General features: G+C 39.1%; 1 protein-coding gene across 2 annotated transcripts; it reads right to left on the bottom strand.

Moving 5' to 3' along the window:
* Positions 1–1,590: 1,590 nt before the first annotated feature.
* Positions 1,591–36,076, bottom strand: RAP1B (RAP1B, member of RAS oncogene family). Of its 2 annotated transcripts, XM_050985034.1 has the most exons (9): positions 35,908–36,071; positions 31,197–31,292; positions 17,015–17,099; positions 15,622–15,690; positions 12,959–13,015; positions 11,716–11,856; positions 9,859–10,002; positions 7,951–8,066; positions 1,591–6,559 (listed from the first exon to the last, which is right to left on the bottom strand). In XM_050985034.1, exons 3-8 carry the CDS (start codon positions 17,069–17,071, stop codon positions 7,980–7,982), a joined length of 555 nt encoding a protein of 184 aa, XP_050840991.1. In that variant the 5' UTR covers positions 17,072–17,099; positions 31,197–31,292; positions 35,908–36,071; the 3' UTR covers positions 1,591–6,559; positions 7,951–7,979. The 2 variants fall into 2 exon arrangements, with proteins under 2 accessions (XP_050840991.1, XP_030093747.1); XM_030237887.2 differs by lacking the exon at positions 31,197–31,292 and having other exon boundaries at positions 35,908–36,076.
* Positions 36,077–60,948: the final 24,872 nt, after the last annotated feature.

Raw genomic sequence — 60,948 nt, 5'->3', positions numbered from 1 at the left:
GGATTAAAAAATACCCAAAAAAACCAACCACCAAAACCAAAAAAAGATTGTCCTTCCATCTTGAAGACTATCAAGAAGAGCACAAGCAAAGGCAACAACCTTCATGATGATAGAAAACTAAAAGAGTGTTTAAGAAATTATTACATTCTAGTTCAATACTATATATTTAATAGAATTTACCTCTCAACATATCCTACTGAAACAGTATATCCTCTCTAGTGCAATGGGAAATTCAGAGTAATGTACAAATCAGTATCTGGTTCAATCGTTTGCTATCAGCTCACACCCTCAGGCTAGCCCTGCTTCAGGGCAGAGAGTAAACAAGTGAGAAATGTAATGATGACAGAGCAGATGCTTCCTTTGTGTGCCGTCTCAAGTTTATTCAAAGCAATGACAGATGAGAACAAAGCAAAGGAAATAAGTCTGAAGAGAAATTAAGAGGACAGGATACATACTTTAAGAAAAAAATCTCCAACCCAACAAACCTGTTAAAGTATATGAACGACTGGGGCCTTTGAGAGAACTTGTCTTAGAATGTACAGCCTCTCCTAAGTGCAGGCTGGGCAAACACCTTAGAGGCTCCAGGCAGAACTGGATTGAGACCTGGAGTGTGTTTCAGTACTTCTTGACTGGCATCCCATTTCATATTTAGCTACCAAGATGGAAATAGGGGAAAAAAATGAAGAAAAAATAACTGAAAATCTCATTAAAGCATCTTATGTTTCCAAGAAGCAGAAGAGAATACATTTTTTATTCAGTCAGTGATATAAAGGACTCTAAATTGAAATTTATAATTAAAATTCTTAAACCTGTCATAAAGTTTCATGTAGTTGGATCAGATACACTGATCTTAACTCCAGTTGTTACCATAATATCAAGGGAGGTAGCAGTGCTCCTTACTTAGAGGCAGGACACCCAAAGATGACCCTGTAGCCAGCACAACTAACACTGAAACCTGGCATATTTATTGCTGATGCCTGAGGTTCCTCTGCTTCCTAGTGCCTTTCTGCAAAGTTAACAGAGCCTACAGGATGTATGAGGTTAATTTTGATCTAGTATATCATGAACTTTAAGGAAGTAAACTAACTCAAAACTCCAGTTACCCTTTACAAAACAAGTTTTAAGACAGCTCATAAATTAATTTTAACGTCCTGCTAAGCTGCATATGTGCCATCTCCATATACAAAACTTAATTCAGAATTACCAAAAGCAAAAACTCAACAAAGTTCAAGTGCAACATGTGACAGCAGCACAACTGCGCTCAGTACAAAGACAACTGGAAACTACACTATACCTTGCCTTTACCTAAGAGAAGCAAAAAAGTTCATGTTTTATCCCATCTTTTCTTAGCTGAAACACATTTCTGGAAGTATGTAAATTTTAATTTTATTTAAATGCATAGAAACTTTTAAAAAACCAATCTCAAGAATTTAAGTAATGTGTTCATGTGATTGCTTAGTATCTAAATATGTGCTGACTCTCAAAATGTTTGCCCAGGTTCTTACCAAAACAAATTAATTCTCATGCTCTTTCTATTGAGGCAACTCAGCTAAACCAATTTTTTTTTATTAAACAGGAAAAAGAAAGAGACAAATTTGTAGCTCATTTTATTTGTGTCTGAAAGTCATGACAGTACTGCCAAGGGTCTTTGTTGCTATTGGGTGCATTACAAGCAGTAAACCCAGTTGATGAGAGCTGGAATTTCACATGTAGAGATTTTTTTGTACTTAGTATGGGAGTGAAGCTACGGAGCCCTCCCTATTAGATCTGGAAGGTTAAAATGCCACATGGTATGAAAAGGTAAAGTATACTGACAAAAGAAGGAACTGTAATGTCCACTAGGATTTCACTCAGTATTCAGGACTGCAGAAATGGCCCACACCTCCAAGTTCACAGTAAAGACAAGACATTACATGAAATAATTAGAAAAGACAATGATTCTCAAATGAAGTTCACCCCAGTCACAACTTCAAAGAAAAAAATCCTGGTGGTAGTAAACTTTCTTAAAACAATGAAGCTGTAGCGCTTGTTGTTTGGCAGAACTAGGATCTCTTGAGACAGCAGTGAGCACGGTGGGAGTGCAAAGACATTCTTTTATCCATTCACAAATCTCTCCCTAAAGAACAACTCTTTAAAAACATGAAGTCACTCTCTGCTTGATGACTCAAACTTCTGAAAATAAATGGTTCTGGAGGTTATTTAAAACAAACAACCAACCCCCCAAAAACCCCAAACACAGAAAACACAGCAAAATCCACATTTATACGTTGTTTGAAGCCCAGATATTGAAATATTGTGAACAAAATTAAGACTACAAAACAACTATGCTTGTTTTTTAGTTCAAGACTCAGAATGTAAAGTTTTCCACAAATATAAGTATCATTCCAGAGTTACTTTATAAAATGGAAAATGTAGATAAGTTTTAGAAATCTTCAAGTTATGCATAAGCTTTTGAAAGAAAAGCATAACATGCTTGAGATTCAGAAATAAAAACCTAATTTAATAACTCTGATGCTACCTTAGAGAACAACTTAAAACTGCATTTTGTTATATACTAATCAACTTTTTATTTGTCATTATTCTCCTCCCCACACACAGGCAAAATAAAAGCAATGAATTGAAATATATCCTAATGCTGTTGGGACAGCAGTATAAAATTGAACAAAAAGCTTTTTGTCTACACTTGGCCACATCATCAGATTACAATTTAAAAAGTGCTACATAGCTGTACATAGACTATTTTTGACCATGCACATCTAGTGTAACTTTCTACTGCTGATATGTCTAAACTGAAGTCTAGAACTAGTACATTATTGTGGCCAAACTTCTTCCCAACTAAGCTCTTTTCAAAACTGGCAAAAATTAGAAAACTTGGGAAAAAAATTCATTATGGTTGATTCATCCAGTTTGTTGACACCATTTTAAAAGAAAAATTCTCATCTTTACTGTTGACCTGTAAGAAAATGGCAATTTTACTTAAAACATTTAATCCAAATTTCAAACTCCTGCCACCTTTCATTTCTAGCATGACAGAATCAGTCTGTCTTATGAAAGAACTGTAATGTCTAACTCCACAATACTTTTCCAGAATTTAAGTCTCTTATGTAGGAGATCAGTAGCAGTTTGAACTTACACTTAATTCATTTGGACATCTGAAAACATATTGCAATGTCTCCAAATAGTCTTCTAAATTAGACAACTAACATTCATTTCACAGAATAATTTGAGAATGAAAAAGGGCACTAGGATAAGGTAAGATATAAGAGAAATTTATATTGCAAGGAAAGAGTCCTAATATGAAGAGTGCAATTCCATTAAATAATACTTCTGTATTTCAGGACATAAATACTACTTTTTCCACAGAAGGCTCAGACTTTAAATACTGACATACATCAGTTTCAGATTAGAGAGGAAATACAGCAGTGTGCACTGTAAGCATAAGCTAACTTTACAAGCAGTTACACATTTGAATTAACACCACATTTGCAAAAATGCCTGCAAAATGTGAGTCATGCATGTTTTCATCCAAAGCTTTAGGAGAAGTGTTTCAGTACAAGTAGTTCTTAACAAGTGAACTTCTTAAGCATTGGTACATAATGGAATTGTCTTGAAGATACGTAACAGTTTGCTCAAAAATGTCAGCAGAGAGGATTCTTTTCTACAATTTGTAACTGCTTGCATAGTTCCAATTCCCACAGGGAACTGGGTGCTCACTTCCTCAGTGGGAACAGCTTTTCACACCACAATTTAAACATGAAGAGAATGTGTTTTTCTGTACACTTCATAATTTCATTAGCAACATTTTGTCAAGCATCTTCCCTTTAACAACTGGGACACTGCTCCCTTGAAGCTTGCCAAAACTTTCAAGAATACTGGGGTTTAGGTGTTACCTGGGTTACAATGTGCTGGCTTTACACATCTGACATAAGTTCGAAATACAGGGGATAGGGGAACATATTTCCCTTCTTTAGCCCAATCTTTAGATGTTAAAGCCTAGAGGTTCTGAAAATTTTACTTCCTTAAGGGTTTGATCCAACTGAATACCTCTAATGCTGAAGAAGAGAACCAACAAGAATGCTTCAGTAGAGAGGCTTTCCAGGACAAAGCCTGATCTTCCCTATCAATAGTATTCTTTGGCTAGACACCAAGACCAGATCAAGGCCCCTTCTATGATGTTCTCAAAAGAATTTTCTCTTACTCCCACCCAATGCCATCTCTACAGCTGCCTGGAAAAGAAACACATTAAAAAAAAACAATAAAAGGACAGCCGGGACAATAAAGTGTTACAAGCCCTGAATAAGCAGAGGTTGGAAATAAAGGGAAGAAAATTTCTGATTAGCTCACCAAAGAAGGTAAGTACCTCGTGAAAAAAGAACTAGGGCATCTAGTGCTCCAGTCTCCTTTACTCTGGGGACCAAGCAGGATGGGGATTATCGCATCTTAAGATTTTTAATGATAAATGAAAAAGAAATTCAATCTTAAGTCTGTCTCTGCACAGTAGAAGCATATTACCTACAATAAACAATGGTGATGACTGATGAAACTACCAGCAGGAAGGATCAGCTGGGCTTCTTAATTCACTTTGGGCAACCTAAACTATCTCAAAGCTTACCAGTATTAGCTAACCTAATCTGATGAAATTTGCAGGAATGAATTAGAACAAGCTCTCTGATAATTCTGTGCCAGAGAAACAGGAGGTACCAAGGATTTGGGTGTGACAATAATTTCCAGCAGCACGGCCAAGATCAGGAAATCATCTACAGTCCATGCATTCCACTTCTCAGTCCAACACTATTACCAGGGATTTCAAGTTGACAAAATTCTACACTCCATACTGCAAGAATGCTCTTGTGCAGATTTCTTTAAAACCAAACAAATAAGGTTTTGTTCCTGCAGATATCATACAGAAAAATCATTCTGTCTCCCAAGATAATTTTTTTTTTGCTGGACTAAGTTAATTTAAACCATTAATTCTCCCTGGAAAGGAGGAAAATAACAGGCAAAATATTTTCAAGTATCCAAAACAGCCAATGATGGTGTAACCTTTAAAGACAATTTTTTTTTTGGTTAGATGTTTCCTTTTGTTAGAGCTTGGCATATTCCAAGTTCAGAAATAAGTGGAATTTCAGTCAGTCAGAAATTCATTCACAGTAAAACATGGGATACTATTACAAGAAATATCTATGGCATGTATTTGTCAGAAAACAAAGACATAGGGTCTCCTCTTCATCTTAAGATGTATGAATCTGCACTGTGCAAGAGATTTAAAAATCAGTATTTACTAGCACTACTAAAACACAAAACATTCAAGTAGTATAACTGTAATGCAAGCCCTTGCATGGCAATCCAAATTTATTGAACTACTGATGCTAAGTCATACAAAATTGCACCACTTTAATTAAGGCTTTTAGTTTACATTTGGCCACCTCCAAGCAGTTGTAACATCAGGTTGGTCAATTTAAATACTGTGGCTCCCTGTTGGATATACACACAATCTTTACACCCAAACGTTAATGCATACAAAGCAACAAGGCATTGTTAAATAAATCAGCAAAAGTTAATTACTGCAACTTAGGCCCTGTGACCAATTACACATGATTAAAATTACTTCCCACATTCACATCCACAGTACTCTTCCACCATTTAACATCTCAACCAAAACGTTACACATGTAAAACAATCACTAACAGGCAAAAGTACTAAACCTGTATATTTGGTATTGCAAATACACTTATGCATGAGCAAGCAAGGGAATTCACAGTGAGAATCTACAGCTGCAGAAGCCCAAAAATGATTTACAAAAAATTGTTAAATCATTAAAAAATTGTTTTAAAATATACACTTGTTGTAGACCCCCACTGTACACACAACTATAAACATTGTTCCCTATGTAAACAAGGAAAAGGAAACATACAATAAAAGGTTGAAAAGTCTGGACATTTCCTTCCCAACAGATATTAAAGGCCATGTCTTTAGTCAGACGTTATACTGAAAGGACTCTTAAAGACTAGGTCACTGTCTCCACAGGTTTTTCCTAAAATTAAAAAACTATATAGCCGTTGTGTTAATCAAAGCGCTTTTGTACAATACGATGATGATGATGATGATGATCCTGTATTTCTTTAAAAAAGTTACAATAAGCTACAAATACCGATGAAGCAAAGTTATCTGGAGTAGTCTATATAGGAGCTCTTTGGACTTTCTTTTATTATGCTAAAATAGTGGTGCTTTTAGGATTTACATTATTGTACTCTCCAATAGAAAGTGGGGATTGTTGAAGTATACAGTACACAGTTTTCATACATGTACAACATTGGTGGATGAACAATGTCTCTTATCAGTAATACTGGATGTAGGCTCTGGTTTTACCAGTTGCATACACAGAATATTTAGAAGTAAAAATCTCTCATGACACTGGAAAGTGATAGAATGTGCAAACTGATGTAGCTTTCATCCATTTCTTAAAGGGTACCACCACAGGAAAGTCCATTTAAGATGTTGGTAGGTTTAATAAAGTTGGAATGCTGGCACTGTTGAATTGGGCAACAGTTCTTCAGACCTGTAACAACAAAACAAGGAATCAGCATTAGTAACAACTATTTGTCCTTGTTCTTTGCTTAAAACAGCTACAGCAGGAGCTAGCAAAGTTCTTGACAAACAGAAAACAACCTTAACACTTCTCTAATCATACACTTCCTACTGTACATGTACAAATAACACTATCTCAATTACTATCCTAACTGGATTAGGATACATAGAGGAATCCAGGCTGCACTGTGGAAGTAATAATTGATTGATGGGACTAGTTTTACTTATAGCATGACAGTTCCCATGGCTTTGAAAACAAACACAATTGAAGGATCAAAGCTCTTGAATCAAAAATCCTTTTAAGGAAAGGCAACAACCATTTCTGCTACCATCGGCTAATGCTTTTGGAACCATCTTAGTTTTACTTTTAACTGATCTAAGCTGTTCAAACTGAGGAGGTTTTAATATTCTAAAAAAGAGTTACGTGTGGCACTACCTGATTATGAATAAAAAGGCTACAATTTCTGACAGTGATATGTCCTACTAGGATCCTTCAGTACTTCCAATACGTCTACTGGACGACAAAATGGATCACAGCACTGAAGTAACTGCACCACTTTATGTTCAGTAACACTGAAGGAAAGGGAGGTAACAGCCAACTTTGATAATGTCAGGTCAATCAAGACAGACCTCTACTCATACTAAGGTTTGGAGATAGAAAGAGGAAAATAACCTGCCCAGAAACCCCCCTAAAAAATGCAGAAAAAACCCCCCACGCCTTCTAACTAACTTCTGGAAAGGCTTGCTTAAAGAACAGGCTGGAGCTTGCTTTATCCTTCAGCACCATTCTTTGTGCACATATTAAGTCATGTAGAAATTTAGCCAAATGCAAACAAGTAAGAAATTGGTCTAGTAACCAGTAGCTTCAGGTGAAATATGTGGAGTGTTACAATTTGGCCTTCAAAATATCCACAGAGTCTCAAGAAAGGAAGCTAAATTCCTATGACATCACACAAGCATAAGCAGGAGCTCAAAGCAGAAAGAGACACCAGCATGCAAACTACAATATTGTACTGTGTGCATTCCAGATAACTGAACTCTTGCAGTAGATTTTATCAGGCTTAAAAGAGAAAACCATGTTTCCAAAAGCTTTGAAGGATCAGAGGAAACACTGTTAATTTGAGCTCTACCAAAAACTTAAAGCTTGAGAAAAAGCCCCCCAGACTAGTGTGAACAGTGTGTCTTGCACATATTTGTAGTTCTGACTTTGAAATGGCAAAAAGAAGACCATTAAATATTTCTATGATAATGTAAATCAATAATTTTCTGTGCTGTTCTGCATCAACAGCTACCAGAGCTGTTTAGGTTTTTCAGTTGTTGTTTTGAATAGCCATAATGTGCAGAAAAATTCAAAATGTTTACCTGGCTCAGAGCTACAGTACAGCTATGCATTAAAGTAGCTGACATGATGACTTTTTGCGTGCTTTTCCAGGCACTGGAGTTTTTCTGTTAATTTGTCGCACAAGGTCATAAAAGATCTGAAAAGACAGAAATCAGTTGATTATGGATATTAGGAGGCTTCTCTTAAAACCTTAAGCCTTGAATTTTCACACATAATGCACTCACATACTCAAGAACCCCTGAAAATATTCGGTTACCACAAAGCTATAAATTGTATACTTAGTTAATAACTGGTTGGTTTTTTTTCTTGCTTGAGGTAATTGTCTGCCAAGGCAGGCATATAGATGCCTTTCCAGTTTGCTTCATTGAAACTGTAGAATGTTTCAATGAAGCAAACTGGAAAGGCATCTATAACCCACAGCTATTTAATCTCTGGGTCAAACTCCTATGAAAAATGCCACAGTGATCAACTCCTCTATAGTATTACTTTGCAGTTTAGCAGTAAGGTCAAGAAACAGGTCACAGCTTTCTTCTAACTCAAATCGCTCTTAGGATATTCTTTTAAAGAAAATTCTAGTAAGTTTTAACTACACATATTTCATGGTAACAAACATTCACTACATATTCAGTAATAGTCTCTTGTATTTGAATGAGATCATGTTTTTCCAGAAACTTATAAAATACTGAAGTCTAAAGAACTAATTCCACCTCTCTAGACCTACAGCATGACGGAAGCATAAAATTTCCTAGAAAAGTAACTCATTTATGGGACTCTCACACTTTGAGTCTCCTAGAATTCTAACGAGAACATGATTTTTTTGAACGGCTAATTTAAAACAAATAAACATGCAACATTTCAACAGCATCTGTTTCATTCATAATTGACATTGCTCCAATTACTTCAGCATCTCATAAACTAAGGAAGCCCTCATGCTAAACCCATCCTGGCACTTTCTTAAGCACTGGCTGCAAAGCAGCAAATGTTCTAACAAGGGCTTACAGTATTTGCTGGAAGTTCTAGTTTATTGAACGTATGGCTTTTATACAGTTATGGTGATTAATTCGAATTTTTTAAAAAGTCAGTGGCTTCTAGAAATTCCCACCTAATTAAACACACATTACTTTTTTTAAAAATCAGCTGTGTTAAAACCACCATACTGTTTTGATTACTTGCAAGTCTAGCACAGAGGCCCTTTCAACTTCACTGATGCTGCCAACAATGTTTTCCAGATGACCTAATGAACTGAAGGATTTATCATAAAATTCAAGCTGTTCCAGAAATGTAAATACTAACACAGATTCGTTTTCTAAATTTTTTGTATCCCTTTCCTCATGCTGGCACTCCCCACTGGATAAAAAGGCATGCATTATGGCAAATCCCCAAAATTCATGCATTTGATTAATTGTCTAGCTCCTGTTAAATAAACAAGTAGATATATAGTAGAGAGGCTTTTGCATCCCTTTTACTTTACAGAGCAGCTAATTTTAAGAAAATATTCAATACTTTTTCTATTTACCATCTCAAATAGTGTTAACACCAAGTAACTTAAATCAAGTAGTTTTAGTGACTTAACTCTCTTAAAGGTCTTTAAAAAAAGAAGTCTAGCAGTACAATCTCAATTGATAAAAGATTGTAGCAACTAAGGAATGGAACATGTGAGAAATATTTATCCTAAATTATTACAAAGATAATTTGAAAATTACACTAATTACACTAAAATCAATATAATTAGAAAAAATTTCATGTCAAAGCTAAATAGATCCCTTAGCATTAACATCTCACAACAGCAGGGTACAGTTTTGTTCATTGTAGTGAATATTATTTAATGATTTTGTTAGTTTTTCCTTGACAAACAGTAAATGGTCATTAGGACAGTGTCCCATTCTTCTACCCCAACACCTCTCCCCACCACAGGTAAAATGCCTTACCTCGTTAACATTTATCTTTGATTTTGCAGAAGACTCTAAGAATGCACAGTTATTCCATTGCCTTGCTAGGTTCTGACCTTGTTCCTTTCCCACAACTCTTTCATCTTCCAAGTCACACTTATTGCCAACCAGAATCATAGGCACCTAAAAAACAATTCAGCACCAGCAAAGAAACAACTAAAATTTTATAGTGGCACAGTGTAAATGCACACCTAAAAGCCATATGATTCCTTAGAGGATCCTGATTTTCAGAATAATCAAGCTCTGGTAAAATGATTCTTACAAATTCCAAAATCCTGGAAACAGTGTCCTGTCCTGGGTAGCATGATGAAGAATGCTAAAGCTCCTTTCACCATTCCTCTACTCTCAGCACATTACACAGTTCTCATTAGCAAGCTACAGCACACAGAGAAAAGGAACATGCTACCTTACCAGCATTCCCAACTACAGAAAACACTGAATTGACCTTTGTAGCAAGAAAACATCATCTATTTTTTCCCCCCTCCTTTCTTTTACTAATTTAAGGACATAGCTAACGTCCTCACAGATTCAAGTGTTGAAAAAAGTTTTACAATATTTTGACCATTTAATTTCCCTCACTAAGAAAGCAAGTCATGCCTAAGCTTGGGCATAAGAAAAACTTTTTCTGTGAATTCTGATGGAAACTGAAGTTGCAACTTGAAGCTTACTATCTTTCTCCTGAAACTATGGAATGTCTTTCAGGACTGAGCAGTGTCTTCTAAAAAAATACAGTTCTAAGGAAATACCTCCAAAATGATACTAATCAGCATAAATATAACACGAAGTAAGATTTTAAATATCATCCTATTTATCTTGATTCTATTGTACAAAACTAATTTCACGGTAAAGAAGGCTGTAACTTGGTAGGTTGTGGATGGGAAATTAAATATTAACCTTCTGAGATACATTTGCGCTAATGGGTAATAAATTGCTTCAAGAAGAAATCTGCTGAACATAGGCAAGACCTGCAAGTGTTTATGGTCAAGGAAGTGCAAAGTGGTTTGTATTAAATAAGTCTTAATGTGCTTTCCTGAAATGGTTAATATATTCTGTGTCTGCTGTCAGGAGAAGCCGGTGCAGATACATGCAGTAAGGAATGTCTCAAAGTTATCAAAGTTTGCATAAACACAGTTTAAATGATATTATCGCCCTTATAAACTGTTCATTGCTTATTTTTTTCTTCAAGACGGCAGTTTTTCTGCCTGAAGGCTAAAAGCTACAAGGTGTTTCTTTTAAAAACACACTCTTACTGCTGTTTTCACGTTCGAAATACTTCTTTTCCTTTATCAGGGGACCAAGCATTCACTTCCTCCAACTGCTGGAAGGTTCTTTTAATAATTGATAAAATACAATGTTTTAACCTCCCTTTATGGCTTTAATAATGCTAAGAGATGCATAATAGAAATTGTGTGGAAATAGGATGACCAAACTTAACTGCAAGCAGACGGACAAAATATAAAAGCAACATAACAGTCAAGTTTTAAGGTTACAACTTAAAATTTTATGCTTTTAAAATACCATAAACTGTAGGGATATTGACCAGAAAACTTCACTCATAGTAATTAAGGCAACAATAGCCGATTTAGAAATGCTTGTTGCAGTCTAATGACTAAAGTTACACCCAGTGTCAATTAAGGTATTTTAAAGAAAGATTAAACAGTTTTCCATATAACACACGACAAGCTACATTCCTCCAGTTTACCTTAAGAGTTACCTTTCTGTACATCTACTGGTTCACACATCTTAAATTAAAACTTGGAGACCACCTGACCAGAGTGTGTACACTGCAACACGCTAATGAAAACTTTAAGTATTAAATATTTTTAGTGATCTTACATCATCAGTGTCTTTGACTCGAAGAATCTGTTCTCTTAGATCCTGTAAATCATTAAATGTAGACTGAGCTGTGATGGAATATACTAATGCAAAACCTTGTCCATTTTTCATGTATAGATCTCTCATGGCTGTAAACTGTTCCTGTAATTACAAAAAAGATACAGATATTGCATTCAATTGGCATTATACTTGCACAAACAGCTATAAACTTTAGTCTAGTTTAGAGAAACTAGAGTTTCTAGTTTCTAGAGAAACTAGAGAAACTAATTTCACTGGAGAGAAATACAGTAGAAGGTACACTGTAATCTGTAGATTACAGAAGCTAAACTGCTTCTGAATCTCTCCTAACACACCAACATTTTCTCCATATCTTGATAGTTCCTTAAAATGGATCATAAAGTGAAAGCATCCATTTTCACACCCAATTTTGTAGTCTAGGAAATTTCCTATGATAAATTCTACATTAATTTTCAAGGAGATGGAATAGAGGATGGGGACACTCAACAGACTTGTCACATTTCCATGGCTTCAGTGCCAACTATGATATTGCATATAAAGACTTGCTGGTGCACTCTTACCAGTACAACTGTAGAATGGCATGTGGCTCTTTCTCATTGGTGACTTGGCTATGTGGTGCCTGATCAATCACTCCCTGTCCCTTGCTGTATGTCAGATGAAAAGCGCAATTTATTGCTACAAAACAGCCACTCCATCTTACTGTATATTTACAGAGTATTAATCTAATAGGGAATTTAAATAAGTTATTATTGTACCAGATTACTGCCACACTTCAAAGAACACATGTTAAACTCTAAGAATCTTGAGCTTAAACTCACTGGAATCAGTAAAGGAAATTACTGGTTTCAGTAACTTTGGAACTAGTCAGAGAAAAACCTGACCAGTATGCAAAGGGTCAGCATAACCCTTTTGCTTTGAGCTCCTATAAGCTGACAGAAGCAATACTATTTTTATCCCAATGTCACAGTACATCTCACACACAAAAGAAAAAGGACATCAGAAGAAAGCACGTATTCTCTACAGTCAAATCTCAGTGGTCAGTGGATCCTAATTTTTTTCTGGGCAACAAACAAGAGCACAATCTCTTTTAAAATGTTCTATTTCTTTCCCCTGTTACAGAATATGAGCTCATGGGAAACTTGCAATTAATTTTCTGCTGTGATACTCAAGGTTTTTTTTAAACACACTGTATTATTAGTATTTAGGAAAGTTGTTCTTTACATACCGTTCCTGCAGTATCTAAGATTTCAAGCATACACTGTTGTGCATCTACTTCAACTTGCTGTCAAGAGAGAAAGATGTGGTTACAATTTTTTCCCTTACAACTCTCCCCTCCAAAGACATCAGAAATTGTGTGATTTTTTTAATAAGTAAATTCATAATGCATAAAGCAACATCATGGCTTAATAAGATTGTATAGATATACACTTTGAAAACAGCAGGAAGAAGCCTTTCAAAGAGCCCCAGTGACATTTTCAAATGCGGTGTGAGCAGCCAACTACCACTTTGCAAAGTGATTAGGGATTTTTGATTATTTAAAAGGAGGCTGCTAAATTTGTAATGATGGTTATCAGCAACTTAGCACAACTAATTTCCACTTGTATCAGGGATCATCACAGATTGAAAGAAATAGTGAAAGCCAGAAAACTAGATTGGCATACTAAGGCTCATTTAATAGTAATTTACATCTACAAGAGTAAGTAGTACACAGCAAACAATTAAACAGCCACCACTAGAAGTGGTGTCCCCAAAACAAGGCTTTAGGAACACTAATTAGAAAACTGACCCAGCTTGGAGAAGTTTGCAAAGAATGGAAAGTTTAGGAAAACAGAAGAATTTCTGTATTCATTCCAGAGTTCCTCTATCTACTGGACATTACCTCAAAGAAATGGCCCTGAGAGTAGCAAAGGACAGGGAAGTGCCCTCAAGCTCTTTCAAGCAGACTAACCATATATTAATTTTATTTTTTTTAAGCCATTGGTAAACTTCCCTTGTTTCCATTTGCAAGTAAAATTCCTGATTAACACATTGCCTCTTCTCCATTTATGCACTGTCACTAGTTAAATCACTATTTTAACAGGTATTGTTGCTGAAGTCATTCAGCTAATTAAGCAGCATTTATTAACTTTATGAAGAAATATTTGAAGAGTAAACCAAGGCATAAAGTTTCAAGACTTCAAGCTCAATTATTTAGATGAACAAGTCACATTCTCTCAACTTTAAATATTATAAAATAACATTTTACATAAATGGCATAGAATTTCAACTGCCAAACCAAAGCATTTTGAAGGCAAGAAGCAAGTTAGAATTGTAATTAACAGTGAGAAGGTGAAAATGACTATATAAAATGTTGTCCAGACTTTAGCAAGACTTCAACAATCTGGCTGATTTGAAAAGAAGGATACCCAGAGTTATTACTAGTTATTTCAGGAACAAACCTGAAAGAAATAGTATAAATCTTTATTAGCAGCAAAACCAAAAAAATGTAGTTAGCAAACAGCAAAATTTCTTAAGATGGCATTATTTTTTCAGGCTCCATTGAAACAGTCTTTGGGAAAATTCACCCAGCAAACATCATGATTCTACTGTGACCTAAAGAATGTAAATATATAACAAAGGAAACACTTTACTTTAGATCAGCCTGTGAATGTTTTTTGGAGTAATTTACTGGGCCTGACCCAGCAAAGTCCTGCACTACACACTGAGATATGGTCAAAAATTCCTGCTTCTCTAATACAGAAAAAGTGTCAACATAGAATTTGTTTCTGCTATCGTGTCTTTAAAAAGAGTTCTAGCTTTGGCTGGAAGCTCCATACTAAAGACGGACTTGGGTTTTTCCAACATATGGTTTATATAAGGTCAAAGAAAAGAGGTTTGAAATTATTATTTTGTTCTCACTAATTCCTGATCTGTTCAGAAAAGATTCTGGTGACTATAGGCTGGAACAGCTCTTAATGCACCACCTTTGTTCCAATACAAATACAGCTCAGTGCTGAAAGAGGAGCTCTTGCAGTTTGCCCTTTCTCACCTAGGGTTTGTGCATCTTGCCTCCCTTGGTATAGATACCAGCATTTTTGTGGCCAAATGATGAGCAATATCAGAGTATTAATGCATATGAAAAGTAATTGAGCCAAAAAAGACAGACAGATTAAGAAACTGACACAGCCAAAAACTTATCTCTTGCACTAAATGGTTAATGGTAGCAGTTTGGATATAAATTATCTTAGTCTGGAATCTTAATTGTGGTCTCCGGTGAAACTGAAGAGTGAGCAATATGGAGATTCAAGATGGTGCAAGCAGAATCAGACCTTTCAGCCTGTCATGCTGAAGACAGGAAGAGAGAAACTAACAGGCCACTTGCTGTAAATGCTTGTTCATTTATGACAGGTTTGTGTTAACTTATTAATAACACAACAACCCATCTAATGGAAGCATATCTATTATTGTTTAAATTGTTATGAGTACAGTATGATAGATGCCTCCAGTGTTCTAAGGGCGTGAAGTTGTTTTTAGCTATTTTTCTAGTAGCAAAGCAGCGCCGTACCTCCAAGACCAAATCTACCTGGAAATACTAACACACAAACAAACTAATAATAAGTATTATAAAATTGAAAAGTGGTAATTTAAAAAATATTTTTTTGCAATCCCTGTTCCCAACTCTGACAATTAAATAAGTAATTTTTAACTGACTAGCCAGCAAGACATACTTAAACGTTAAAAAGTTGGTAGTGAATTATTTCTTTTAAGCAAACTTGTGGAGAACATTTATATTTCAAACTTGTTATCTGGTTTAATATGGCATACCTATTTTCAAGCAGTGAGTCAAATATTTGACAATATATATAACAGCTTTAAGTGTCTAACACTAGAGACATCTTTTTGATATACCTTTCTGTAGGAGTCTTCTATCGTAGGATCGTATTTTTCAACAAATATTCCTTGAACAAACTGTACAGTCTGCAACACAAAAGTTCTTGTAAGATTCTCTTCCACAGCGACATTTTGTAAACATTGTACACAAATCACTGTTCTAGGTATATACTCTGTTATCCAGAACATTTTTAAAGCAAAACAAACAATTGCCTATTTAACTGTTAGATGAAGCAGTGCTACACTTTCCTTTATCCACCACCACACGGAGGGTAAGAATTAAAGCATGCATCAATTTAAGGTTTGCCTAACTCTTATTAGTTTCTAGTTGACCAGGATACAATACAGCTGCACAGCTTTTACATTTAGATTTAGAACTACATCTTCTGCTACTTATTTGCCAGCACAGGAATTAGTCAAAAAACAACTGCCAGCTTTTACTAGTCTTAACTACACTCAGTAGGCTGTTCCTGTGTACCTAGCATGAAGGATGTTTTTAGCGCACAAGTCAAATGGAACTTAAGACTCAATGGCCAAGTCAGAGAGGCACATTCAAATCCAGAAAGGCTGCAGTGAGATAAAGAATTCAGAGGTGAACAAAAATGTTATTTCACAATCTAACATGATTTGTCATTTAAGTTTTTCTTTATGAACTGCTGCGCAAGAGAATACTTCTTACTCAAGGGAGTGGGTAAGCTCTGGAGCTTACTTTATGGTAGGATGCACAATTAAACAGAAAGATGCAAAGTTCTTAGGTGGGCTGAGAACATCATATTTTGTGAACTTTTTCAGTTCTAGGCTAGGTCAGACTAAAACATTCTGTAATCATTTAACTGTAAATAAAAGAGCTCATGCATTTTAATCATCTACCTGCCACAGCTATATAACTACTCTCACAGAAAGGATGCAGCAAAGTTGCATTAAGTTTCCTAACAACATGCAAATCTATATTTCTATCTGCATAAAAATATTAGTGCTAAAGACACTGCTATCAAACACTACACAAACAGCACCCTGAAGTCCTTTCTAGAGACAGAACTTACAGAGGCAAGCTCGTTCATATCCTTTGAGAGATTCACAAAGGAGCTTGATTTCCCATAGACTGATAGCTAGTTTATCTGTTGAAACCAGACACCCCCATAATCCTGCAGCTCTGCACCTCTCTGCACGAGACTGATCAAGCACCATCAACCAAACCCATTCAACAACAGCAGCATGTGAGAATGCACCAATGGATGCAGATGCACCCAGTAAAGGACCCACCTACTAGCCATGATGCCTCACTGGGCATTACTAACACTTATATTTATTTGTGCGCACTTACATAAAGAAATATATGTTAGTAGAGAGGGATATAGAGAAAAAATATAATAAGCCTAAAAAAACCATATTTGAACTGCCTCATACTTACCAGAGCAGACTTTCCAACACCTCCAGAACCAAGAACCACTAGCTTGTATTCACGCATGATGCAAGAGATAAATCACCCTCAATACCTAAAACACACAAAACACCAATCTGATTAAAATTTGACCTATATGCAGGAAGTACAATAGTGACACCACAACCCAGTTCACTAAGCAGGGTTTGATAAAAGTTCCTTACTTAACTTCTCTAATACAGCAGGTTTTTTCTAACTATCAACTCTTAATGCAGCCACAATAAAATGCTACAAACCATCAGATAGAGTATTTGCTCTACCTCATTACTGGTTCTCCCATAAATATCAAATAAACTCTACTATCCTAAAGCTAACAGTTACTATTCATAAGAAATAATTATCCAAGAGGAGATAGCATGAATTTTATCATTCTGAAACACTTAAGCACTAAGCAAAGAAGCACAGAGACTTTTGTAAGAAATTAAAACCTCCCCTTCCCAGCAAACAAACACTTCTTAAAAAGAACAGCAGGATCCCAGAAATCATTTTCAAAAAAAAAAAAAAAATTCCTTTCCCAAGTCTGAAAACTGTTTAATGTTCCACTAGATCTATTATGACTTATTTAATGGGTAAGTGGAAGCAACTAAAATAGTATTTTGAGATTATACCTCTTCTACAAGTTAGATCTGCTTCACTAGCTGGTGTGGCTACCAACAACAAACTATGGGATCTGTTTGCTCATCTTTGTTGAAAACTGACCCATCAAACCAAAACAAGGCCACAGATTTTGGGCCATGTCTTTGGGTCACACTGCTCAAAAAACCACCCCACCTCTTGCAGTCTGGCTAGCAATGAGCTAGCAGGACTGTTACTCCTTTCCTGAGGAAGATCTCAGTTCCTTTTCTTCAGGGACTCTAGCACTTATGAGATTGAGTTACTCATTTTCTCCCCTCTCCTTCCCCAAAGAAAGATGAAACCCTCCCCAACTAATGAATAATCTACAGGCCAGGGAAAAGGAAAAGTGCAAGAATACAACTCAGGTGCTTGTAAAAGGTAAGCAGGAAGGAAAGTAAGGTAAGAAACACCCTTCTCATCAGCAGTAATTTTACAGCATCTCTGAAATCTCTGAAATACCATCTGTTAGGTGTTGAGCACAAAATGCTAAGATGATTTATACAGAAATTAAACCACCAGGGTAGAGTCCCGCCTTTACCATCACTGATTAAATCTACTATTGTCAGAAGACACAGAAATCAAGAGACGAGGTCCTGTATCTTCTTGCAAATGCATAATCTTTCAATTATCGAAACTGTCCCTCACAAAAGGGACATGAAAAGAAAGTCTTAAGGAAATAATTGACCTGATGTACAGCAAAAGAGTAATAGGACATCTTTTCACTCCAGACTTAAAATTCTTTCCCTCCCTACTGAATTTTTTGCAAACACAGATCATGAGAACCATTCACACCACAAATTTCATCTGTATTGCACCACTGTAAATGCTGTTAGATCCACAAAATAATTGTCCAGTCTTTCCATAAACAGGATTGTTTCCAACTGTCCTGAAAGGCACCTCTCAAACTCATGTCAAGTTAAGCCTATTACTACATTATTGTCATTTACTTAAAACAAACATTCAGTTATCCTTTTATTTTTATAAGGGTATCACTAGAATGACAAAAACATAGTGGGTGTAGTGGAAATCCCAGTACAGTAATCTGGGTGAACTGCAGCAATTTCACTGTCTTTAAAAGAAAAGTTTAAGCTGAATTTTTCAGTCCTCAGACTGAAGTTAGCAACTAAATATGGAGATATCAATAATGAAGGCTGACAGTAATTTAAAAGTAACAGAACTTTAGCAGCAGGTACCACATATCTGTTTTAAGTTATTTCTGACTTTTTCTTACTCAATGATCTACAATTCCAAATCCTGAAATAAACTAACTTGGTTTTGGTGGGAGACTGCCAATTTTATTTTTGGCTCTGAAACAGCAATTCAGGAATTTAATGCAAGTTGAAGCTTCTTTGAGCATACAGATTTGAAAGTTCAACCCTAAATATCCAATCACTGTACAACACTCTGGAGCTGATTTTCCTACTTTAAGTGGTGGCACACAGAGCATATATATAGCATTACAGTGTGGTTAGGCAATCTTCTTAATCAATGAACACCTAAGCAAAAAGCTTTTTAAGATCTTTGAGGACAAAGCCATACTGCAGTAGAGGTTAAACATTTCTCTGACCTTTCCTCCAAACTCAGGCAATGAACAATACAAATACTAACTTCTTTCACCGTGACAATTTTTTGTCATTTGTACAGTTACTCTTTAACTCACCAAGAGCACACAGAAATGTTTAATATATGCCCACACTTATATAGCATAGAGGTAGCTTGGCATCCCCGCACTGATGTTATCATCTGGCCATTACACCTTGGAAGAGAACACAAATGAATGTATCCTCTAAAACAGTTTAAGAAAGCTAACATGAACATCCCTAACACAGCAGGCAGCAGAAGCACCTTAGTCTGCTTATAGTCTGCTGCCACTTACATCTACCACCCCACTGCCTTTGAGCAACAGTACTGATGTCACTCCACCTTTCTCTTACTGTTTTCTAACAGAAAAGAAAACCTCAACTCCTAGCTAAAAGAGCTTTCCTAAGAAAATTTTCCTGCTTGCAGCTCTTTGACTCCTCATCCAAGAAACTACTGTAGGACTGTGCAGCCTGCCACACTATTTGATGCTAAAGCCTTGCACATACTTTTTCATTGACCAGTAGGCCTGATGGCTGCAAGCATGCCTCAGACTCAGCTTCAGCTCTGGTCCTTCCTGACTTTCCAGCAATTCGCAGCTAACCTGACCTGGCACTGCTCTTGATTAAACCTATTTTTCCATATCAGATCTTGTAGAAACTGCTGGCATCCTAAATCTCAGTCATGCTCTTACTTTATTTTTCAGTTGATACAATGCTTGACTCTGGAACGAATAATATATCCAGATTCATCTGGACGCAAACCAGATTTCGACTCATTAATGACAGATGAGTGAGGGAAAAAGCAGAAAACAAAGTCTAAAAGAGGAGGTTTAAGCCACAAAACACTGTGTCTGGCTGGCATTTGTAGAATAAGTTAGGGGCAAGTCCAACAACAGTATCTCTCTGTTTCCCCAGATAACTTTGGGGATACAAAATTATTATACTTGAACAGGCAGAAAAGAAATAAAGATACTAAGATATGGGAGCAACAGATAAACAAGATGTCCCCCGATGTACTGGACACTTGAGAGGTATCTACCCAACCACCCAACAGTTAAACAGAAGTAAGTTTAAACTTATTCCTAGCAAATATAAAAAGTAACTTGTTTGAATCCCCCTATTCATTTAATGGAGTTTATTTTATGGGAGAAATTTTGCTTTAAAGGCTGTTTACCTATAAGGTGACAGATCTGCAAGAAGGGAGAAAAATGCCAACCTTCCTTTGCTTTTTTATTTTTCCATTCCCTTATCTTTAGGCAGGAAAAAACTGTCAACTATAGCCCCTATACAGATGCTAAAGTGCAAGAAGATAGGAAGCATGCAAAAAATAAGACCTTTTTTTAAATTTAGTTGGAGCAGGTACTGCCTTCCAACAGCTGAATTGAGTATCTATATGCACAGATATATCAGACATAACTGAACTGTGGAGATACCTAATGTAAGATTTAGCTAGAAAAAATGACGGAAGCTACTCTTTTAAAAACAGCACTATCACAAAATTGATTCTAATGCTGTCTTAAGTATACAATCTCTCAAAAGTACAGAGCTCAATTCTAGATTGCCTCCATTAACAGCCAGTGACACCCAGGAACTGCCTTCTGTACTTCCTGAGATGCAACTGTCCATAAAATCACTGTATCTGTGCCTCTCTCACTAGTCAGTTCCTACTACCTTTTGCACTTAGTGCTTTAGTGCAGAATGTATTAATGAATGTATTAAGCTAACTGATTAATTCTACTTCTTCATGGCATATTTAAAATGAAGTACTTGATAAACTAGAAGAGCACATGCACACACTTGATATGCACACGGACACTTTTCCCAATAAAGATTCTCTCTGAAGGATGAACAGCATATCTTTGAATAAGCCTATTAGAACAGAAGAAAGAAAGGTTAACCAGGACAAGTCACTGAAAATACAGCATTTCAAAAGTTTCACATCTGACAAGGACTCTGATCATGGAACTTGCTTTCTGCTTCTGTCCTTCTCAGATAAACCAGGAAAAAGTGCCTCCTGGACATTTTCTTCAATAGTTTCTTGAAGCATGTCTCCAGAAAAATGCAAACCAAAGATGATGCTAAGGAAGTTGAAGAATAAATAACCTTACTGTAGAGGTGAATGGAAAAAAACCTGCACACTTACTGCTTGCAAAGCTTTTCTAAAAAGCAACCACGCAATGAAGAATTCAAGGAAATTCATACACCATTGGTAATTGGGCTTGATGTGATAATTGTGAAAGTGGGGCAGGTTTTTTCCTTTCAATTCTTTCAGTTTCAAATTTTGGGTTCTGATTGAACTTTGTTATTTAAGGGATGGGAAAGCTAATAATCCTATTTTTTCAAGTGATATTAAGCCGTATGAAGCTGTAAGTGGACCTCAGCCCCAGGCCAAAGACATGAACTAAGTACAGTCACTTACTTGAAGATATCCCCAAGACTTGCTTATATGAACTAGCTGTTCAGGTGTGGAATTAAATAAATTGGCCCTCCCAGAAGCCTTATAATTTTCAGAAGGGATCATTATTATTTAGTACTTCATAGACACCATGATTCTTGTTCAGACCCTGACATTTTGGTTGCACTGTATTCACTAAAATTTTGCTAATACTTTTGCCTCAGAGTATTTACCTCTGTGGAAAAGAGATTTTGTTAGAAACACCTTGAGAACAGTATTCCTAAATTAATGCCAAATATTTGCATGAGAAAAAAAAGAGTTGAACACTAGATTGACAGATGAAACAAATTAACTAACTGGTTTACCTGCTTACAATCAGAAGTGGTGGGAAAAAAAGCCAAGGGGAAAAAATCCAATCTTTTTCTCAGAAAGGGGATACTAGCCCTCTGATGAAACAAGATAACAATGGTCAGACATTTGGAAAAATAGCCCTAGCTCAGTCACAGGACCAGCCAAACTCAGAGAACTATGTCTTTTCAGAGATGCTGGGATAGTCTCAGATGGCCAAACCATCCCAGATTCCACCATGTTTTTAATCTTCTGGTTCAGAACTTTCTTTTCAGGTAAACAACTAATTAAAAGATGATGTGTGCTGTTCTTAGTATTCCCCAAACACTTACATGTGAGATGTCCTAAATTCTTGTCTCTCAACTCTGAGGAGGATTCCCCCCCTCTGGAATAATTTCAGAGCATAAGTAGAACTTTGACAACATAGGCCAAAGTGGAAGCCTGTTCATTTTCACCAACTTTTAGATGCTTTAGAAATTAAAGCAATTCAGATAACCCTTACTCAACAGGGTAAGTGTACCTCTTATAAAAGAGAAATTAAACTACTCTAGAGCTGACTTTGACACATTTATAAAAAATTCATAAAAAACATTATTCAGAAATCAATTCTGAAAAGCTGATCAGGATCTAATAAAGATTTTCATACTCAAGATTCCTGTAAGTACAGCTATCAACTGTTCAGTAAACAAAGCTAGAAGCAATTTTTATTTCTAGTTTTTACCTGCTTTTGATAGTTCCTGGTCTTGACAATGCATTTTGTCAGTTGAACAGCTAGTTCTTCTGGGCACTAATACTGTAATTTTTCTTGGACAAAAATAGCTCTTCAATTACGTGCAAATATTTTAACTGATGTCAGACAACCTTCAGAGGATTTTCAAAAAGCTGTCTGGGTAGTTAAGCTTATTCAGTGACATGAAAACATACTGACCACCTGAGAAACAGCCAGAAGCCTGAGAACAAGCTAATGCCAAACATGGCACTAAAGTGTAACCTGCTCCTTGAACAGCCCACAGGGACACTTACACCAAGTTTTCCTCCTTCCACTGAAGGGAGCTACCTTGATTAATACTGCACACAGGGACCATTTCTGCAAAAGCAGCTAACAGCATCTGACCTTGTGAGACTAGTTTCACTGTCTATAATTAGTATAGCTGAATAAAATCAGATTTTTTTTTTTAAGTTAAAGTTAACTCCTACCTGGATGTTAAATTTGAACATAAATTTAATGGATGTTTTAAGGATAAAAAGTGCCTGCTTAAAATCACTGATATCTCAAGATGAAAGCTTCCTGATGTGAGAGACTAGCAATCATGTGCAACTTACAGTAGATTCACACAAAATATAAAAAGCATTTTCAAAGCAAGTGATGTAGTGAACATTCTTATGCTACTAAGAAGATGCTAAGCTTCAACACTTACTGAGTTAAAGTTTCAACTTTGTGAAAAATTCTAACATGTCAATTCAAATGTGGAGTACTTTATAAAGCCTATGCTATAGAATCTGTTAAAGTTTCAAATGCAATTTGTAACATTTATCAGGTATACTCTTATTTTTTGTGGCTGGTTGCCCCGATCTTGCATTTTCTCCCTATTCCGGTCAAACAGTCACCATCCTCCAGAACGCTGTTTGTGAATGTCCTACCAGGCAGACTTACAGTTAAAATCATGACCTTGTAATTCCTGAAAAAACTGAATTGCAAGTAATTTTTATGCTTGCAAAGAAAATCCAAGCAGGCAATAAACAAAAACAACACAGATTTTTAAAAATACTACAGTATATTAAATTCAGAGAATGCATAATTACTATGTTACAATATCTTGCTATGCATAAGCTAGATATTCAACCATAAAGCAAGTTCTGAGAACTGAGCCAGCAATTTGATGCTGTGAATTTGGCTCTACTGTCGTTACAGAGAAGGATTAGTATTTAGCTCTACAATTTTTCCAAGTTAATGGATTGCCACATCATAATATACACAACATTACCTGATATGCATGCTTCCAGTTAAAAGCAGATGTAAGTCTTTGTTCCCATAATTGTAACACTAAATTTTATCTTTCGAGCTTCAAAACAAGGTAATACCCAGCAGGACTACAAGTAAGGCATGGAAGTTTTCCGAGTTAAGACATTTCTTTTGTAAGTGAAGTTTGAAAGTTGCTTTAAACTTGCCAGCTGGCTTAAGATACTCTTCTTTGGAAAAAGGCATCTTAATTTCTCTTTCAGAAGCGAGACCTAGTCTCAAATTCCATCTGGTATCTGCTTAATATCTGGCAATCCTAGCTCTACTTTGATTGTGACACTGGCTGCTGAACTAGTAAAGCCTGGTATCGGGTTTCCTTCTAAAGATGTAAGCCAGTGCTGGGTTTAACTGCAATTCCAGGATCACCTTTTGCCTCTCCTCTATTTTTCTCCTTAACATACACATTATTTACACCCCTGGTAACACCAGAGCTTGCATTTCAACCTATCATTACTTGTACTATCTTCACTGTAAGAAGGTTGGGTTTTATTCAGGTTTGTTTAGATTACTAACACATCATCAAGGCAGAGATATTAAGATTTCCTTCCTCATTATATGATGTTTTGTTACTGGCCATTTAAATCCAGCCATCGTAGGCCCTTTATGTACAAAGTATCCTTCTGCAGTACAATTTACAGTAATTCTATTACTAATCAGGTTGGTAGCCAGAGAGAAGTCTTACAAATTCCCATATGTCATTTTAATTAAGATTAGAAGTTTTATCTGTTGAAAAGACAGTGATTCTATGCAAATTGAGACTACTCACTACTAGCATTTATTAACAGGAATAAAATTATCTCTTTCATGATAACTGAACCATACCAGCAAAGTCCCAAGTAATTGTAACTCATGTCTGTTTTAACTCTCAATACTTCCTAATACTTCCCAATTTGAAAGAAGGCATTTGAACATGAGCAACAAACCTCACTGAAAGTCACCCAAATTACACCTGTTTTCACCAATGGTTCTTTTAACAGCTTCAGACATCTTCCTGAGGGTAACCTGAAAAAGGCATACACTGACACCCAGCAAAAACTAGTTTTCTGCCACATTGTGCAATGACAGAGGTTCAACCTTAACTGCTTCTTTTCACAATTAACTTCCTTAGATTAATCCACTCATGAACAGGAGTTTCTAAAAGGTCTGACATGCTTAATGGAAGAGGGTGAAACTTGGGCAAAAAAAATCCTGTTCTCTTTCTGGCAGCAAGGCAGTACCACTTTGAACCTAGGGATGGTTGCTCCACAGACAATGTCCAACCCACAAGCAAACCTTAACTGGAAGATGACAACTGCAGACATTGACCTTCACACCTCCGCCCATATGGAGATACACAGACAACTCGGTAGTTCCTTAGGCAGCTGTTAAGTTGCTACAAGCTTCAGAAGAGGGTACTTAAGAAAAACCCCAAACACAAAAAACGCTCAACCAATTAAGCCTAAACCCCACAGAAAAAATCCCACCCACTAAAACAATTCCCCATCCCCTTGTCCCCCTCCAAGAAAAAACCCAACCAACTAAACAAACCCAACCCAAAACCAAACCAACAGCCCACATAAAAAGAAGTTCTAGCTAATATCTGCATGCACAGCTGTGAGCTGCCATAGCTCTACACCTGCTCTGTGAGAGGCTGATGCACCTTAGCATCCCCAGAACTCTCATTTAATGGGCCACACATTTTCAAGAGGTGAAAGATCTGAATTAGGAGCATAATCCCAAAGGTAAGCAATTCTCACTTGCAAGCCTGAGCTCATGTCCTCTCCCATGAGGACACCTACACAAAAAACTGAATAATTTTAACCAAATGAATTTAAATTACACTCATCCCCACACCACTTTCAATTACGTGGACTAGATCTTTAGTACAGAGTTACCAAATTAATGAGGATTAAACTTGTTTAATCAAGTCTCCACAAGATTCCATTTGAATCTTCTTAAGATCACCCTAGTTCATACTTAGACCATAATTCTTGTTTCCTCTGCATCTTCAAAGCTTGCCATTTTCTGGAGAAACCTGTCATACCTCAAGACTCACTTTGCTAGAAGTCAAATTTTATTTGGTTTGCATGGCAATGTTTTGTTAGTTAGGTGGCTTCTGTGAGAAGCTGCCAGAAGCTTCCCCAATGTCCAGTGCCAGATGGGCTCCAGGACAGACCCACTTCAGGCCAAAGTTGAGTCCATTAGCAACAGTAGCACCTATGGAACAACATATTTAAGAGGGGGGTTGGAGGGGTCAACTGCTAGGAGAACAACAGCAGCAGAGAAAGGAGTGAGAATATGCAAGAGCAAGAACTCTGCAGACACCAAAGTGAAATGAAGAAGGAGGGGGAGGAGGTACTGCAGGTGCCTGTGCAGAGATTGCCCTATAGCCTATGGTGAGACAGGCTGTCCCACTGCAGCCCGTGGAAGTGCACAGTGGAGCAAGAGATCCATTGGCAGTGCATGGAGGACCCCAGGCCAGAGAAGCTAAATGCCTGAAGGAGACTGTAACACCATGGGAACGACATGCTGGAGTAGTTTGCTCCTGAAGGACTACGCCCCCAGACGGGACTGCCACTGAAGAAGTTTGTGAAGGACTATCTCCCATGGGAGAGGCCCCACAGTGGGAGCAGGGGAAGAGTGTGTGGAGTCCTACTGAGGAAGGAGCAGCAGAGATAACATGTATACACTGACTGTAGCCCCCATTCCCTACCCCACTGTGCCTCTAAGGAAGAGGTGGTAAAAAATTTAGGAGCTAAGTTCAGCCTGGGAAGAAGGTGTTACTAAGATTTGGGTTTATTTCTCATTGTCCTATCTTATATGATTTGTAATAAATTAAACTGATTTCTCTAAGCAGAGTCTATTTTATCCCCATGACAACAACTGGCAAAAGGTCCTCCCTGTCCTTATCTTGACCCACAAGCCTTGTGCTGTATTTTTTCTATCTATAGTGAGTTGATCCTCGCTGGACGCCAGGCACCCACCAAAGGCTCTTTATCCCTACCCTCCACCCTGGACAAGGGAGAGAAAATATAATGAAAGGTTCATGAGTTGAGATAAGGACCAGAAGAGATCACTCAACAAATCCAATCAGAGGCAAAAAAGGCTGGAATTAGAGATATCAACTGAATTTATTACTAACAAAATCAGAGCAGGATAATGAGAAGTAAAGTAAGACCTTAAAACACCTTCCCCTTACCCCTCCCTCCTTCCTAAGCTCTACCTTCTTCCCCAGCAGCACAGGGAGAAGGGAATAGGAGTTACGGTCAGTTCATCACAGGTTCTTTCTCCCATTGTTCAGGGAGAAGAGTTCTTCCCCAGCTCCAACATGGGGTCCCTCCCACAGGAGATAGTTCACCATGAATTACTCCAATTTGAGTCCATCTCACTAACAACAGTTCTCCACGAAAGGTCGCAATATGAGGTCATTCCATGGGCAACAGAACCCCTTAGCTGCTGCAGTATGAATTACTCTTCCAAGGGGTACAGTCCCTCATGGACAGACTGCTCCAGCCTTGGCCCCCCACAGGATCACAAGTTCTACCAGGGCACTTCTCCAGTGTGGGGCTCTTCTCACCACCAGTCTGCAAGTCCCTGCCAGGAGCCTGCTCCAGCACAGGCCCCTGATGGGTTCACAGTCTCCTCTCTGGAATCCACCTGCTCTGGTGTGGGTGTCCTCCACAGGCTGCAGGTGCATCTCTGCATCCTCATGGTCCTCCAGGGGCTCCAGGGGCACAGCTGCATCACCATGGGCTGCACCACAGGCTGCAGAAGAATCCTAGCTGAGGTGTCCAGAGCACCTCCTGCCCCTCTTTCTCTACTGACCTTGGTGTTACTGGAGTTCCTCTCACATGTTCTCACCCTGCTCTTCTCTGGCTGTAATTACAAATATGTAGTGACTTTTTTTCTTTCTTCTTCCTAAATCTGTTATCACAGAGGCAATTACCGCCATTTCTAATTTGCCAAGCTTTGACTAGTGTCACGTGCATCTTGGGAGCTACCAGAGACTGGATCTGCCAGACACAGAAGAAGCTTCTAGCAGCTTCTCACAGAAGATAAGGCCCTATAGCCCACATGCTACCAAACCTTGGGCATGCAAACCCAGTACACTACCCCATATAGCTGAGAAGGGGAGTGATAGAGCAGCTTTGCTGGGCAACTGATGTCTACCCACGGTCAATCCACAACAAATCAAACACATTGATAAGGTAACAGAAGATGTCCAAAGGTTACTGAAATGTAAAATTGACTCTAGGATTTTGGATGGGCAGACCTTTGTAAACAAAATCTGCACATCTGTCTTCTAAGAGTCATCTATTATTTAGGCTATGACAATCACAATCACCACAGCATTTGCATGTGCATCACCACTACATCCTTAATCCTTCACTGAGGAGTTTTACTTTCAGCATGTTAAATAAAAGCATCTCAAAACAATCTGTATTTAGGCCAAAGCCCAAGCAGAAGAATGACTTTTCAGTCTGCCCAGACTGTCCCAGCAAAGCAAATTTATCCTTCAGGAAACCAGTCTTTCATCCCCATGCTGCTTAATGCGCCTGCAGTTTACCAAATCCTTACTGTTTAGGTTCTTGTGATCTATGACTTCAAACTTCTGTAGGCAAGCCTGTGAATGATTCCTTATTTTCACTTCCACCACAGCAGATTCAGCATTCAGCTCAGAAAAGAGGCTTCAGGTTTCCTCTATGAAACTTACAGTTTATTTAAAAAGTAGTCTCACAGTAAGATTAAGTAACAAAAGAATTGCATTACTTGTAAATACAAATATTTTCAAATTAACATATTGTCTTTGAAAAATGTTTTTGCAAACTGGATCCTAAGATCCTACCTCTAGCTAGAAGCAGAACTAGTTAGCAAGACTGCACATTGTTCAAAATACTGCCTACTGCAATTTAATTATGCTCAAACTAACGTGCACTTAATGGTGCTTCTTCACCTGTTTCCTGGCTAATCAGGTCCCAGATTTCTAGCAGAAAAGGAGGACTTCACGACTTTTTTGTTCTTCAAGCATAAAACCAGACAACCTACTAGATTTTTCTCTTCCAGGCTCCGCATGAAATATTCTTACTTTGTCACTCTAATTTGTACTTGTATTAATACAGCACTCTTCTTCTGAGATTACTCTTAAAGAGTTTGATGAAAAGCAACACACAGATCAAAAGGATGCCAAACACAAGCATATACAGTGGTCTAAGGCCCTTAACTGTAAAACCTCATTTTCAACTCCTCACTCTTCGCAGAATTTCAGCTACCACACTTAAGTTTTCTATGCAAGATCTCTGGCTGAACCTCAATTTAGCTTTAGGCAATTCCTGAAATAAAAGGTTTAGAGTGATCAGGACAAAAACCAGAGAATCATTAAAAATACAAGCAAACAAAAATTTAAGCTCAAATATAAAGAAAGGTGAAAAAATAACAATAAAATAAGGATATACAGTAAGTGCAGGTATACATAGCTGTAATTCAGAAATGCTTGCTTCCCTCTCTAGTATTCAGATTTAAAAGCAAGTAGAAAATTGTACACCAAAAGAACATTTGAAGACCAAGCATCCAGATAAAAAACTAGCTACAAGTGCTTGCTTATTATAATATTACAGCTTCTCTCTATTTGTCTCCAAACCTACTCAAGGCCCACAGAGATTAAGTGCCAGGGTGTGTCTTCTTTGGTGAAATCCCATCTAATCTGCTACTAAGTCAAAAAAAGATATATCAGAAAAATGGAAGAGTGATATTCTCCAGCATGACAGTCAGCTATTCTTGCCTCTTCAGTGCTCCTTGATACCACAGGACTACTACAGTCTCTTTGATTCCACCAAGTGACAATTTGATGACAATTTGGCATCACTTTCTAGAAGCATGGCACATTCTGAAATAACTTATCTTGGTAGAGAGTTAGATTTTTGAATGTAACAGCTCACAAAAAATAAAAGTTCAAGGCATCTTGAACTGTATACTAGTTGATATAAAACAACCTTGGAAATTCATCCATGGATTGGTATTGTATTTGTAAGAATTCAGAAGGAGAGCTCACATTTGCCACAAACTCATTTTTGATGCTCCTCATCATAAAACCCACGAAGACAACATGGCATTTTCTCAGTATGCTTCTACCAATATAAACAACAGACACTAAATAACAAAAGGACCATTCCCTGAATAGGAATAAAATCACCAAACTCACAGAATGTGCATCAAATCTCCATTTTAAACAAGTCAGAAGAGTCACAAAAAGACAGTATGATACATCCTTATTCATACTAACTACATAAATATAACTCCAGAAGTGCAAGAGTCAAGATTTTGCCAAGCTGTCCTAATTTATACACTCTCTCAACCAAAAGAAAATCCTTCAGCAATATTTTATGCAAAACGCAATCATATGAAGCCAAGTAGACTACATTTATGGGTCAATTTATATATCAGAATGTTACCTGGCAGGTAGCTTCACAATGAAAGATCACAGGAGGGTTACTGGCAGCATCTTACGAACTCTAACATCCCCCTAACTGCTTCATGTGTACAAGATTAATAAAAGAGGTGCCTGTACGTGGTTGGGCTGTCCCCACACACACCTGGACACAGCCAGGCACACAGAATGGCTTGAGTAGAAAGGGACCTAAAGATGATGTCGTTCTGCCAGGCACAGACAGGGATAATATCCCCGAGGTCAGGTCGGTCAGGGCCCCATCCAGCCTGGCTTTGAATATTTCCACAACTCTATATCAACAGTAATTGTCACCTGATAAATAAATCAATCTAGTCCTAAACACTGTTGCAGAGAGTAAGATTTTTAGGTAACTTCCACTCCAATGGAGATTACTTCCACTCCACATTCCAATTTACCCTTCTGAAACAGTTTGCAACTTTCCACTAGTCTTCTAACAAATCACTTCCAGCGGAGGTATTAGACCAGATGTTATAGAAATTTGATTAACTGCAAACAAGGATTGTACAGTTTCACAACTTAACAACCACTGTTAGCTGGGTTGTGATGCAGTCCAACTACTGTTCATCTCAAATAAAAAATACTGACCATACACAAAACCTCTAAAAAAAGAAAAAATCAAAGTAGCTGGTCTGACGCTGCAATTCCCAAAACCACTTTCACTTCTGTAGTGCTGAAGTGCCAACTCCTAGTGACAGGTTCTCCTTCTATCTCCTGTACGTCCCCTCTAGCACTCCACATAGATAACTCACAAGTGTCTGCAGCTCATCCTTGACAGAGACGTGGCGGTACTGACTTTTTTGCTTCCTCCTGATATACGAAGCATGCTTTTAAGAAACTTTTCTTCACTGCAGACATAAAAAAAAGTGAAGGCACAATTGGTTAGCTTTCAGAAACAGAGACTGTGAGTGGGAAAAATAGGACAAGACTTCAAAAGCTAAGACAACTAATGCAGAAATAAAGAAAGTTGCAGGGACTATCTGTGTTGACAAATTATTTCAGATTAACTGAAGACAATGTCACAAAAAGTTATAGAGTAAACCATACTAATGGAAATGCTGAAATACGTATTTTCTTTTAATCCAGATTACCTACTGAAATTAGGTAATAATAACCACTATAATTAAAGCTAGTAAGAGTCACTTCAACATCAACAAATCTTGATGCAAAGAACACATTCTCTTGAGTTTCTTTTAAAAAAAGAATTAATGACAGAGCCTTGCTTTGTCTTTAGTTATAAAAATAAACTGTTCTCCTTTTCCAAGTCTTCAATACTGCCCAAAAACTTAATGATGTAAGGTTTTTCACAGCTCTACAATTAGGGGTACACTGGAAATTATTTCATGAATGAGTAACAGTGGTACACAATATCCATTTTGCAGAAGACCTGGTCAAGTCATTCAGATTTAGGCCAGCTTCCTGTGTTGCAACAGCTGCAGGAATGATACCAAGTGATCTAAGAAAATACAGATTTCCTGAAGAGAATTTCAAGCTGGGGAGAAACATGAGATGGTGCTTGTCTGCCACAGGATGCAAACACCAATCCTTTAGAAGGGCTACGCTGTTCTTCTACTGCACTACGGTCTAGCCTTCCTCCCTTGGTCAGGAATGAACTAACCATGTGGACTTACTCGGTAGTCTCTTTTCGTAGTTGCATAGCCGTGACTTACTTCAAATAACATCGAGTCCTTAGAGTAATAACTATAGAGCGCTGACTGGGACAGTGTAAAAAGATATTGTCAAATGCCTCCTCGTTCACCTCTAAAAAGTGTCTGTAATTCTGTAACACACATTTCTCTAGGGTCTTACAGTGACTTTCACTCTACTGCTTCAGTAGTAAAAATCACTGTTAAAAAACTGGTCTTGAAAAAGAAGCACCCTCAATAGCTAGAGGGCCCCCAAAATAATTCATTTTATATTTCAAAAATTGCCTAATAGGCAGATTTCCAACCTGGTATTTACAGCCTTCCTCCCTTTCCTTGCTGCTAGAACAGAGAGGATCATGCAGTATGTCAGGAGCTCACAACAGCATGCATGGGCCGGCACACATAAAAATAAAACTTTTTCACTTTTAGTTGTCCATTGTTTCTTTACACATTCTAAAGCTTGAGAAATGAGTTTCCAGTAGCCATAACCTACTGCTGCTTTTGAAGGTAACCTCCTTCAACTGCTTCATGAAGAAAGTCTGTACCAGCAGACAAGGTCTTTGACTTTCTCAAAATAGCATTTGCCTACTACAAGCAAACTGCCATAACTTCATTAAAATATTACTTCTACTATGCCTGCCTCACCCAGTTGCCTCATGGATGACAGGCCTTTAAGGAAAAAGCCATACACTAGATGCTCTAAGGTACTACAGATCTACTACACTCAACTGTTACACAACTTTGAAAACAGTCAGCTTGAAAACGGATCTATAATCATATTCAAGTACAAAAGTACTTCTTTTTTCCCCTGCTTTATGCAAGAAAAATAGAAATAGACCATCTTAACCGCATCTGAGCAGGAAAACAAAGTTTGCCTTGAAATATGAAGGTGTAGTTACTGTAGATACTCCTTTCATCTCTCTGAACAAGGAGGCTGTCTAAAATATCCCTGTACCTGACCTAGATGCAACAGAACACAGCAGAAGCCTGCCCCAACTCAGCAGGGATTCAGCACACTGACACCACACAGTGCACTTCGGTCTGCTTTTGGATTAGTTCTGAGGTAAAGGAGCGGCAGCATCCACAACCACAAGCTAAACACGGACTTCTGTCGCACAGCTCGTGCTGAGTGAGCAATTTTTACTAAGGGAGCAATTTTGATTAAAACTCCCAACTGGAGCCTAACCTGATGAACACTCTCAAATGTCAGCCAGGTATCTGAAAGTCATCTAAGCATTACTTAGAAAGGCCAATTCATAAAGGATCCGCCTACCCTCTCAGCATCCATCCAAGGACAAGAGTGCCTGTTTTTATCAGTTAGATATTCTTATCCTTAAGAGCACCTCGCTGTACCTAACCCTGAGCAGCTCGCAGAGCTCTGTGGATGACAGCATTGGCACGGTAGCAGTAAGCATCAAGTACTCAAGTACTTCTGTGACTCTTGCACTTCCCACATCCCAGATGATAGGTGGACAACTGTTTATTTTAGTTCCCTGTCACATTTACTAACTGTGAGATCATAAGCTACAGTGTAGCCTTCAGCACACTTCCTTCCTCAGCCATGGAAACAATTTCTTTCTCCTTTTGTAGGCCCTCACCTAGATTCCCATCTGTTTGCCTCTGTTCCAGAAAGGCTCTCAATTAAAAAGACAGTCAGTTTTACTCTGCAAAAACTGGCACAGCACAAAAAGAACTGTCATGGCTCACTTCAGATTTATTTTTGATGAACTGTCCTACAGGAGAGCTTTGGAACAAAACAGCAGAATTTGAATTCCACTCAGAAAACCTATATGGTGCACACATACAGTAAAAGAAGCACAGGTACAGACAGTAAAAAGTCCATTGGTTTTTTTTCCCCCATATAAAAGTTCTGGTTTTACTTTTTTTTTTTGGTCTTTTAACTCTGTTTTGCAGATTAAATCATCCCTAGGCAGACAGGTGCTCCAAGTACAATCATCTTTGCTGCAAAAAAGATACATGGCACTTACACTGCACAGTGTAATTCCAAACTCAGTTACTCGGGTACAGAAAATAATATGGTTTTACCCTACAGCTCTAAGTTAAACCCGAAGTAGCTCATAACACTACAAGAAGCATCCCTGAAACGTACGTGTACCAAAGGAATAAAACATCACATTTACTTAGTTTATTTTGGCAAAGCCTTTAATGTGAATAGTACAAGCATCCCCCACTATTCACTCGGTTCATTTTTTATCTAGAATGAAGTCTACAGGATAGATTTTGAGCAAGAGTAAAAAAAGATGCAATGAATAATAAAAATTTAAATACTCAACTCTACCAAGTTTGGTTGGGTTTTTTTCCCCCTCCCAAAAGCTTGTGATTTTAATATAGAGGCAAGTCATCCAAAAGGTAGTAACTCAAAAAATGTTCCAAGATTTTCACAGAGATAAGAGACTCTTTCCAAAGGGAAATACACTTGTTTTTGAATGGTTATTCTTAAAGGCAATGTGACTGCTTCACTGCCTTTTAATTATAATTAATGGAAAGGAAGAGTGTTTCTTGACTCCTTTTCTTTTAAGAGTCATTTCAACATATACTTCACCGTGAAAGAGTACTGAAAAGTCTTTGTCGTAGACTGTCTACACATCTCATGCCAGGGTAAAATGTAGCTGTTATGTGCGAAAAATTACAATTACATTAATCAAAACATCTAAATGCAAGAACATATACACAACCTGTATGATTTTCAACCTGGGCATCTCTGACATACCCTCTTGGAACTGTACTACCTTACTATCGTATCCCAAAGCAGTACAGAAAAAGACTTTCCTTTTTTTTTGTTCCAGCATAATCCATGCCTTCAAGATAGAAACAGGAGTAAAAGCATGCTATTATTTTTTTGCAAAAACCTTGGTTTCTCATCCTCTTTTGTAATCCAGGGCCAATGTGAGAACAGTCAAGATTTGGTTTTATTCTCCCCTCTGCAAACTTTGTTTTCCTTCCACACCTTCTCACTAACGCACGCAGAAGGGTACGAGGACCTCAGGCTCATTACAAGGGTTTGGCGCAGGAAGTGTCAGTCAAATTCTTCCATTTGCTTTGACATGGGTGATGGTGGGGTGTTTAGACGAGGCGAACATCCCTGTCATTTCCTCTTCATTTTGTGATAAGCAGGAAGGGAACTTGCAGGCCCCCGTGCTGTCTGCCTGTCCCACTCTGTGGCCATCCCAGGCACAAGCCCCGGCGGGCTGCCCCGGCCGGCCGCGCCCGGCCTGACCCCCCCGCCTCGCCGCCACACACCGGCCGGAAAGAGCGAGCGGCTTCTCTCCCGCGGCCGGACTAGGTGGGGCTCGCCTCGGACTTCCCGCTGACAACGCCGGCGGCCGCCGGGCACCGTCCCCTTCCCCGCCCGCGGCGGGGCCGAGTCGGGCGTCACCCGCCCCTCCCCGCGGCCGTCCGGGCCCCACGTCGCGGCCCCGACCCGCGGGGTTACAACTTTCCGCTTCCGCTCCAACTTCTGCTCCGGGGACCGGCGGGCGGGGGACGGCGGCGAACGGCAGGGCCGGGCCCTGGGCCCGACCTCGACGGCTGCCCCTCAGCGCCCCGCTCCCCCCACCCCCTCGGGGTCCCACCACGCCTGAGGCCGGACGAGGCGGCGGCTCCCGGTTCCACTTCCGCCATGTTCCAGGCTAGTGCCCCTTTCCTCAGAGCGCGCCGCTCCCCGCCGTCGCCGTCGCCGCCACCCCCCTCTCGCCGCCGCCCCCACCCCACCCCGCCCCGCCACCTGTACCAGAGACGCCGCGCCGCTCCCCGCCACAGCGGCCCGGCCCGGCCCGCGCTGCCCGCCGCAACCCACCGGACAGCGCCTCCGCTCCCCGCCGACCGCGCGCCGCCGCCGCCTCGCCGGCCGATCCCGCTGCGCCGCGCCCGCTGCGCTCCGCTCAGCTCCGCTGCGCTCCGCTCGCCGCCTGTGCCGGGGCGCGGCTCGGGGCCGTCGCCGTGACGCCGCACGCCCAGCCTCGCTCTGGCACGGCGGGGGCGGAGGGAGGGGCGGGCGCGGGGAGGGCTGACCCTGCGCACCGCCCCCTGCGCACGCGCGCGGCCGCCCCGCCCCACCCCGGGCCGGTGGCGGCGGAGCCGGGGCGCGCTGAGGGGGCCGGGGCCGCCGGGGTCTTCTTGGGAGAGCGGCGCCTTTCTACGGAGTTCGTGTGTGCTCCAGCTGGGAGCCGTGGCTTAGTCACAGCCCAAAGGTGCGCCGAAAGCGCATCATGGTTGCTTCAAGTCAATTAAGAATGTAAAGAGCTGGAAAAGTAAAAGCCACTGCACTATTTCCTGCGTCTCTGAAAAGGTGTTGAAATCCGCTAGTGAAGGGTGTTTCAGAGATGCCGCATACTGCTGGTTTTATGTGGACCATTATGCCTCTGGATAATGGTCTGAATCATTACTCTTGCCGATACACAGCAGGATTCCCAGTGCCTGCAAAAAATTACGGTGTTAGCTTTTCTGTTATTTTAGTCCTAAAGTATGCAAAACACGTCCCCTCCCCCGATGTCACCCATATTTTCCAGTTACGAAGGGTTTAGCTGATAAAGATTAAAAAATAAACGAGCGTTTACGTTTCTAGGAAACACTAAGTAAGCAAAGAGTTAACGTGGTGCTTTCAGACAAAACTTGTGCTCTGAGGAAGTCCACGGCACTTCCACACTTACACAAGAGTGTATAAAACTGACAGGAAGTTGCAGTGAGGCTTCTGGCAAGGAGAGTGGGTGTGGAGGAAACAGTGGCTTTCTGTTAGTAGGACAGAGATAGAAAAGGGAGACCATATGAGTTCAAGCGAATCTGTGGGAGATGCTAAAGCTCAGAGCAGGGTCAAAGGATGACCAGGGAAATGAACTGCCCTTGGTAGAGAAGACTTCAGCGAGATACAGGGCATCCAGAAAGCAACACGCTTTAAAAAATATTTTTTTTTTGCTCCCAAATCCTGAATGTCATAAAATCTCTTACAAATGCCAGACAAATCTCTTGATGTTTTACAGCTTAAACCCATGTGCAGTTCTTTGATAATGAATCCCTGTAAATGATGGATAGATAATGCAAGAGTGCTCTGGTTGTGAGAAATCAAGTCCATGGAAACCATCCCTTTCTCAGCAAAGCATCCTGTGCAGGACAAAAATCATTAATGAGATGAATAGGTGAAATACAGCCTTTCAAGTGAAAATAAGAAGAGCATTTCATGCAATTATTAGCTGTGTAGCATATTAGCTCACCAGACAGAAAAATACTTGTGTTCCTTTTTTTCCTGTCACTAGATACTGTTATCAGCACCAGAAATATTCAGAGGAAAAGAACAAAGATAAATATCCTCAACCCTCACAATTTTCTTCAGTGAACTAGGTTAATCACAAACAACTTGCAGTGTTCCAGCAAGAGATACGTGTCATTAATGTAATAGTATTTTACAGTGTGCCTTAATTCTTCTGTGTTTTATAGGCTTTGGGACAAATCCTCCTCTGCTATACAGTAAGAAAAGTGGAAGGTGGCCTTTGGGAGTCTTGAGTAAATCTCTGTGAGAAGATCCTGGTGTTCTGAGTTTCATATAGGGCTATCTGGAACTTAGTATTTTACAAGAAGTGTATATAGACCTACATAAACATATGGTTTGCTTAATATAGACATGTTTGGAGATTGATCACTGTAGCCAGAAGAAATAGGCAATTAGGATTCATGCTAAGCACGAGACCAAGTGTTCCTTGTCCCCAACTCTCTCAGCCACATAGTTTGAATGTAAATTGGGCCCTTAATTTTGGATTTTCCTATGAATCATTTAGCTAATCCTCAGCTCAATTCTTAAACCAGCTTTACTCATATCAGTGTGACTGGCAAACAGCAATTGGTGTGCTAACAAGGCATACTCACCCAGTACTTCACAGGGCTTGTTCTGCTCAGCTTGTTCAGAGTTTCTACCTCAGGCAGCTGAACAAGTGCTGAGGTTTCCCTATGATAGAGCAGCTCCCCAGAGAACCAGGAGTTTGGGTGAAATGAGGCGGATGTGGGTGCAGTGCTGTTGTGTTGAATGGGAACAGCACAGATATATCAGCTTGCTTTAGTGGGCCTGCCTGTGCCCAGCATTGATCTGGAATTTTAAAAGAAGAAGCTCAAATACTCAGCTGCCTATTTACTGAACAAAAAGCAGTAGAGACCTGCTTATGCACATGAATCTTAACATCAAATAGATCTTTCTAAAGCACTGTAACACTTGTCCTTTGTGATGTAACCTCTGTCTCCCAATTTGCCAGTTGTCTGCATGTACTTCAAAACCCTTTTATTTCAATGACCAGTGCTTAGCTGGAGGTAGTTCAGTCTGCTCATCACTAACACAATGAGCGATCTGATAATGTCATGGCTCTTGTGAGGAACAAGAGAACGTAGAAGACAAGCTCTGGTGGAAGATGAGGAGGAAAATACTGACAAATCTTGTTTAAAAGTTCGGTGGAATTAGTGGGAGAGTAAGGTGGGGGTCGATAGATTATTTGGGGAAAACAAAGTAATATTTTTAAAATGATTCTTTTATAATAAAAGCTTGGCAGGGCAGCTTTTGGTCACCTCCCTGCAATTTTCCTAACTTTGCATGCATTGTTTTCACTGGGACTTCATGGGTGTTGGAGTGAAGAATGTGGCACTATGTGTATTGCAGTTTCATTACTGCTGAAACACAGCCATCTCTGGGACAGAATGCAGAGCTGGCTTGTGCCAGCAAACTCTAAAGTTAAAAGGGTATGTGGTGCCAGGGAATACAGTGCTGGCTGCATGCCAGCTAGCTGTGAGCTTTTCTAGAAATGTGTCATGAAGGAAAAAGAAACGCCATTTGGTAAATCCTAATAGGATGATTTGTTTTCAAAGGGAAAGCAAATTTCTCATCTTTTAAGGGGAATGGACTCAGAGGGATCAATTCTCAGCTCTACACCTCGGCTGTTCCAGCAAAGAATGGTTACTAGATCAGAATGTGCCTTGGATCATGAGAGCAATAAAGAGAAAACTTCTTCAACGCTAAAGAAAAATAACATATTCTAGTGACATAGATATGTGAGATTTTTTTTTCATTCTGTATCCTTCAACATGATTTTCATTTGTTATTACTCTGTACTCAGAAGATTTAGTCACACAGAGTGGGAATACCTGTCTGTCTGGATAGAACTTTGAGATGTTCCAGGGATGTGTCTTCCCCTCCAGACTCAATGCAATTTCTGCATGTCTTCCTATCTGTTGATACAGCTTCAGCCTGAGGTTTTTCACCTGATAATTATCAGTTCTAATTGTTCATCATCTTCCCTTCAGACATAGCTTCCATTATGCAGTTCTGCTTCTTAATGTCTCTTCATTGCGTCTCATGATGTATTACTGTTTGCTAACCGAAGTTGTTTAAACATTGGTTTAATCACAAGCTTGACTGAAACTTAATATGAAGACTTTTTTCTCTACCTTTTTTTTCACTTTCCATGCGTTTACCTTATTGTTGAGGAAAATTCTGTCACTTCGCTCCTCTTTCTCCTCCAAACCATCTTGAGTTAATGCTTTTTCTTATCTCTAAGTGATGCTCCATGACTCTTCAATTTATCTGCCAAAATCTCTTACTGAACTAGCCCTTTTCCTTATCCGTGGCCAAAATCCTATTATTTTTTCATACAATATAGTCCTCCCTTTATCTTGTGATTTGTCTCCTTCCCTACCCTGTGATAACTGCTTTGAGGTGCAAAATTTACCATTGTTTTTTTAATCTGGGGAAGAACAGGCAATGGACACTACTGCAATTTAAACTGTAAATGTCAGCATTTATTTACAGGGATCTAATTTTTTAATCTATTATCTTCTGTCTTTGGGAGACTGCTTTTATATCACTGCAGTTACTTCAGATAAAACAAGGAATAGCTGTTTCACAACATAACTGTTGTGAAAGCACAGTACTCTGGATTGCAGAGGAATTCAAGAAAATGTCCTGAGCTCTGGAATTTAAACTCTTAAAAATTAGGATTCATTTGGTAAAAGGAAAAGCCTACTTTATTTTATCCTCTGTGGAAAATCCTTTTTCAAATTGATTTGGACAACCAGCTCATCAGATAAGGAACAAGATTGTCACAGCAACATAAGTGCTTTAATAGTATAAATGAAGAATAATGTATCTACTTGAAACTAGAGAATGAATGTAATTACCTGGAGGAAAATCTGTCCAAGATATGGGTGGCCGTTTTTCTCAAAAAAAAAGCTGAAAGTCACACACAAATTTTCACAGCTTCAGAGTTTCAGAAGTTTCCCTTCCCTGCTTTTCCAGGAGAACACTTCTAGCAGCGCATGATGCAGAAAGGAAGTTACTGCTTTCTGAATCACCAGCTGCTGTGATACCTGGATAGTTCTTCAGAGTCTTCCATAAAAGGGCTGGGTGCAATGGCATCAGTGATGACTGATCACAATATGTCAGTATAAAGTTGTAAAGGAACAGTTTTCTCGTTTATAATTCAGCAATATTCCCAACAATGTCCTTCTTCACCCCATTACCAGATATTTTAGAATAGTGCTTTGAGCAAAATAGAACAGCCTGATCAAAGACAGCACTGGGTCCATAGTGGTAGTGCTATTAAGTATGGGAAAAGTGGGAACTTTTCACTCTGCTTTGTGAGAACATGAAAGTACAGAATTTTTACTTGGTAAAAACATATTTATAATTATAACTGAGTGTCAGTAACAACATTTTAACTATTGTACCGTTCTTTTGTTCTTTGATTTTTTTTTCATTGCTACTTGTTTCTAGCATATTCATTTATATCCAGATTCTGACTGCTGGAGACAGAAGAAAGGTTCCTGTTGATTTTAATGAGCTTTATACCAGGACCTAAATTCAGCTCTTGAGGGATGTGCGATGTTTAGTAGTACTTACATTTAAAATATATATTCACTCCTGGTTCATGACAATATTAAGACAGGAACAAATATATTTAACAATGACAGGCCTAAAATACTCAATGTTTTTGTCCTGCTTTCCCTAGCAGCTGAATTATATCCCAATGAATACAGCAATTTACACTGACATAGATGTGGAAGTGACTTTTCATTGCTTCTTTTTTGTTTCTGTCCACTTCAGAATCAAGCCTTAAATAACACAATGGGCCAAAAGCATCCATGGGAAAATAATTATTTACATTAGTAGTTAATTACTTTTGGTACTCAGTTTGGTTTGAAAAATGAAATGTACAGCACAGAAAGGAGAATTTATTTCATTACTTTGTTAGATCATTTTCTCCTTAGCTTTCTCTGTACATGTGGCCTTATTCTTCCATATCTTTCCTCTGGCCATGAAAACTGTTACTGAAACTACAATCATGACAGAGGTCTTAATGAGTGTAGTTCAAGTCTTCACGAAGGAATAAACATATTCCTTGCCTTTTAAAGCTAGCCAAGAGGCAGATTAAATTTTTCCTGTTATTATTTTTTGTTTTTTCCAAAATGAATGCACTCTGGGTTTTTTAGGTGATAAAAATTTCTGGTTTACTTCTTTCTTAAAAAGTCCATGAATTGCAAACCTCTGAAATAGTAATTTCATTAAAATGTTTGCTACTAATCCAATAGTATATATTATAGTTAAAAGAAAATATTGTAGTGAAATTTTGTATCCTCTAAATAACCAGTGTAAAACCAGGAAAATATTGATTTTGAGTATATTCAAACCATGTCTAGATAAGACATTATATATGGCACAGGCTGTTATATCTGTTCACAGTCTGATCTGGAAAAGTTCAGATGTTTTTTTGGGTGGTATGGGTGCAGTGATAGTCAATGGCATCAGATCCCTGAGGTGATGCCCCACTCTGCTTTCTCTTGCTCACTCCCTCTCATTGCACTCTGCAACTTGTTTGCTTCACTTTGGCCCAACTTTCAGGGTGGTTTATCAGCTAGTAGGCCTATAACCTCTTTGCCCCTTTCTGCTGTCACTTTTAGAAGGACTCAGGGGTCAAATCCCTTCTTGTTCCTTAACTGTCCTGGAGGTCTGAATAGAAGATCTGTGCTATAGATTTATTTTATAACTACTTTCATTTTACTTCTGCTGTTCTGTGCAGTTCTGTTGAACTTCAAATTGAAGATTTCATAGTATCCTATTCATATGAGATATCTTTGTTGTTATATTAGCTTCTTATCAATAAAAACATGGATTTTAAATGAAAATGCTGTCCTCTCCATTTCTTAGAAATTCAGAAGTCCCCAGACTTTTAATTGCCTCTGCACTACACAGAATCTTCTGTTTCAACCTCCAGCAACATAAAATTTGAACTCCAGACAGGATTTTAACATTTAGAGAAGGCTGGTGTAGAGGAGGCCTGTGAATCACTACCAAAGACAGGGACAGAATGGAAGCTGTTGCCCTGGTGTTGCATTCCCTTCTGTGAAAAGGATACTCCTGTTGCCCTGGTGCTGTGTTTCACGTGCTAAGGTGATACTCCACTGGCTATGCTAGTTGTGCAGCCTGTTTGTGTGCCCTGTGTGACATTTCCAAATTCAATTCAAATTAAAGAAGACACAGGGCCATGATTTTAATGATGTGAAATAAAATAAAAATTCTAATTTCTTTTAATGGTGTTGGCACCTGAATTGTTAATTTTCCTCCCTGCTTTTTCTAATTGTTGTTGTTTTCTACATTTTTCCTTTTCCATTCTTCCCTTAAAAAATCACCAAATTATACGAGTTTCAGAACCCAGTGAGGCCACAATGAATTCAAGTAATGGGTTTCATGCTGTATTTCTCTAATTCTAATAATTGTGTCTATCCTTTATTCTACATAATCCCATTATTTTATAAAATAGCAAGTTTTCCTTTCCCCCTTCTTCTACTGATCTTTTATCTTGTCTCCCTTTTTGCCTTAAGATGGTATTTTAAAGACATCAAGTTAGTTCTAGGGTGGAGTTGCGTGATATAATCAACTTCAAAATGATATTTAAATTTCCTTTCATCCACTACAATACTGAAATTTATGCTCAGAGATCAGCATTTACTCTTATTATATTTTTAATGCTCCTTCAGTGTTATAAAGAGAGGACTGTAGCTTTTTTTGCCTGAAATCACTCTTAGAGTAGTACCTTGTTATTTAACAGTTCTGGTCCATAACAGTAGATTCAGGGAAAGGGCAGTGCCTCGTAGATAACCAGTTCTTGCGAATAGCTTTTTATCAATTAAGTGATTTTTTTTCTGTCTCTGGCATTCAGTAATGGAGGAAAAGTCCTCAGGGGGTAATCCTTCCTTTTAAAGAAGAAATTCTGAGGTGTTTCAGGCTTTCCCAAGTTAGCCCATTTCCTACTCTCCCTGTATCTGCCCTGTTCTAGTCATAACATTGCCCAGAACCATTCTGTGCATGGCTTAGGCTGTTCATGAAGGCACATGGACCCCATACAACTGCCCACAGTATTTAATGTACAGAGAACACTGAGTGTCATCAGCTCACAGAGCCAGCAATTCTCAGAATTTTGCACATACAGGATTTTTGCTCATCTAGCCCAAGTGTGATTAGATGGCTTTCTCAGATGACAATGTGGGGAGGTCATATGCCACACACACGATACCTGTGATGAAAAGCTGAGCCTGTCCAAGTTACACTCTGGGGATATATTTTTTAATGCTCTATAATAAGCTACCTGTGCACAACAGAGTCATGAACCATTCTGTCATATAGATTTCTGTCAGCTTGTTACAGCTTGTTCCAGGTTTGCTAGTATATGTCCAAGGCAGCTTGGTCCACAATTAGGAATCCTAAACACAGGTAATAAATCTGAGCCCCATTTTCTTTCAGAGTGTATCAATGGCAAAAAGCTTGCCAGCTGAACCTATATAGAAACTACAATTTCCCTAAAAGACAATTAAAAGCATATTATATACTCAGTGTCCTGTGGTTTGGTACCAGTATCACATAAAACAGGTCCCATGTAGTTACATGGAATTTGGAAGATGGACAGATGAACCTTAGTTCTGCCCTCCCATATAAGCAAAAGCATAATATGTAAGCGAATTACAAAATTAGTGAAAGAATATTTTTAAATGCATCTCCAAAGTGAAATTGATTTGGTTATTTGCTTACCCACACAATTCATAAACATATACATGTAGGGAAAAAACAAATGCACAGTTATGATGCATCATTTTCCTAATGATTTGTCTGCAGTCTAATGGGTTTTCAGTGACAACAGAATAATACTTTGGATAATGCACTGTACCTATATACATGTAAACGTTTAGTTTGAATTGCTCTGGGAATCCTATTTTTGAATTTCCACCCTTCTTTGCAATGCAATGTTTGACCTTCATGATGTATTAACATAGAGGGTTTTTTTAAATTTAATACACCGATGAAATTGGGGCAGAGAACACAGATGACTGCCTCTGAGCCCTCAGGCTCCTGATTATCTCAGGATTGCTGTGCCTTCCTGGAGTTGCTCAACTGCTGCATTAACAGTCTTTACTGTGAAGAAAGCAGTGTTAGATAAACATCATTCAGAAGGGTATCTCTAATTGTTTGAGCCTATGGAAATAATGTGCCCCAAGCACCAGCAGTAGATAGGTGTGGTTTTCAGATCATCAAGAAATATCTTTGGCTAGTATCAGCTCAGTGCTGTGTCATCCTCTTGTTTTAATTGACGCTGAGTGTATCACTTGCTCATTCCAATGTATTTACAAATCTTGATTAAGTCACAGTAGTTAAATGTCAATATATTCACAGCAGCTTTATAGGCTAGGGAGTTACCTGCCCTTTTTTTGTGTTCGAATACCTCATGCAGAGACAGTAAAAGACATTTATTTATGCCTGAGTATTGGCTAGTGCCAGCAACAGCTGCCAGCAGCTGAGGGTGGCACTAGGAAGTTGCAACACTCAACAGAGGCATCCCAGTAGGTATCAGCACTTCCAGGCTGAGCAGCTCTTCAAAGCCACCACCCCTGTGCCTGCAGTCATTACAGTGAACAAATGCAGGGAGTGAGGAACTTGTAAGCCATTCAGAGCCACTACATGGATTTGAAACTGGTCGATAAGTCCACTGGAGCTGGGACCTTGTGGTTGCCCTCTCTGCTTGTTGTTGACAAGGATTGTTTTGAAGATGACCTTCTTTGCCCCTTGTATCTTCAATGTGTTTGTTCCTTTTTACACATCCACCATCTTGTCCTCCTGCATATGTCACCTCAATCTTCTCATAAATGTCCTAATATCCTCCTTGCTCAAGTGCAGAGGCTGTGCATGCTGTGTCACTTTACCTGCAGTTCACAGCTCATGTAACTCCAGCACAGAAAATAGATATGTATATACCCTAGGGGAAGCTCGGTGAAATGAAAGTGTTGGGGTGCTTGGAAAGTCCAACTGGAAGGTCTGTCCCACATAAATGAGGCCGCTATTCCAGTAAATTGCATCTATTTCTGTTGTGTAAAACTAGGGAAATTTGGTTTCTTGGGACCTTGCCGTCCTTCCAGATTAATTGCATCCAAATTAAATAGAAGGTGCTGATATTATACTAGCAATATCAGATGATCCTGTTTCTTCTGATATACAAGTTCTGTTATATTTCTCCATGAATGACAAGTGGTCTGGTGACAGTTCCTGAATGTGTTGGAATCTATCTGAATACAGTAAAAAATCAAAGTCATTCTAAAGGGGAAAGAAAAGAAAATATAGCTTGGTTATTGATTACTATTTTCTTTTTTTGGGTAGTTTTATCCTAACTTGTCATCAAAAATACTTAATCATTAACAATTTGGATATTGATAGAATATCTTTACCACAAGTCCTTCTTGTTCCTCAAATTTTTGTTAATATGTGCCTCAAACTGTGATACTCTGTGTCAAAGTACCCATCACTGACTTGTGCCTACATGTATCAAATAACATATACACACACTGATATTTACTATTTATTTATACAACTCTTTATATACATTAATATATCGTTACACAATACATTGTTGTGACAACATCATACGTATAGTAGCACATATCTATACCATATGCAATTATTATACAGGGCTATGTAATAATAATAATTACAATTGTGTGTAAATTTTATGTGATGAGAAAGATCATAAAAGGATTGTATCAACATCCCAGCTATTGCTAGTGGTACTTATTTACCAGGAGAAAATTAACTAAAATAGCTGAACTGGATTATGTGTGCCTGAAAAAGTAGTTGTCCTGGAATTGGCATACCTTACTTTAATCCAGAGAAATGTTATGAGGTACAGAAACCTCCTTGTTATTGCTAATAGCTTCCCCACAAACTGTGAGATGGATGTAGTGAACATTTATCTGCAGACAGAAGTTACTGTACTTTTTACAAAGACAACACAGAACCACAGAAAGGCGTTAACACTTCAGCTCTAACACTGTGGTTTGTGAACACTGATGGCTTCTGAAGCCTCTCCTCTTTCCAGGGCAAGCACTCACAAATCTGCTGTAAGAAGAGATAAATACTAGACTTCAATCCTAGCCTGCTTCTACTCCTCCAAATGGCTCATTCAGTAGCACTTGGCTTTACAGACATTTTATCCTGAGGCTTTTATCCTATCGCTGAAAGGAAGTGGGGACTTGATTTCCCTGTTCCCACTGCCAGCTCCCTCCCCGGTTGCACATAGATCTGCTGCTACAGTAGGCTGTAGTCATGTTTCAGCAGCAAACATGAAACAGGCCATAGCTACAACAAACCGAGAAAAGAGTAATAATAATAATAATAAACAACAACAACAACCTCATTTGTTCTCAAGCTGGCATTGATCCATGAAGTGACACTGGTATTTTGGTTGCAAGATGGTGATACATGAACTTGTTAAAATGATACCAAGTAATCCCCTATAATTATACTGATTAAAATGGGAAGGATACAGGCCATGCACTCTTGCATCATAATTACTGTCTGTGAAGTTTTAAGGTTTGAAAACCCTTTGTTCTGTCTTAAAAAAAAAAAAAGTTTCTATCAGTGCAAAGTTTAGCAGTTTAATGATACCTTCATTCTATGCAACACACAGTCCTCTATTTAAACAAGTCAGGGGTCTGATCACATATTTACGACCAAGCTATAACTTTCAGAGATCAGAGTGCACAAGGAATTTATAATCACATTTTGGGAGACTCAGTTCTACAGCTCACAGCTGCCTTGAGTATCCCTTAACAACATGTATTCCTTAGGCTTCCTCCCAGCTCAGATGGAGAGAAAAAGATATTAATTAAGGGTGCTATGCCAGTTCATACCAGACTAAGATCCAACCTAATAGTTATAGCCCACAATAGAAACAGGAGTCTTGATGGAGGTCTCTAAGATACACATGCTAATTACCCTGAGCATAATTACTGAGTGCAATGGTAGAGGATGATGAGTACTCTTTACTCACAGGAACCTGTGGGTCAAGTGTAAATGGTGCTGGCTCAATCCTGCTGGCTGGTAAAGTATGAGAATCACAAATACTCAGCAATGCTAGGGGAAAAGCCCTATATGAAAACTGCATGTACATTAACCAGCGACTCTTTGGAGCACAGCAGGAACGTTCACATTTATAGTGAGAGTCAAAATAAGTGCAAGAAACTGGCTGTTGGATTTTAAGTACTGAAAACTTTGTCCCTTTCTCCTGCCATGTTACAGTAATCTAGTAGTTTTTCTATGTTTATACAGTCTATGTGTTCTATATTGTGCTCAGAAGGTTTTCTCTTGCAATCAGAGATGTCGATCTGCTGAGAAGATTCCTCCGGACCAGAAGATAACTTGGCACTATGGCCCATTATGGTCATCTTGACAATCATTTGCCTAAGTGTCACAGAAGCTTTCCTGAATGCCCTCAGTACATTTATAGCATTAGTGCCATATGTTCATCCCTCACTTGTAGAAAAGTTATGCTCACTGTGAGATCAAGCTGTTGGGAACCTTGCACCTGCTGTCCTGATAGAGATCAGAGCAGGAGCTCTCCAGGGAGGGTCAGGGAAAAGTGTGAGGTGTGTGTACAGAGGCATTGCTGTGCAGTCCATCTGGCTGCCTTCTTCCGTGCCCACGGAAGTGAAAAGCACAGCGCTGCTTTTCAAACCCTTTGGTTTCCCAGGGTGGGACCCCAAAGCCAGGCACAAGGGTGTGAGCCAGCTTGGGTAGTTCAGGCAGATCAGATCTAACAGCTGCAGAGTCAGCCCCTTCTGCCTCGTCTTGTGGTTGTGCTGCTCTGCAGCTGGGGTAGAGTCAGTAGTTTAAAAACTGCTTTAAAACTGGCTGTTAGTGATCAGCAGGAGGGGAGCCACGGAATTCTAACTTCAGTCTCTGTCAGGTTTGCCACTAAGTAGAGTTTGGCCATATCCACAGGTTAACAGTCCTTCATAATGAATGTTCATGTAAATTGGAACCTTAATTTATTAACTGAGCTGCTGGAAACTTATCTCCTTCTCTCCCATGCACATTTAAAGGGTTCTGTCAAGAAATAAAAAATCACATCTAAAATACTTTCTATTCCCCAGGGATCATACAGCACCTCCAAAGTCTGTTTTACTGTCATTCTCCCTATCTGTTTTGCACTTCTGTTGAACAGAGCTCCTACCTAGGAGCAGTTCTTACCCAATGCAACATGACACCTACGGGTTCTCTTTTTGTTTTGTTTGTCTTGAATTTAGTTCTCCAGGGACATAAACAGGTTTGGCATTAAGAGTAAATGCAGTAGAAGGTGATATCAGTACAACTGCAGGAAAAATTAAAAATATATCTGCATTGTAAAAGAAATTAATCTGTTGATTATTTAGAATTCATCACCTGCATGGAATAATAGAGCTTTGTGATTTATTAAAAGCAACTATTTTTTAAATTTTGTTCCCAGCTTAAACCCCCCTAAAGGCCTTTCAGCCTCACACTCTGCATGCAGCTCTACCCTGCAGGCGCAGTTTCAGGGAAAGCCACAATCCTTTTCTAAGCAGTATATTATTGAAAGATAAGCCTATACCTTGGGCAGTATTTTGCTGTGTGTGGGAAAACGTCAACGGTCGCAACTTTTTAGTATCTCCTCCATTGCAGAGGGAAGTTAGACCTGAGTCCTTGTTTCCTCCCCAGTGAGGGAGCATACCTGCAGCTTCATGCAGTAAAAAGAAACGCTCCCTGTGCAAGACCTTCCTTTAATTTTTTACTAGGGTATCATGGGAAGGTCAGATGAAATCTGGCCCTACAGCATTTAATCTGACTCATTCTTTTTGTACAGCTTCTTTCATGTAAACAGTACAGTAGAACACTTAGCAGAACAAAGGAGTATTTGAGAGGCCTGCTAAAGATGTTGGGTTCATTAGATTCACAGAAGGCCAAATTCTGTTCTTCAGGACACACCTTTCATTAGGAGTTAGATCATGCATCTGGGGAATGGAAATTATCTTTTAATGCAGTCGTATCAAAGTGATTCCATTTGACAGTTTTCTCATTTCTTTCCACAATTAGGAATGCTAGCAAAAGCCTTAGAACAGCTTCGTTTTCACTTTGATTTATTCCATGTCTCAAGCTTGTTGCTTAATTTTTAAATAATTCTGTATGACCGTAGGAGACCCACGTTTCTGTTGGCAATTTGCAAATGGCTAATTTTCCTCTCCTGCCTTTACTCTTCCACAGAAACCAGTTCTTCAGTTTCAAACTATTTCTTGGAAGAAGAAATGTTGCAGAACAGGAAGGAAGACATTGTTCTGGGAAGGGACCCACATGCTGTCATTCATGGCCCAAGGTCAGTCTCTGAGTCAGCTGAGCCTTCCTTGCAAAGATGATGGAGAGTGGGAAGGCTTTGTTGTGTTACACAAGGGATATGAGAGGTAGGGAAGGTGGAATATATCAGCAGGACAAAAAGAGATGAGGCAGATTTGCAGATAAAATGCCTGTAAATATGCTAACGGCACCAGGCAATGCACCATCAGACGTGCTACAACAGCGATTCTCTTTTTGGGAGATGTAAAAGGAAGGAATGCAAAAAGTGTCTAGACTCACATGCTCACCATGAGTAACATCCATCTTCCACTGAAAACATCTTCCACTGGAGACAAAATACTGAATAGGATGTATCATTAGTTTGTCTTGGTGGGACATTTCTCATGCTTTTAATTAGGACCAGATATTTGAAATAATTACTGTTTTTCAGTGAAATTTTCATAGCACTTGGATTGTAATTACCATCAGGAGTCAAATCAAGTAACCAAAAGTCATGTTTGTCCTAGTTTTTATTGCCATAGGATGTGTTTCTGTATTGTAAGTGTTTTTTTACTCCTTATTTACAGCACATCACATAACAACTATGGAAGTCTCAGTCTGTATTTTGGGGATAGGGGAGTGATGCATCCAAAAGCCACAGCTTGATGGAGAAGAAGGGAGAGTGAGAGAGCAGGAGACAGATAATGTGCCAGATGTGGGCTTTTTATTGTAAAATCCAAAATTTCTATTCAAATTAAAAAAAAAAATCTATGTTTTATTCCAGGGAGAGGGTGATCTAGTCTGACACACTGAGTTTTTTTCAGATTCATATTCTGTTATCAATTTGATTTACCTCACTTAATCCCTTTGGAAACTGTATCTGACCTAATTTTTTCTGCAGTGACTCTTACGGCAAGAACAAATAATAGGGGTGACCCTGTGCATTACTGCCATATCTCTTTTTCTGTAATGTGGATCAGTCTAGTTTCAATTCACATTTGTCTATGAAGAGACAAAGTCAAAGATCAGTTCAAAGCAGCTGATACATTCTTGCAAATTCACATTTGGCAGCATTCTAAATGGGTAAATATTGCCAACATGTATTGATTGCTTTTCCTGCCTCAGCCAACAGACCCAAAGTTATCTGCCAAATATTTTTTTTTTTTTTGTAAATGACACCTCATATTGCCTGATGTTGCATAAGCTATATCAATTTACTGTGAACCTCACCTGCTCTGAGAGTGTTGGCTCTGTAGGGGATTCTTCTTTCTTGACGACAAATTTTGTGATTTCCTCTTTAATACAAATTTAGCAGAGAAACTATCTGCTAGTAGTGGAATTTCCAATTATGGCCATTTGCCACATTTTAGGAAGCTGTCTGTCCTTGAATTTGCTGTGGCACTGCAAGGTGGAAGCATTATAAATTTCTTTTATCTCTCTTGGGCCACTGATCCTTTTCCCGTGTGCGTGTGTGCAGTTGTGTGTGAGTGCCTGCGTGTGTCCTTGTGTGTGTGTGGAACTGATAAGGCACCTCCAAGTCTGTTCTGTTAATGGGTCTTCTGTGTTGCTCCCGCTGCAGCCAGCAGCCAAGCTGCCCTCACTGCTTGTGGTGGGTGATGGAGAATGCCCAGAATGCAACAAGTGTCTGCTGGCTCAGCTGCCCTTTTATCCACAGCAAAAGCAGGCTGGCAGTGCAGAGGAATGTGTGCTGTGCTCCAAGGAGCAATAGTCTAGGCTGCTGGTGGTGTGGAGGGAGAGGTTCTTCTCTTGGATTCTCTTGGACAGATAAAAAAACCAAATGTTCTCCCAAGTGCCTTCTCTTTGCCAGAAACAGATCTGTTAAATGAAAGAACTATGGAGCTGGATGCTGTTGCATCACCAGATATGGAAGCTGAGATAAGAAAATAATTTTTGTACAGTTATATTGTACTTATAAGAATTATAAAATAATTATGCCTTCTACTATGATGAGGTCTAATAGGTCCAATATCAATGTCCTAAGCATTACAGAAAAATGGCAAAGACACACCCTATTTTAAGAAAGACACAGGCAGTTTCAAGATGTGGAAATCCATTATTGCTGCTTTTTGACATGACATTAGGGGTTATTGTGAAGACCTGTATGAATAAACAGTCAATAATGCAATATGAATGCCTCCCTTTAACAGCAACCACTGCAATGAAGTTTATTTTAGAATCCTTTGACTGGACTGGAAGGTATACAGTGACTTATAAATGCTTTCACTGCTAGTTCTTTTTCTGCCATGATCATTAATCAATTCAAAGTCTCATTTAGCTTACTGTTGCTAAATGTCTCTTGTATTACAATAGCTGCAGCTTGATAGACCCTTCCTCCTTTCAGCAAACTCTTCCTCAGTGCCTCTGTGCAGTGACTCAATATCTCCTGGCCCAGAGAATATTACTTCCATTAGTTGGTGGTGCTGAGAATTGCCCATCTGGGACATCAACTGGAAAAGGCTCAAACAACACCCCTTCACCTCACCCCAAATTTTTCTGTTCCCCAGACCCAAAATAGGGGTCTGAACTAGGAACAGTTTAATTCTATAATGAGATTCGTATTGATTGGATCAGCCTCTCAAATAGAAGAAATATAATCTTCTAATTTAAAATATTTGTGGTGCTAAATTCCTGGGTTTGATTTTTATTTTATTTCTAAATGAAGGGAAACTGAGGCGGAAAGGAACAGTAGCACAAGGGACAGAAGTCCAAGGCTTCAGTAGAGTGGTCTTCCCTTCATTTGTATGCAGTGGGATGTGGAGGTCCTTGTGTAGGGTTCTTGTGATAAGATGAATAGTGCAAGCTGCTGACTAACTGTTTTGAGCAGGCTTACATGTCTGCAGTTGGAGGCTAATGGTAAGAAATTATTACCTGCTCTTGGATCTCAATTATGCAATCTTTTTCTCTGCTCCTCTGTGAAGCAATAAAATTGAAACAGAAATGAAATTTATTAGCTGCTTTGTGAATGTGGTAAATGCTGATGTCTTATTGCAAATGAGGCATTTGCTAAATAGGAATGCTTTTAAAAGAGTATAATCCTTCACTGTCCCTCCAGGACAAACAACTGGAGAGCAGTGATTGCAGAAATCATTTAGGTCATGCAAATCAAACTCCAGCAGCAGTGTTTCATGCACTGAGAAGGGAATGCTAGACCATCTTATTAAGAAAGCTTGTAATGATAAACATTATTAAAATAACTTAGGAGAAATTACCAAGTGAGGGTCGAGAAGGGCTAAAAAGGGGAAGCTGATTGTGGCAATGTGTTTTTAAGTGGACTAATTCCAAAGAAGTGTGTTTATCATAGTCACACATAAATGGCTGAACAATAATCACACCAAAAAGATGCAAAAATCATAGCCCTTACATGGTCTGAGGGTAGTTTAGAAGCTTTTTGTAGACAGAGCTGATTTACATCAAGTGACATAGGAACCTAAAATTCCCACATTATGTTTTCATAAAAGATGACAATCAAAACTTTCTTCTGGACTTAAATCTAAATGTCACTTGGAGGAATATCAAGTCACCCAATATTGTATGGTGTAAGCAGAATGTAACTAAAGGTACTGTAGGTAATGCTGCTGTAGTGAGCTGTATTGTACAGGGTTCATCTCTATCATTTAGACATCCTAGAGATGAATTTCCTTTACAGTGGTTCTGGCCTGCCAGTGCAGCTGAGTGAAGACAGTAATTGCTTTCTTTAATGGGGCTAAATAATCTGGGATATTTTTTATGTGTGGTAGTACCTGGAGGAAACGTATCATCAACCAAACACACTATTTGGTTACAACAGGCTGTGCACAGACCCTTTGCAACTTGGAGAGCACTGAATCCTCTGTGCTACGGCACAGCAGAGCTGGGAAGTACCTCTTTGTAGGCTAATGGTTACAAACCAGATTGAACAGCAAGCTGTCTCTTGGCAAACACTGAGAAGCATGTCTGTTCCTCCTCCTGCCTCCTTTCCAGCCACTCCTTATTTCACTTCTCAGAATTATTTCTGTTTCCATCTTCCAGAGGTTTTGGTCCTGTGGGCCCAAGGGTGGTTCTGGCGTGTGCAGCTCCCTGAAGTCAGCAGCACCAGCCTGAGCTCGCACGCGCACACAGCTGCTGAAGCTTGGCTTCAGGCTTGCCAGCTCCAAATTAGGTTTTGAGGGATGCAAATTTTTGATGAGTTACCAAAGGAGGAATCTGTCTGGCTCTGAGGTTTCATCAGCTGCTTTCCAGCCTTCCTCACTGAAGACATGTGGATGTAAGGGAGAAGAAATATTTAGGAGGAAAATGGTGACTGCTAGCATGGAGGGGAAGGGACAGCCAAGGCGTTGTCTTTGGTCTGGCCATGGAGCGGTAGCAGGGCAATTGAGAGGCCAATTAGCTCTCTACCCCGCAGGAAGATGAGGAGTACACCAGCTAATTACAAGGTGTTACTGTGACAACCTACGAGGCAGCAGCAGGCTGAAAACAAAGTACGGAAATGTAAAGCTGAAACCAGGGGAAGGAAAAAAGAGAAGACAAGAAACATGAAAGAAAGGAGAAAACAAGTACAATAAGAGCAAGAGCAAATTAAAAGGTCAAAATACATTTTGAAAGGATAGGGAAAAAAAAAGTAGGTAGTGAGGGGGCGCCAAGAGAGATGCATGATCAGAAATGAAGTGTCTGATAACCTGGTTAGCAAACAAGATGCCAGGATGTGGTATCTTCACAGCAAAATCTCAGAGATGTTTTGGATTGGGTTTTTTAATATGACTTTAACCATCTCAAAAGTTAGATGTTCAGCCTGAGGAGGTTTCCTAGGCTCTGTCAAATAGTTTGCAGAGAGAAACAAGTACCAGGGGAGGTTCAGTCATTCTACAGTCAGTATGGATGTGGTGGCTCCACAGATGTTTTCTTTGCTGTCAGCTATGGCTTTAATTAAATTGCAGCTCTTTTGTCTTCCTGCCTTCTCCCTCCTCTGCACTGCTGTATGACTGGTGCTGGTGAAGCTGTTGTTGAGGGACACAGTGAATAATGTTGGGAAATCAAGGAGAATTCTTATTGGTCCATGTCGGTTGTTCAATCTGGTGGTCACAGAGCAGCCACACAGAGTTTCATTGAACTACTGGGAGAGTCTTGTGGAGCCACAAATGAGTGCCTAAAAGAAATGGTGAGACCTGGTTAAGGTGTCACTGCCAGTGGAAAAGCTGGCTGCTTGCTGACAATTGTGACTTGTCCACTGGAGGTGTGTCAATAGGGAGAGCTCTCCTGGCTAAGCTGACCTGGCAGCCTCACTCTCTGTGGCCTTACTCTTCAACTGGCTCTTTAAGTCAATTACTCATTGCAAGTATGGTATATCTGGACTGCTATGTGCATGGCAGCAAAGTTAGCCTTGTGACAGAGGGGGCCAAGAGAGAGTGAGTGAGCTGCTCCTGAGGTGTGTTGGTTGGTTGTGGTGAACCATGGTGTTACTCACCTGGGAGGTGTTGCAGTCTGTGTGATTGCTGCATGGCTCTGATCAAAATCATCACATGGCGTTTCATATTGCAGGAGTTCAGTTCTGTGAGTCTTCCATGTTCCTCCCTGCTAATTTTCCTACTGGGCTAATCATTTTGGCAGCACTAGTACAAAGACCACCAGTGTCTGCTACCTTTCATATTTTCATACACTTTCATACACTGCTCATATCTACAAATTTGCAGTAACTAATTACAAAAAGGAAACTCTGATGCAGCAGCTGTCAGAGAGCAGTGAAAATTAATGGAAACTACTTCAGTAAAACAGCCTTCATTTGAAACAGCTAAAATGCCTGGTTGATTTAAGTACCTGGTCCTGCTGGAGTAAGTAATCTATGCTAGGCACAGACCTTTAGCAGTCACTGGACCGCTAATGAGAAACAATTCTCTTATTATAAAATCATTATCAGTCAATAAAATGAGCTCAAACCACAAAATAGGAGCAAAGTTCAGGGATCTAAGAATTCGTAGTTTAGCCCCATCAGTGAAAATTTCAGAAAATTAAAAGAAGCTCTATGTAAGTTGCCACACAGTGGAACCCAACACACAGAAACAATCCCTGAGTGTCATGGCAACTCTTATGGGCTCTTCTGAAACAAACTGCAGTTTCCAAGGTGAAAGAATGAGGCCTTAATCTTTGCTCCCAGTTCTCCATGTCCACCTTCATCCCATCAGTATGGTTCATGCAGCTGCTAATTATCTAGCAAAATGCTGGCAGGGAAGACAGAGGTCAGTGCTTGGCTTAAGGAAAAAAGAGAAGAGCAATATGGTATCTGAATTATGGTTTAAAGACATACAATAAGAGAAAAATGAGCTAGCGTTATGCCTACAGGTGGTCACAGTTCCCTCTGAAGGTTGCACACTGCCTCTAGACCTGACCGGAGTTTGGGCAGAGCTGTCTCAGGCATTACTAAGAGCAGGATGAATAATGATTATTAGTGATGGCCAGGTGACACCTGACTCTTGCTGAAGTTTACAGTGAAAGTAACTGGTGATTTTTTTCAACAAAGGTTATATTAGAGGAAGAGTTTATTACATTACACCTCTCATTTGGTTAGGATCTGCTCCTCAGGACATGGCTTGGTTTATTCAGCACCTTCTTTCCCTTCAATTTTTCTGAAAGAAAGAGATCACGTTTAGGCAGTTTCAACAGCTGCATGCTGGGACAGGTCTGGTCCCAGCTTCCCTGATGGCTCTTGGTCTGCCTGGCTCTGCCTTCTGCACACGTGGCTTGCTGGTCACCTGGAGGTCAGGTATGATCAGGCAGGCCTTTGTGCCAAACACAGACTATTTGCAGCCACAGAAGGAATTACTGCTCCATTTGATGATGCTGTCAGTTTCAAAGTTACCTTTGTGACCTTCAGGAGAGGAGGAGGTATCAGAGCAATTCAGGCTCTAAACCAGAGTCCCAAAAAGGGAATCCTTGCAAAATTGGGAACAAGTCAGGAGAAAATATTGAAAATGTTTTTAAAAGTACAAACCCATATAAAATACCAGTAAAAAAAGAGGAAGTCTATTAATCATAGGTAGCTAGCTAGCTAGATTTGAGATACAGCAATTGAGTTACTTAGGATTATAGTACTTTGCTGTACAACTCTTTTATTTGTAGATTTAAAAATTCTTTATGGAAATGAGTGAAATGTAGTTTTGTTTTGCATATTAAGGGGATTGAATCACAAAGAAGCTTAATGACTAACTCATGGAGAAACACTGGGTCTTTGTATGTTTGGGCCTAGACTGGACCTTTTTGTATGCCAAAAATTATCTCAATCTGTAGGGGTTTTTGGAACCTGATGCATATCAGAGACTACTGTAAGAAACCTTTGGGTTTCTGGTACATTGCAAAGGCTATAGTTTCAGATGTAACATATTTAGAATGCCTCACAAATGGGCTAACCTTGTAATAGATACCTAAAAACTCTGTAACTAGGCAACTAAAAAAAAGAAAAAAACCCTCTCAGGTGGTTATCAAATTTGTCTTAAGAAACCCTTGTCCTGCTGTGCAACTGAAACCGAGAGATGGTCTTGCAATGTAATTACATTTTATCTTAAATTAAATTGTCTCATAATTTATGCAGCTGTATTATCCGAGTTTACTCAGTACCATCAATCTGTATCAGAGCCAAAATGCTAATTTTTTATAGGATTTTACCTCTTTTTATTAAATGACTCTGTTATCTAAACAGTAAAGCAATCTGGTCTAAGTACACGCATTTTATTTCATTGTGTCTGACTTCTCTATTGTTAATGAATGAAAACTAAGGGAGGAAGCATAGCTCTGGGCTTTTTCTGTTCCTCTTTATGTATTCCAGTTTGTAGATCCCAAGAGTAATTTGGATTTACTGTTTTGAATATCCATGGTAATACACAGATCACTTGTAGTGACTGCAGTCCTTGTCAGGAAGGTCCTGCAGAGGAACCTTTGCTTGCTTCCACCAGCCAAGCTAACCCCTAGTTACTACTTGCTATGCTGAGTCCTGGTGACCTTCAAGAAGTTTACATGAAACAGATGTTGTGATGCAATGCAGTGGATGAGCTCTCACAGAAAACTAAAGAAATCCAAAGCCAGATTTCTTGCAGATCTTTATAAACAAGCCACAACAAAGCAAATAAAGGTGAAAGGTATCCCAATTAAACCTACGTATCCCAATAGTAAGAAATAATAACTATTTGGCTGCTGGAATGATGATTTTGAAGATTGTACAGAAGAGTCATGTTCAAAATATAATTAAATACTCTGAACTGAACTGAAGGTGATAAAGGCCATAAATAACATAATTATCTGACGTAGTAGATTATCAATTTTGATGATACCTATATAGCTTTAAAAAAGAAAAAGAATCACAATATAGCATAAGAAACCCCTTCAAGAATATTGTAAAGAAATGCAGCAGTTTTTACAGAGACTCATCTGTTTCTTCAGAGGGTTGAAATACCTCCTCAGGGAACAGCAATTCCTAAGCAGAAGTGCCAGTGTGAAATGCTCAGAGCTACTGGAGCCAGGATGAAAAATCAGGCCTTTCTTTCTGGATATATCTGAAGTAATCTGTGAACAGTTCAGGAATCTATATATCTTTCCAGAAAGAGACTAATGATTGCCTGTTTTCCAATCATTTGTTTGTAACAGCCAGGCTGTGTGGAACAACTGTTAAGTGTTACATCCTGAAAAGTTTGCTATTTGCAAAACATTTTACCATTTTCCACTTCAGAAGCATCTAAATTTAGTAATGGTGCATAACTCTGTGTCCCCAGGGGCCTGCAGTTCAAAAGTCCATCTCTGTTTTGAATGTAAGTTTAGAGCAAACAGCACACCATGATGTAGCAGCTGAAGAACAACCTGAGTCTGTTCCTCAGTGCAAAATCTTTAACCACTCAACCCGAGGGTACAGGAACCCATGTGGGATACTTGGGGGTGCAACAACTGAAGGCATTTTCTCTTCTTCACAGACACATGGGATGTTCTGGTTCTCTCTCTGGACAGCTGTGGCCCTATGCCTACTTGCAGCTCCCACCTCTCTTGCTGAGAAGCAGTCAGCCATGGGAACAACAGCCTCGTGGTCTCATCACCCACTCTTCCCCTGCAAATTCCTGCTTGCTGGCCTGGTAATGTATGGAGCCATTCTGTCCCCTCTCCTGCTTATACCCGTGCAGTTCACTGGTGCCCAAGCCTTCATGTCCTTGGAAGGAAACAGAAAGCAAACCTTGCCCTCCTTGAACTGCAAAAGCAGAGTCTGCTAACCACTGCAGCAAACAGCAATACACTGGAGAGACGGACTTTTGTATAGGGGAAGATACTTGGATGTATTAGTGCAAAGTCAAAAGTATGAGTCTTTAACCCTTTCATTTATTATTGTATTTCTTGACCCAGATCTTCAGAGAAAACATTTTGGAATTTATAAAGGATTTTGGACTGCTTCCAGCCACTCTCTGTTCCTAGTTAGTTCCATGCTGGGTCATATTATATTGAATGTCTGCCATCTTACTAATTTCTCTTTCTGCTCCTTCCAGCTCCTTTTCCTCTTCCAGGTTACTGCAAAGATTCCATGGTAAAATTCTCCCTGGTCTCCCCTTCTTCCTGTCTGCTTTTGATCCAACATAATCCCATCTTCCTACACAAAATCAGGTGACATCCCTGTGGGTATCTTAGACTCTTTGCCAGAGCTTTCTGTCCAAATCTCAGCACCTCATTCTGTAGCAATTCCCGGACGATATCAAGTAAAACTGGGTGTGCCAGCAGAGTGCAGTGGCTATTGCCAGCTAGGCTTTGCAAAGCCAGCTCAGTGCTTTAGTGTTTCCCCTGGTTCAGTCTGTAATAATATAGTACAGAATCCTGAATGCTTTAGAAAACTTTTTTTTTTCCTTTTGGTCTTCTCAGCAGCATTAGTAACACCAATAGAACAATTTCCCTAGGAAAAAATTCAAAGTTATGAACTCTGGATTTAAACAAGAAGCATTTATATTAAGTAGGAAAGAGAAGGTCTTTGTTTGAACACAACAATCAAGCCTAAAGAAAAAAGAAGTATGCTTGGCCAAATTTTTCAGCTTCATTTTCTGTCAGTAAGCTAGTGGTAAAAGAATTTTTCTTGCTGAGCTTAAGACTTGTGCTGTATTACTTTAGATATGCTCCATTACCTAATGGCACAAAGGATTTGTTTTTCTCAGTATATAATAGAATTCATGCTTCTGTTGTGAATTCCTTTGAACATTAGGAGGAATGGCACAAGGAACTGTGTCCTTTGGAAAGAAGGAATGGTGGAAAACAGGAAATGCTGATTATGACAATCCATGGGAGTCTGTCTAGCCATACTGCAGCATAAATTCAGTTCAATACTTATCACAAAGCAATATATCGGCACAGTCCTACTATGCAGCCAAGTTTAGATTACTTCTTGATAACTTTTCTAATGGATTCAGCTGTGTGTGACAAAAAGCTTGCACCTGAAACCAGATTCAAGTACTTTCACTGTTAAAAAACTTGCTAGTGTTAGGTTTAGTTATGGTGGTTTTATTTTGTTTCTGTAAAGGCAGAGGTACATTTGTCTGATCTTCTGAAGGGGAATCATATCTGTCTCCGCCTCAAGGTCAAAGATTCATTTGTCAATTCTTGAAATATTTCCTGAAATATCTTTTTCATATATTAAAGCCAAGAACCTTAAGTAAAAACATGGAGGAGAGAATGTTGATGTGACACTTCCCCCCCCCACCAAATGCTGTAGATGAGTAAAATTAGTGTGGGTTCCAGAGTGACTAGACAATTTAATGGAAGATGAATCCATTGGGGACTATTCAATGCAAAATCACCCTGTCTGGTTCAGGAGTCTTCTGAACCACAAATTGCTGTGTGCTTGGTATATATGCTGGGAACAACATGATGCACTTGCTCTGTTCCTAATCCTTTTCTAGGCATTTACTGCTGCCCACTGCTAGAGCCTCGGCTGCGCTGATGTTGCTTGAATTGGTGTCCCTATATTTTGAAATATTTCTGTGGATTATTTCACATTTATTCACAGGAAAGGTGGGAGAAGAGAGGCATCAAATGATAACTCAGAAAAGAAGGTGAATAGAGGTCACAAAACTGTAAGAGAAGAAAGTCATAAATATTGTCACACTTTTCCACTCTCCTTCTATAACATAGTTATGATGTGGGGAAAGGCTATAAGCCACTTTTGGATACACTGTGTGTAACCTGAAAAATCTTAAAAAA

Source organism: Serinus canaria, chromosome 1A, assembly GCF_022539315.1.
Source record: "Serinus canaria isolate serCan28SL12 chromosome 1A, serCan2020, whole genome shotgun sequence".
Taxonomy (NCBI): domain Eukaryota; kingdom Metazoa; phylum Chordata; class Aves; order Passeriformes; family Fringillidae; genus Serinus; species Serinus canaria.
The sequence above is the reverse complement of the archived record's forward strand: the minus strand, read 5'-3'. Positions and strand labels throughout refer to the sequence as shown.

What these genes read in the sequence shown, in the direction of transcription:
- RAP1B (XM_030237887.2), bottom strand. Translation starts at nt 17,071, where the DNA reads ATGCGTGAATACAAGCTAGTGGTTCTTGGTTCTGGAGGTGTTGGAAAG. An exon ending in TCTTAGATACTGCAGGAACG is followed by an intron (nt 11,857 to 12,958) that starts GTATGTAAAGAA and finishes TTGTAATTACAG; the next exon opens with GAACAGTTTACAGCCATGAG. An exon ending in CAAAGATAAATGTTAACGAG is followed by an intron (nt 8,067 to 9,858) that starts GTAAGGCATTTT and finishes CTGTCTTTTCAG; the next exon opens with ATCTTTTATGACCTTGTGCG.